The following is a 70,958-nucleotide window of genomic DNA, read 5'->3' as shown; positions in this document are numbered from 1 at the left end:
ATACTTAATTATAGAATACAACAATTTATATAACAACAAATTCAGCAAGCAGTATTTGATTGCACTACCTGAGTAGGTTTAGTCTTCCCAAAAAACAGTATCAGCAATGCAGCCGTGCGCTTCTGAACTACTTTTATCATTTGTGATATCTGGGTACGCATATCGTAGGATCTTTTATAGTTTCAATAACATCCGTTCTCGTAGATAGTGTACTCATTATGCGCAATCTAAAAATCTATCTGGCACTGAATTAAGCCCGAAATATTTCATTGCTTTACCTTTGCAGGTCCATCCATCCCCTGAAAATCCAGGTTTACATTCACAGTCATAAGATCCTTCGGTATTGTTGCACACAGCATCAGCACTGCAGCTCTGCTCTTCTGTAGCACATTCGTTAATATCTGGAGTTGCAACATATTTGGTTTGATTACCATAAACTGTCAAAATATTGTCATAGTTTGGAAGAGCAAATAATCTCTCGTTTAAATTATTTGATTTTAAACTGTAAGCAGACTAGCCGAAGAAATCATCTGAACTTCTAAAACAAAAGAAGACATCAATTAACACGAAAAACGTTCAACTTTAATATGGAAAGTAAGGCAACAAGGCCATGCACTTGTGCAAGAAGGATTGAAATCCATCCCTTTAATTCCAAACTTCTCGTGAGCCTTCTCTTATCAAGCTAGAAACATATTCACTGTACAAAGTAACCAAAAAGCAAAATCTGCCTCTGCAATCCCTGCCATCTCTGGAATATCCAGGTTTACATGTACAGTTGTACGATACTTTGATATTTCTGCAAACAGCATCGGCACTGCAGTTTTGCTTTTTTGTAGCACATTCGTCAGTATCTGAAATCTGATCATGTTGATTTCAATAATCATTGAAGCTGTCTTCAATTTAACATTAGTTTCAATTATGAGTAAAGTCTTAGAGGGAATTACTCGTTTAGAAAATGGCATTACCTTCATCGCAAATCTGACCCTTGAATCCAGCTGAACACAAACAGCGATAACTTTTGTCGGTAAAACCGCTTTGGCAAGTCGCGTTGTTCTTGCAAGGGTTTGCGATACAGTTACTCTGACATGAAAGAAAAAAACAAACAACAAAACAACAAAACAAAAATAAAAAATCAAAGCAAAAAAAACAACAACAACAACAAAAAACAAAAGAAAGGGAAACAACAAAAATTAGCCAAAACATCTAACAAAATGTCGTTAGACATGACATCTAGAGAAACATATCATGAAATAGTTTTTCTCCATACTCTAAACCAGCAGGATTGGTAAGTAAAACATGCATGCTACTGGAAACCTCGTTATTCTCAAATCGTGGCTGGAAGAAGTTTGTAAGTGACACTTGCCTCTGATCCATGGTAAAAGTAATCGTACTCCCCAACAAGGTCGTCTTCGTTTCCTTCGTGAGTAGCATCATTCAACTCACATTTATATGCTCCATTGTCCCCACTCGGTTGCTTTTCGAGATTATAACTGACACAATCTGGCTCCATGAAACACCGTATCTTACATAATACTTTATCCTTGACGACATCAATTTGAATTACGTGATTTATCAGGCGTTGACGGTCAAATGCTTTGGTGGGCTTGAATTCCAAATAACGGCAGTTTTCTGGGTCAAAATGATATTTCTTATTACTTTGTGAGAGAAGATAATACCCGCCGAGTAATAAAAAGGGAGAAAAAGATATGGAGTCATAATAATTTGACTTGGAGTATTGTAAAGCACAGAAAAGAGATACTGGCTCAGCGCTCTCTACATATCAATATTAAACTTTTGGATCAGATTAAAAGATAAAAAGTCCCTTTTAAGACCGTACCCTAACAACACTCCAGAAACAATTTACTTAGAAGTCAGGCCATGACAGGTCTCATATCATGGTCAAATGTTCTGTATGTTGTCAGCAGGTAGCAATGTTGCAAGGATTGTGTGTGTGTGAACAGAAACATGGAAATAGCAAATTCTAGTCATATAAAGAGATTTTTTCATTATTTTTTTTTTGTGTTGTTGTTGTTGTTGTTTTTTTTTTTTGCGAAAGAGTGGCGGAGGAAATATTCAATTCTCCGCAAACAGTTCAAGGCTATTTCATCATACATCGGAAAGCTTCTCAAAGAGGATGGATATTTGTTTTCTGATGGCAGCAAGCGTGAGGTCGAGATGGCTGGATATTGGCCGAGTTCTTTTTTTGCGTTTTATGGAACTCGACTTCGTCTCAGTTTATAAAAACGCAAGGAAACAACGAGGCCATATTAACTGAACAACCTTAATCAATAGAGGACTTATCATATGCAAAACAGATTTCGCGTTCATAAGAATCAAGAATGACAGTTTTCTTTTTGTATTTCGAGAGCCGGGAAAGAATGCCATTTGTGTTTGAACCACAATAAACCCACGGGTGTTTTCTGTGTTTTCTTTTTTTTGATTTTCTTCTGCCGCTTTTTTTCATCGCCGACATTGTCCAAAAGTTACGAACTTTGTTAGTCCGCTCCACGCACTTTTTCCCAAGCGGGCAAGAGAGGCCGACTCGGGTATCAATCAGAACACAGCATTCGCTTCATATTGCCCACGGGCGCTGCCAGCTAAATAATAAAAACCCCTACTGGTCATGTTTTAGTCTTGTGATAGCCAAACAAATATTAACTTCAGCGTGTTCTTGAAGAGATTTTTTCCCATGCCCCCATGCTGAAATTATATAATTGGAACTTTAAAAATTATACGCAAGAGAGAAACAAAGGCAACAAAATTGCTTAACATCGATTTTTTGGTGGCAGTTACGCGGTAGTTTTGGCACACCAGCAATCAAAAAGTCAGAAAATTTGCCTTTAGGAAGTTTCAATCCTTCGACTGAAAAAATTCAATTTTTTTCCACAAAGTTCTTCGTGTAGAAATAATTAAAAAATGTTTATCCAAAGCTCCCCGCTAAACCGAAACTAACACTAGACCGCGTACTAGCATCGCATTTTAGTTCCAGAATCTATTCAAATGATAACGCTTAAAAAAAAAAACAGTAAACATTTTTCATAGTTTTGTGGCATCTGAGTAAGACAAAAGCTACTAACCTTCTGAGAAGACGGCGTCGAGCATCACAGCACAGAGGAGCGGAAAAATAACACATATCAAAAGGAAATTCATGTCATAAAGCCATTTAAAGATTTTATCCGGCGTTGTAGAAACTGGGAGCAATACACTGTAAATGTAGCCCTCTGGTCTTGAACTTGGATCTATGATGTTTACTTTGTTAGCGTTTTTAAGCTGACTCAAGTTCCAGATGTCATACTCAAAAGGCATTAATTCTTAACAACGGCTTAATAAAGAAAATGGTAATAGATTTGTTTCAAAAGCATTTAGAACAATATATTTTGAAGATCTCAGGTCTGTTGTGGAAATTGATAATCCCCATGCATTTTTACAATTGAAATTTAGTTCAAAAGTTGATTGAAAACGATATGATATTGTTTACATTATAATCGAAAAAGTTATAAGTACTGGTGATGCTATTTTTCGTTCAAGCATATGAGAAAAATCTGGAACTCGATGAAATCCATATTTATAACCGTTGAATATCATTTTCTATTTAAAAAAAAATGAAAAAGGGAAAAGAAAGAAGCTATTTCTGTTCCCTGCAATTCATAAACCCCGCAAAATTATTATCCGCATGATGCAAAACTATTAACAAGCGACCAAATCTCGTCGTAAAAAAGACTAACCAAAAAAAATGTTTATTTGGAAAAAAATTGCCTAATATTGATTTTTTTGGGTGGCAATTACGTGAAAATAATAGCTCCCTTCCATAAAAAATAGATAATTTGAATTCTCCTTCTTTTTTTTTTTTCTTTTGTACATGGCTTTTAATTCTATCTCCAGTTTGAGGAAGACAACTAAATGAATATTTAATTAAAATAAGAAAGAAAGAAAAGCTAAACAAATGCAAAGGATGAAAACCCAGCGAGATAAAGGCGCGTTTGAGGTTGGGGAGATGTAAACGAAAGGCATATTACGAACTTGCTACCTTAAAGTCTGAACTTTTCAAAACTCCCTCATATTAACCTACTTATTTTAATAGCTTCCATAACAAAAAAAACTTAAGAAAGACCTTGTTGCCATCAATCTTAATAACAGAGGTCCATATTCCATTCCCACATCCTACATCCCTCAGGTCACAGAAAACGGCCTGGTATTGAGTCGATATGGAGCGTAACGATTCCACTCACGCTCAGTCTATCGAAGATCACCAATTAAAAAAGATAAGAAATCAGTCGCTAAATCAAAAAGAAAACAGCTGAATTAAACTAGGATAATTTTCTCCTCTCTTTTTTTTTTTTCTTGAAATCTTTAACGCTCGATGCGAGATGAACTTTGTCGTGTATTTCAAAATAAAGAATTTGCATTTGTCTGTCATAAGCTTCCTTAAAGCTCGAAACCACAACTGCAGAAAAAAGAGAAAAAAAGATAACGGGAACTGTGGAAATTTATCAACAAATGTTTCAAAAATCGTTTAGTTGTTCTCCAATTCTCTCTTTTTGCGTCGCCACAAGCCAAAAATGATTTTTAGTCAGACCACCTCTGTGAACAGCGATCGAAAGTGTAAATTTCAAAGATTTTGACTCCTTGAGTGAAGAAGGATCAGCTCACTCAACTTCTCAGAATGGCTTCCACGGACCAACTTTTCCAATTTGATGGTCAACTTTACGAACAGTGTGAAGGAGTTGCTATGGGGTCCCCCCTTGGTCCTTTGTTGGCGAACGTGTTTATGTGCCATCTGGAAGAAAGACTATCTGACGATGATTTATTTCCTTCTTATTACAAGCGTTATGTCGACGATACGCTTGCAATAATGCCTGGACTCGATGTAGCTGAAAGTTTCCTCAATGTACTCAATGGACTCCACCCTAGTATTCATTTCACTATGGAACTTTCCAACAACGATTCAATTCCTTTTATTGGAACGTTGATAACAAAGAACGGCAACAAGCTGGAGACTCAGGTCTATCGTAAACCTACGAACACGGGCCTTTTACTTCACTTTCAAAGTCACACCGATTTGCGCTACAAGAAGTGTCTTATCAAAACAATGGTTCATCGTGCAAAGGAATTGTCCTCTACGCATCAAGCATTCGTCGATGAGTGTAGGCATCTAAAATCTATGTTTCATCGCCTTGGTTACCCTAGTTCTTTGGTGAACTGTATTATCGACAAATGTGATTATTCCTCTACACCAGATACTAAGACAAAATCTGATGAAACTTTAAAAGTCAGTATTCCTTTCAAAGATCAAGTCTCAGTGAACATTGCCGAAAGACAAATGCGCGATCTCAGTTCAAAAATTGGCATTGATGTATAACCAGTCTACACCAGTAAGAAACTTGAGCAGGATCTAAAGCTTAAAGAAATCAAGCCACGCATCGTAAATCAGCATAGCGTTGTTTACTGTTTTAAATGTGATTTGTGTGATTCAAATTACGTCGGATATACGACGCGCCATTTGTTTCAACGCATTGCTGATCATCGATACTTTGCCATTGGTCGCCACCTGAGAGATGCCCATGGGAACATTGACTTACTCAATGAGAGCCAGTTTAGAATGCTTAAAAAATGTGGCACGAAATGGGATTGTCTTGTTTATGAAATGTTATACATAAGAACAATAAGGCCCAATTTAAACACCCAGAGCGATTCCATTAGGGCCAAACTCTTTGTTTAACTTTTAACGCTTTGCAATTTATTCACCGCTTCATTATATATATACTCGATTTTATTATTTTAGTTTACTTGATAATGACGTTCTGGAAACGTCGAAACGTCGTGTTATGTTTTACAATATTTTATCGCAGATTTTTATTGTCAAATGCTTTACCAAATCTTTACTTATTCGAATTACATTTTAATGAGAATTTTAACTTTTAAAAAGGTTTATTTGATTCACGGAAAGCAACGATTGGAGTGGCTTTGGGTAATTAAGCCCTAATTTCTCTCCTAAAATACAGGGTGTCCTAGCGGATTTGGACCTCCCTCCGCGGATTTGGACCCCCTAACAAAACTGAGTGAAAACATCATCCTTAACGTTCTAGTAAAAATAAGTGATACTTTACGTTCCAGTGCGTACTAAAGTGTGTTTTTAATTTAAAACATGCGTATCGTCAATGCATATGAACTGGCAGCTGGAAATGACCCGTCGGATGTTTCTTTTGACCAAGGGAAAAGGGGCAAGCATTTAGTTTGATGTTTGGAGAAAGGTTGTTTTTAAACCTTTTCCGCGATAATCGAATACTGCTAGATTCAATAAGAGACAAACTTGTGACACTAATTTATTTTGTCATTGTTCAATGCCCGAGTGTTGGGACGACATGGTACAGTGCGAGTTGTGAAAGGAATGGTTACTTATGAGCTGCGAGGGATTTAAGACTGCCCCAGAGGGCGGGTGCCTACAGATCGCCAAACTCTAGACGTCTTCGTAACTGTTAAGGTGGTATTTCGGATTGCTCAACGGTTAATAATCGTTAAAATTAGAAAATAAGATTGAGCTCGATGAAATAGTCTCCACTTTTGTTACGACGTAGACATCAATGTTGATTTGCATCTGAAAATAAGCTGAGAGTTCCAATAGTTCAGAATAGAAACATTTTTACTATCATAGGCTTTACGAAAGATTTGTAGCAAAAGTAGGTTCTTCGTTCTGGCTCAGAAAATGTTTAATGTTATTATTTTAGAAAATCAGACTGAGTTATTTTTGTGACTGGATGCAGTAGTCTCCACTATTGTTATAATGTATCATATCAATGTTGATTCGCATCAGAAGAAGCAAAGATTTATTATAACAATTTCAATAGTTCGAATGCAGTAGTTTGTTCACATCTAATTCTTGCGTATACTGTGTGACTCGCTATAATAAATGCGGCAGAATTGGAACGAAATGGCTTGGTTTTTTTTTTTACCTTTATTGAGGAATGTTGTGTTGAGATTGAAAAGAACATCGACAAAAACATTGCAAAAAGAATTAGTTACCAAATATGATACAAACGATGCTTAAAAGGAAAGTTTGGTAGGGGAGTCCAAATCTGCGAAGGGGGGGTCCATATCCGCTGTGACACCGGGACGACGTATCGAGTTGTTTGAAGTACTACCAGCTATCCAGCGAAATCCTCGATTACAAGTTAATTTTGTTTCGTTCCGGCCATTTTGACCACGATATGGAAAAAAATATTACAGTTATTGGTATGTTCTAAACATCCGAACACTTTAAGAAACATTGGAAATGCGGTGAAAGTACTTGTTAACAGCCACAGCACAAGGGAAAATGTGAGGCAGTAAAAGAAAGCCAGACTGACTGGAGATGTTTTTGAAGTATTCGGAATTAAAGTTGTAGTCAGATCACATGGGTAATATATTTGCAATTTCTCGAGAGTGAAAGCTATTATTTAACTAAAAATTGGTTCGTAAGTGCCTGTCTGGGCTATCTGCAATAGCAGACAAAACCAGAATTCTCTTGACAAAATCAAAGGACAAACTGTGTCATGACGAATTTTTGTCTCGATTTTTGCATCCGCTTAAAACTTCAAAACTGTTAAATTTCGTCAGAGCTTGATCTGCTCGTGAGACCAGCAGGCATAGTTTACCAATGGAATTAAACTCCAGTTTCAGGATTCATCGTACGTCGTTTCAAAGTTTTAAAATCCACGAGTTTCGCGACAAAAGAAAGTTAATGCCTTCCAGGTAAATTTTAGTTCAACTGGCGTTGAAAACTCAGTCTCCTTTCACTGCCTCACCTTCTTCTTTTTTTTCTCTAGATGCAAAAAAAAATACTTTATTACATTTCCAGTGTCCTCTCGGGTGTTCTGGTGTTTAGAACATACCACAAACTGTTTTATTTTTTCCAAAGCAGGGCCGAAATACCCGAAGCTACTCCAATCTTTGCTTTCCACGAATCAAGTAAACATTTAAACGATAAAATTCTCATTAAAATGTGAAATTCTTCAGCCATTTGAATAACTTTCGATTCTATTTCGTTGTATTAACTAATTTTGGTTCCAACTTGTAGAACCCTGCGAAACAGGTCGTATGACAAAGAGGAAAGTTTGCACAATCACGTCACGCAATACATCAAGCTGGGTTTGTCCAGTTGATTTGATGGTCGCAAGGAAATGTCGACTCTGTCACTCAAAACCGTTGTGGTTCATGAGAGCGTAACATCATTAATGACGGAAAAGGAGGGTTAGTTCATAAACTGAATCTCGGGAGATTCAAAACCCTTTTCATGGGCAAAAAATAAATCGTCAGAAATACCTTAACCTAAATGCAGTTGCACTATCCTTTGGTATTGTTGCACGCAGAATCAGCACAGCAGTTATGTGTTCCAATGAAACACTCATCGATATCTGTATATGTAGATTATTCATTACATCGTGGAAGGATGTCGATAGCATTTGACCTCCTGAACATTGAACTGGGAATATGAAATATTACAACACTATATGGCCGCATAATTTAACAGGAGAAATTTCTCTCCTCAACTCTACACAGACACATAATATTGATGATAATCGTGATAATCATGATAGTAATAGTTACAACATCAAAAACTACGATGATGATGATGATAATTATTTTTTTTCTGAGAGGGCATGATAACGAATCGTGCAATCTGATTGGTTCTTAGCGCGGTCCGTATTTCCCTATCTCTGCCCAAGGGCAACGGTAACGCTTTCATGAGTCGCCGAGTAAGTCCCTACCTTCCCTGCCATTTTTCATAAAAAAAAATCTCTCGTTTTTCCGGCTGGGCAGTATTTTTAGCAGAGACGTCGGTCACTACCTAAAGAAAAAAAAAATGTTATTCACCAGCCTAAGTTGGTCCGTATTGGGAAAAACTTTGCCCGATGTCTTGAGTACCGCCCGAGGCCGTAGGCGGCGGACATCCCGGCTGGCGAATAACATATTTCTTCGATTTCAGCACTGTCTCCAAAATTGCTGTTTGTGCCTTTTATTTTTTCGCCAAAATCATTTTCGAAACAACGTTATCAAAGAGATAAAAAACGAGCGGAGTGCATTGTTGAGTTCTATAAGCACGTGGGAATTTTTAAGAACACGAGGGAAGCGCCGAGAAGCACCCCTCGCACCCCTCGAGTGTTCTTAAAAATTCTCAAGTGCTTATAGAACTCAACAATGCTCGAGGAACAAGTTTTTTTATTTCTTTTAATAAAATATATCGTGAATTGCGCGCTCTCAGACCGATGACGTAAGCTTCGTGCATTCTATCTCAACAGTGCACTCTTGTGACTTAAGGCGCGTGCTTTATGGAAATATAATTAACTCGATCTGACCAATCACGGCGCGCGCATTTCTCTGAACATTTTATAATAGCTACAAAAATAAATAAATACATAAATAAAACAAAAACATTGACAAATGTTAACTTCCCCTCTTACCGTACTTTTCCACTCGATCTTTATAACAGAGGCATTTATAGACATTTACTGAGTGCCCGGACTTATAACGTAAACCCCTCTGTCTCGAAAAGGATTGAAATAACTAGACGACAAAGACAAACAGAGGATATTTTTGAGACAACCATTAATACAAATAACACGCATCTCAACTTTCGCCGTTAACTTGCTTCCTAAATCATGCAACGCATCTGTTTTGTTTAGTTACAACTGTCTTCCTAATGAAGCTATGGTCTATAAAAATTAGGGAATCTACGTTTCGGTTTTACTTGTATACATCGATGCTAATATATATATTTCTTTTCACCTTTAGCCCTTTTTATACGTCAGTCAAAAATGTTATTTTTCTCTAATTTGAGTCTTTGAATCTTTGAATTCGTCGGGTTGACAAGTGTTTGTTTAGCCAAAGAGGGTCTTACGAAGGAATTAGAGTAACACTATGAAGTAAAATTTTCAATATACACTGTACCCTTTCCCCGAGCTCTTGATGGAAATCATATATATACGGGCATTCAAATATATTCTTTGTTTGTTTCACCTCGAAGTACGCTTTCTTCCGTCTTTCTATGGCTAGAAATACAGAGGCGACTGAAACAAAGGAGACTAATCTTGTGCAAAAGGCTGTTTTGCGTCATTTCTTCTCCATCGATATGCTTTATTTTTAGCATTCAATCAATGGAAAGGTTCAAACTGACTCTGTCGGGTAGGGAAGACTTTTAACTCGTCACTCGCTATTTTTTTTAACAAGTCACTTGCCCCTCAAGCCACTCTGCAAATTGTGATTTTTTTTTCCACCACCCTTTATTAAAAAAGTCGGCGACTTTTCTTGTCAGTAAGGGCCTCCGACGTTTATCTAATAGATTGAAATAATACATGGCTCATACTAGATCTTGCATTCAACTCGATATTCCAGGAGTGAGTGCTGCGAACGAGCTAGATATCGAGTTGAACACGAGGAGAGAAATTCCATATCTACGTGCGGCCAAAATATTATTCTCTGAGAACATATACCCTCATTTCTTGTGGATAAAGCTTTTGAGTATTGCTGCGCATAAACGATAGTGATGTATCACTGTATATCATACTCTGTAAGGATAGTTAGCGTACGCGTGTATTGAGTTATGCATTTCTTTTTTAAATTTTTTTGGTGATGTTGACGTTGTTTCTCACTATAATTACAGTTTTCGCTCGTCACTGCACCAAGATATACCCCATGGCTTTAATGAACTGCTGTCCATTATCAAGACCGCTTTTGTCAGCGACGATTCCACACGTGTTGGTGTCATCGTGTGGCCCTCCTGTACCAAACCCGATTCTGGAATCAACATCTTGGCAGTTATTTGCATTGTTGGTTACAAAACCGATCCTTGCTATAGGAGCCTTAAACTCCCAAAAAGCTCTCAATGGGTAAAGATTGAACCCCTCTCTGTTGCAGTAAATCTGCGAGGACGCCTTTGGACCAATCAAGGACCTCCATGCGTCACGACCCAAATTAGTCGGACGGTATTGTCCGTCAGCGATCAGCGAGTACAGGGAATCTGCTTGCTTATTGATGGCAATGAACCTGAGCTGTTGGTCGATCTTCATACCAAGACAGATCTTGGAGAATGATGTGTTCCAGTAAGTTGGTAACTTGGTCTCCATTTGGTCAAACCCAGTCTCTCCTCCAGGAAGGTTATATTCTAACATGTTGCTCCAGTAATTGGAATTATAATGAAAAGTTTCCTGACCAGGAAAAGAAGGAAAATACCATTGAAAAAACAAGAAAGACAAATAAATATGTCAATCCCAACGACCAAGCAGCCAAAAATTAATGCGAGCCGATATTAAGTAGATGGAAACCCAACAGATTTCCAGATCCCATTAAATTTGATCATTTTGAGAGAGTGAATCACAACACGATAAAAAAAAAACATATCGAAATAGAAATATACCACAAATAACGTTCCCTCGAGTATGACATTTTAAAAGTTCTAGAATGTTTTTTTCTATATTTTATTTTATTATTATTTTTCTTTTTTTGCGGTGGGAAATCGATAAAACAACCATCAGCAAAAAACTACATTTTCCAGACATTTTGTTGGTATTTCCTCTTTAGACCCGCATTAAAATCACATTTGGCCTGGAGAAGGCCACAATTTTATTTGCAATGAAATAGAAAATGTTAGACATAGAGATATGAAAGCGAACAAGAAGCCATTCTTGCGGAGGTTGTGTGAGGTTATGATAGAAGCAAACTTTAGGTATCGAAAATATTTTCTAAAATTCATCACAAACCAAAACAAAAATCTTTTAAAAAAAACAATTGAATAATATAAATAAATAAAGAGATAAATACCTTGTTGCCATCAATCTTCATGACAAGGGTCCATATTCCATTTCCACATCCTACATCCCCCACGTGACAGAAAACGGAAATTGGCTTGGAGTCGATATGGAGCGTAACGACGTTACTTACGCTTAGTCTATGAAAAAATCGGATTTAATAAAATTAAGTATAGGAGTTAAGCTTGTGGCATGCATTCACCATTTTGGAATACCATGAGATTATAAACTCTCGGGAATACTAAATTTAACAGGCGTATCAAAAAAAAAAAGAAATGACTGCGTAGCTACTAGCTCTTCTTTTTGGCATTTATAAGTCTTCCTGCGAGATCAAGAAGATCAAGTCTATCGTTTTCATTCTTTTATCTTTAATCGTACTTACAATTTCGCGTCATAAGCTTCTTTGCAGCTTGAAAATATAACGGCTGCAAAATAAAAAAAACTACTAATGATAAAACAGATAAATTAGTAAGTAAATAATGATAAAAATAATCCGTAATTGTGGACATGCTTTGTTAGAGTCTGCAAGATTAAGCGGAAAATTTTCTAATGCAGTCATTTATCCTTAAAAACCACTTTCCGCAAATTGAGAGCGAGGTTGATGAAAGGATAGTATGATTAAAACACATTAGAACTTAACGATTGTCCATGTGGCAGTGGGAAAAACAAGACTTCTCTTGCGCTAAAATGAAAATGAATAATTTATGTAGATAAGCGTTTCCTTGAGCGTGTACGTTAGAAGTAATTGCATTCTCTATGCTTGGTAATGACTTAAAAGCTCATGCTTTTTTCTGCCTTATGCAGAGTTAAAAAAACAAAACAAAAAACAAACAAAATAAAAATACACAACTAAAAACATTTGTTTATTTTTTCATGAGAACTTAAATTCTTGAATAGTTTTGAAAGCAAATCGTTTCTGACCTCCTAATTTCTAATAGAAACTCCGGGAAAACTATTTATCATAATTTTATTTATTGTAAATTCCTTGTTGTTTTAATGCTATTCATTTATTGTGTGTTAAAGAACGATTGAAATCAATGAAAATAGCTTTGGAATTTTACTAACAAGGAGTTAGAGCTGAAGCAAAGACAAATTGTGACAAAGCAAAGTAAAGCGAAATACCACCATTTCTATTGGGTATAACTCCGAAAGTTTGTTTTCTTTTTGTTTGTTGGTTTGTTTTTATTTTATTCTGTTTTTAATAGTCTGTTTTCTACTCTCTTCATAATCTACCTATCTTGGTTCTATTTGTAGCATGATGGGATTTTCGATCAATGCATAGTTCTCCACCAGTACATTGGCGAGCTTCTTAACGTTGACTCGCCCTAATAAGATGGAAAGGGGCCTTCTACTAGCCTAGAAACATGGCAAAATAAACAAGCAGTGCTCGTATCCAGAATTAAGCACCCAGGGTTCAAAGTGCCAACCAGTAGGACACTGCAAGAAAACTAAAACGTATGCTTCGGTTGTTATGATCAATTAAATTTTGTGAATCAAAACTTCTTTTGAAGCCCTGTCTAAATCTATATGTGACTCGGGGATGCATTTATATTTACAAGAAAGGAAACAGCCAATGTTACCTTTGCATATCCGTCCATTACCAGAATATCCAGGTTTACATGTGCAGTTGTGCGACCCTTTGGTATTGTTGCATACAGCATCAGCGCTGCAGTTATGTGTTCCTGTAAGACACTCGTCGGAATCTGAATAAGCAAATCATCAATCGTTCTTTTACAAAATTAGTAGCATGTCGCTCTCGAAAATAGTGATCATATATATGTGTATATTTACACGTAACAATCCATTTGGCTGTAAATCTAACATGCAATGTTCCATTGAATTACCTGTACAGGTGCGTCCATTCCCAGAATATCCAGATTTACATTGACAGTTGTGCGATCCCTTGATATTGTTGCACTCAGCATCAGCACTGCAGCTGTGAGTTCCTATAGCGCACTCGTCGATATCTAAATATGCCAATCATACATTGACCTTTGATATGGCTGTTTGCATTTGTTTTTATAACATTGCATTGGTAATATAGAAAACAACAATATATGTGGTTCTAAATTTGACAGGCAATAATTCATTACATTACCCTGGCAAGTCCGTCCATCCCCAGAATATCCAGGTTTACATGTGCAGTTGTGGGATCCCTTGGTATTTCTGCACACAGCATGAGCACTGCAGCCGTGATCTTGTTTAGCACATTCGTCAATATCTAAATAGACATAATTAATGGATCTGTTGTAATATCTGTAGCATTAATTTTGTTTTCCTAACATTGTATCGATAATACAGAGTACCACAACTTATGTGGCCCTAGATTCAAAATGCACTGTTTCATTTTACTACCTTTGCAAGACCATCCGTCCCCATAGTATCCAGGTTTACATGAACAGTTGTATGAGCCCTCGGCATTGTTGCACACAGCATCAGCACTGCAGCTGTGCTCTTCTGTAGCACATTCGTCAATATCTGAATATGTATGTTTGTATTTGGTCTGTTATAACGCCAAAGGCATTTATTTTCATAACACTGTACTGATACTAAATTTTAGAATACAACAATTTATATAACAACAAATTCAACATGCAGTATTTGATTGCACTACCTGTGCAGATTTAGCGTTCCCAAAAAACAGCATGAACAATGCAGCCGTGCTCTTCTGAACCGCTTTTACCTTTTGTGATATCTGAGTACGATATCATTGGTCGTCTTTTAAAGTTTCAATAGCATCCGTTCTCATAGACATTGTGCCGATAATGCGTAATCAAAAACTCTATCTGGCACTGAATTTAGCCTGCGATATTACATTGTGTTATCTTTGCAGGTCTATCCATCCACTGAAAATCCAGGTTCACATTCACAGTCATAAGATCCTTTGGTATTGTTGCACACAGCATCAACACTGCAGCTCTCCTCTCCTGTAGCACATTCGTTAATATCTGAAGTAGCACCATGTTCGGTTTAATTACAATTAAACTGTCAAAAAATTGTCATAGTTTGGGAAAGCAAAATGAAAAGGTTTGTACATAATCTCTCGTTTCAGTTATTTTGCGTTAAACTGAAAGCAGATCAGCTGAATAAATCATTTGAATTTCTAAAACCAAAGAAGAAAACAATAAAACGAAAAACGTTCTTCTAAGTTAAACTTTAATTCTGAAAGTCAGGAAACCAGGCCATGCATTCCCGCAAGAAGGATTGCAATTCACCCCTTTATTTCTAAGAAACATATTCACTTTTCAAAGCAACGAAAAAGCGAAATCTGCCTTTGCAATCCCTTATATCTCCGGAATTTCCAGGTTTACATGTACAGTTGTACGATACGGTAATTTTAAAAATAACATCGGCACTGCAGTTTTGATTTTCTGTAGTACATTCGTTAGTATCTGAAATCAGATCATATTGATTCCAATTATCATTAAAGCTGTGTTTAAGTTGACATTAGGTTCAATTGTGTTAATGTCTCAAAGGAAATTACTCGTTTAGAGAATGGCATTACCTTCATCACAAGTCTGACCCTTGAATCCAGCTGAGCACAAACAGCGATAACCTTTGTCGGTAAAACCGCTTTGACAAGTCGCGTTGTTCTTGCAAGGGTTTGCTATACAGTTACTCTGACATAAAAAGACAAACAAATAAACAAACAAAAAACAAAAAAAGGCAAAGCAAAGAAACAAAAAAAAAAACAAAAACAACACACAAAAGCAAAAAACACAAAATAAAAAAAAAAATTAGCCATAAATTCTAACAAAATGTCGTTAGGTATTACATTTACAGAATCATATCATGAAATAGTTTTGCTTCATAGTCTAAACCAGCAGGATTCATTGATAAGTAAAAACATGCATGCTACTGGAAATTTATTATTCTCAAATCGTGGATGCTTATTTTTACGACAGCCACTGCGAAGTTGAATTCAACAACGTTGCATAATAGAAAAAGCAATTGGCGCAAAACCTTGTTTGTGTCTCGTTGAAGACCTTTTTTCGATTTAGTTAGCCATTTAGCCCCTGAGAGTGACTGGCAGGTAACCTAATTTCTCTTTAAAGTTTCACCCCTGAATAACATATTAAAATCACGAGAAGAAAAAAATATAATCACCAACTGAATAAGACCTTGTATGCTAAAAAAAATTCTCCTTGCCCGCACGTTAGGAAATGTACAGAGAATCCTATGGAAATATGCATAAAAATGTTAGGGTATAAAGCAGTTAGAAGTTTGAAGGTGACTCTTGCCTCTGATCCGTGGTAAAAGTAATCGTACTCCCCAACAAGGTCGTCTATGTTTCCTTCGTGAGTAACATCATTCAACTCACATTTATGTGTTTCATTGTCCCCACTCGGTTGTTTAAGGAGATTATAACTGACACAGTTTGGCTCCATGAAACACCGTATCTTACACAATACTTTATCCTTGACATCATCAATTTGAATCACGTGATTTATCAGGCGTTGACCGTCAAATGCTTTAGCGGGCTTGAATTCCAAATAACGGCAGTCTTCTGGGTCAAAATGATATTTCGTTATTACTTTGTGAGAGAAGATAAAATTAATACCCGCCGAGTAACAAAAAGGAAGACAAAGATATGAATTAATAATGATTCCACTTGGAGTATTGTAAAGTACAGAAAATTGGTATTGGTTTGGTGCTCTCTACATACAAAGATTAAACTAATGGATCAGATTAAAAGAAAAAAAAAATCCCCTTTAAGATCGTACCCTACCAACACTCAACAAATAATGTCTCGAGAAGCCAGGCCATGACACTTCTCATATCATGGTCAAATGTTCGGCGTGCTGTCAGCAGGCAGCAATGTTGGAAGGATTGTGCGTGCGAAAAGAAATATGAAAATAGCAAATTCCAGTCAATTTAAGATATTTTTTCATCGTTTTTTTATTCTTATTCATTGATTTATTTATTTTTGGCGAAGGAGTGACGGAGGAACTATGCACTTCTCTGCAAACAGCTTCAGGCTATACCATCATACACCCTAAAGCCTCTACGAGAGGATAAATATTTGTTTTCTGATGGCAGCAAGCGTGAGGTCATGCTGAAACTTAAATAAATTTTATGCAAAAGAGAAATAAAGGCAAAAAAATTGCTCAACATTGATTTTTTGGTGGAAGTTATGAGGTAGTTTTGGTACACCAGCTATCAGTAAGTCGAAAAACTTGCCTGTGAAACGTTTCAACCATTCAACTACAAAAATTTTGAATTTTTTTAAAGTTCATTTTGTAGAAATCATTAAAAAGCGTATGTCCAAAGGTCCCCGCTAAATCGAAACTGACCGCGTACCCGCATCGCGTTTTAGTTCAAGAACCTATTCAAATAATAACACTTTAAAAAAAACACCCCAAATAAAAAATAAATATATATAAAAAAAAAATTAAAAGATATATTTTTAGAATTTGGTGGCTTTTTGGTAAGATAAAAGCTACCAACCTTCTGAGAAGACGGCATCGAGCATCAAAGAACGGAGGAGCGGCAAAATAACACAAGTCAAAAGGAAATTCATGTCAAAAAGCCATTCACAGATTTTATCCGGAGCTTTAGAGACTAAGAGCTATGCACTGTAAAGGTAGCCCTCTATTAACTAGGATCTATGATATTTGCAACTTAGTGTTTCTCAGCCAACTTAAGTTCCAGATGTCTTACTCTCAAGGCATTCATTCTCAACAATGGCTTAATAAACAAAAATGATAATAAATTTGTTGCAAAAGCATTCAGAACAATTTATTTTGAATATTACAACTCTGTTGTGGAAATTGATAATCTCCCTACATTTTTAAAATTGAATTTTAACTCGAAGTTCATTGACTATTTTTCGTTTAAGCATATGAGAAAAACCTAAGATCCGATGAAATCCATACAAAAAAAATTAAATCCATAAAATGTAAACGCTCCATTTGTTATTAGTTTGGCTATCACAAGACTAAAACAATAAAAAGTGAAAAGAAAGAAGCTTTTTCTCTGTTCCCTGCAGTTCATAAGCCCCGTAAAATTATTTTCCGCGTGATGCAAAACTATCAACAAACGCCAAATCCCGTCGAAAAAAGGACTTACAAAAAAATGTTTCATTGGAAAAATCTTTGCCTAACATTGATTTTTTTTTTTTTGGCAGTTACGTGAAAATAATGACTCCCTTAGATTTTCATTAAAAAAAAATAAAAGGAATACTCCTGCTTTTGTTTTCTTTTGTCCGTGACTTTCAAATCTATCTTCAGTTTAAAGGAGACCACGAAATCAATATTTAATTACAAGAAGGTAAAAAGATAAATGAAACAAATGCGATGGCTGAAACCCAGCAAGGAAAAGGCGCGGTTGAGGTTGGGGAGATGTAAACGAAAGGCATATTACGAACTTGCCACCTTTAAGCCAAATTTTTCAAAACTCCTTCATATTAACCAAGTTATCTCAATAGCTTCTTTAACAAAAGCTTAAAAGAGACGTTGTTGTCATCAATCTTGATAATAGGGGTCCATATTCCATTCCCACATCCTACATCCCCGTGACAGATAACGGGAGTTGGTGTTCAGTCGATATGGAGCGTAACGAAGACGCTCAGTTTATCGAAGATAAACGATTAAAAAAATAGGAAATCAGTCGCTAAATAAAAAAAAAAACAGGATTGAATTAAATTTGGATCATCTTTCTCATCTTTTCCTTTCCTTAAAATCTTTAACACTCGATGCGAGATGAACTTTGTCGTTTATTACAAAATATAGCACTTACATTTGTTTGTCAGCTTCTTTAAAGTTCGAAACCGCAACTGCAGATAAAAGAAAAAAATATATATCACGGGAACTATGGAACTTTATCAAAGTTTTTGAAGTCCCCGTTAAATGTTTGATGTAATTATCAATTTTTGCTACTTGATTTAGTGTAATTAAAACATAAATGAAACTATAAAACGATAGTATAGCAATTGATTGAAAGTGATCTTCGCAGTGATGTGCACTAGTTAGGCAGTAGTGAAAATAAGGCCTGAAAAAAATTCAGGCCTGTACGGGATTTGAACCCATGACCTCTGCGATACCAGTGCAGCGCTCTACCAACTGAGCTAACGAGGCAACTGGGAACTGGTCATGATGGTGATTCTAAATAAACCCGTGAAGTGATGAATAGACGGTTAAGAATATATGAAGGTCATATATTTGAACTGCGGATAAAGACATGAATGAAAGTGATCTTCGCAGTGATGTGCACTACTTAGGCAGTAGTGAAAATAAGGCCTGAAAAAAAAATTCAGGCCTGTACGGGATTTGAACCCAGTTGGCTTGTTAGCTCAGTTGGTAGAGCGCTGCACTGGTATCGCAGAGGTCATGGGTTCAAATCCCGTTCAGGCCTGAATTTTTTTCACGGGTTTATTTAGAACCACCATCATGACCAGCTCCCAGTTGGCTTGTTAGCTCAGTTGGTAGAGCGCTGCACTGGTATCGCAGAGGTCATGGCCTGAATTTTTTTCACGGGTTTATTTAGAACCACCATCATGACCAGCTCCCAGTTGGCTTGTTAGCTCAGTTGGTAGAGCGCTGCACTGGTATCGCAGAGGTCATGGGTTCAAATCCCGTACAGACCTGAATTTTTTTCAGGCCTTATTTTCACTACTGCCTAAGTAGTGCACATCACTGCGAAGATCACTTTCATTCATGTTTTTATCCGCAGTTCAAATATATGACCTTCATATATTCTTAACCGAGTATAGCAATTGATATAAAGGGAGTGTTTAAGTACATTACGATCAAAGCAACGACACATCCCTTAAGTTGTAAAATATCTACATATTCTTTAGTATTGACATCATCAACTGGAACATTTGTTGCATTAATTTGATAACATGCCTTTTTCAATTCTGAATGCAATTCTTTAGTTTTGAAGAGCTCAAATGTCTTGGAACAACAGAATGCCAAATAGCCAGAGTCAATTCAAATATCTTCGAAATCTTCCGAACTTGAGCGGAGTAAAAAATTTTTATTATTTCGGTTTTTTGAAGAGAATAATATTAGGCGCGCATAGATATGGATTCTCTTTTTTTTTTCTTAGAGCGTAGACGTGCAAACAAACTTTTGTAGTTTTACATTACAAAAAGTTTTTTTAGAACGCCATCTTTGATAACACCTTAGAGCCTCTGAGTTTGAAGCCTACTAAATCATGGGTTTAACCCACTCTCCACTCCTCCTTCCCCCACCCCTTACACCATTGTAGGAATTTAAATATTGAGGAAAAAAATTAGTTGCGCGCGGCACTTAACTGGGACATCTCCGAGGAATCCACTGTGACGCAGTGCAAATAGTCAATGACACTCCATAACTCAGAACTTTCTCGTAGGTCTAGCATATTGTATTTGTGAACCCTCTCCGATTTCGTCAGAAATACCTTAACCTAAATGCAGTTGCACGATCCTTTGGTATTGTTGCACGCAGAATCAGCACTGCAGATATGTGTTCCAATGAAACACTCATCGATATTTACATATGTAGATTATTCATTATATCGTGGAAGAATTTCGGTAGCATTTGACCTCATAAACATTGAACTGGTAATATGAAATATTACAACACTGTATGGCTCTATATACAACGGGAGAAATTTCTCCACACAACTCTACGCTGACTCATAATATTGATGATAATCATGATAATCATGATAGTAATAGTTACAACATCAAAAACCACGATGATGATAATGATCATAATCTTTTTTTTATTTTTTTTCTGAGAGGTCACCGTAACGAATCGCGCAATCTGATAGGTTCTTAGCACGGTCCGTATTTTCCTATCTCTGCCCACGGGCAACGGTAACGCTTTCGTGAGTTGCCGAGTAAATCCCAACCTTCGCTGCCATTTTTCTTAAAAAAAATATCTCGTTTTTCCGGCCGGGCAGTATTTTGGTCACTATCAAGGGATAAATAACTTATTAATCCTCTCTTTTTTCTCTCTCCAATCACTTTGGTTTACAGAAAAATATTGGTTTCGAAATGAATTTGTATAAGCAAAAGTTTCGTAAAACTGGTTAACAAGCGGCCTAAAAACCCGTCTGTAATCAAATTTAATCCTTCACAAAAAGTACCTGGAAATCTAAAACTTGAGGAATTTTGTTACAATTGAATCAGTTAATTGGTAGAATTTTCATTCATTTAGTATCTAAATTCTCCCAAACAATTTGTTTGCAGTTAAAAGGCGAGCGAAGTATTATGCTACTACAAAGACGCTTTCGGTGAGTCTTTCCAAGTCTGTTCAATTCAAACATTTAGGAATCCAATAAGAAAAAGCCGCATTAAATCCTCTCGTGTCTAATTGAAGTTGCTCAATCGTATTTAGCTTTTGTGGAGAAAAGACCAGATTTACACACGCCATTGCAGTATACAAACGAGCAAACTCTCACAACTTCAAAATCAAAAATTTGAATTTACTTACAATTACTTTCCTTGCCATTTACTAACTGAACAGAGATAAATCTTCGTGCATTCTTAAACGTCGATGACAGCGAATGATACTGCTGACTGCTCTTAAAGAAAACATTGTCGCGACAGTCCTTGCCAAACTAGTTTGCTCGATGTCTTGAGTACCGCCCGAGGCCGTAGGCGTCGGACCTCCCGGCTGGCGAATAACATATTTCTTCGAATTTAGCACTGTCTCAAAAATTGCTGTTTGTGCTTTTTATTTTTCGCCAAAATCGTTTTCAAAACAATGTTATCAAAGAAATAAAAAACGCGCCGAGTGCATTATTGAGTTCTATAAGAACGCGGGAATTTTTAAGAACACGAGAGAAGTGCTGAGAAGCACTCGCCTTCGGCTCGTGATTTTCGCACCCCTCGAGTGTTCTTAAAAATCCCCAAGTGCTTATAGAACTCAAAAATGCTCGAGGAACAAGTTTTTTTATTTCTTTTAATAAAAAGTAACGTGAATTGCGCGCGCTCGGACCGATGACGTAAGCTTCGTGCATTATATCTCAACAGTGCACTATTGTGACTTAAGACGCGTGCTTTATGGAAATATAATGAACTCGTTCTGACCAATCACGGCGCGTGCATTTCTCTGAACATTTTATAATAGCTACAAAAAAATCGAAGAAAAACATTGACAAATGTTGAACTTCCCATTTTAATGTATTTTTCCACTCGATATTTATGACAGAGTCATTGATAGACATTTACTGAGTGCCCGGACGTATAACGTACACCCCTCTGTTTCGAAAAGGATGGAATTAACTCGACGACAAAGACAAGCAGAGGATATTTTTTAGATATCCATTAATAAAAATGAGACGCATCTCAAGTTTTACCGTCAATTTTCTTGCTGAATCATGCAGTACATTTGTCCTGTTTAGTTACAACTGTCTTTCTAACTAAGCGTTGATAACAAATAGAGAAGCTTTGACTGTGCTCTGTTCTGCTAACGTTATAATAACGTCAATTACAGCGCCTAGCATGTCTAAACCTTTGTTTAGTTGTTCTGTTGCTACTTGCCGGCTCCCCTGTTTCGAAATTTCACTTTCAATTAACGAAAGAAAGCTAAAGAACAGTCCTGGAAAAAGGGCGGACATAGTCCAATTTGGCAGATGGTGTGACAGCTTTAGCTCAGCTCTATGCTCTATACTCTCATAGAGCACGCTTTTTCAACTAATGACAGCGCGCGTTATATCCGAACTTTATTATAATTTATAATAGTTCAGAATCTTCATTTCGGTTTTATATGCATACATCGATGTTAATACATATTTCCTCTCATCTTTTTCCCTCGAAAACATCAGTTAAAAATGTTATTTTCCTTCATATTTAAATATTAATGTTTGACAAAGGTCCATATACGTTTATGGCTTTGAATTTATAGGAATAACTAATGTTTGTTTAACCAAGCAGGGTCTTTCGAAGGAGTTGGAGTAACATTAAAAGCTAAAAATTTTAATATACTCTGTACCCTTTCCCCGAGCTCTTGATGGAGATCATATATTTATACGGGCATTCAATCATATTTTTTGTTTGTTTCACTTCGAGGTACGTCTCTTCCGTCTTTCTATGACTAGAAATACAGAGACGACTGAAACAAAGAAGAAGTATCTTGTGCCAAAAGCTGTTAAGCATTCAATCAATGGAAAGGTTCAAACTGACTCTGTCAGGACCGAGAAAACTTTTAACTCGTCACTCGATATATTGCTAGTAATCGATATTCATTATGTAAAATGTGTTGTTTTAGAAGGATTGTCAGCCCTAGACGAAAAGTCGTAACTGCACTCGTGTAATACTACGATAACTTTATGAATGTTCGATATGAACATCGGCTGTTAACAAGTAACTTGCCCTCCGAGCCACTCTACAGATTGTGATTTTTTTTCACCAGTATTCATTTAAAAAGTCGGCGACTTTTCTTTTCGGTAAAGACCTGCGGTGTTTATATAATCGATTGAAATAATATATGGCTGCTGGTAGATCTCGCGTTCAACTCGATATCTCAAGAGTGAGGGCTGCGAACAAGCTAGATATCGAGTTGAACTTGGGAAGAGAAATTCCATATCTATGCGCACCTAATATTATTCTCTTCGAACATATATTTTTCTTGTGAATGCATATTTTGAGTATTTCTTTGCATAAATTATAGTGTTGTATCAGTGTTTATGATACTCTGTAAGGACAGTTAGCGTGTATCGTGGTATACATTCCTTCTTTTAAATTTTTTCCTTAGTGTTGTTGATGAAGTTGGTGATGTTGACTTTGTTTATCACTGTCTGTACAGTTTTCGCTCGTCACTGCACCAAGATGTACCCCATGGCTTTAATGAACCTGGGCCCATTATCAAGACCGCTTTTGTCTGCAACGATTCCACGTCCTGTACCAAACCCGATTCTGGTATCGACATCATTACAGTTATATGTATTGTTGGTGACAAAACCGATCCTTGCTTTAGCAGCCCTAGACTCTCAATAAGGGTTCAGTGAGTAAAGATTGAACCCCTCTCTGTTACAGTAAATCTGGCAGGAGGCCTTTGGACCAATCAGGGACCTCCGTGTGTCACGACCCAAAGAAGTCGAGCGGTATTGTCCATCAGCGATCAGTGAGTATAGAGAGTCGGCCATATTGATGACAATGAACCTGAGCTGTTGGTCGATCTTCATACCGAGACAGATCTTAGAGAAGGATACGTTCCAGTAGGTCGGTAACTTGGTCTCCATTGAGTCAAACCCTGTCTCTCCTCCAGGAAGATTGTATTCAATCTTGTTGCCCCAATAATGGGAATCGTATTGAAAAGTTCGTTGATCGGGAATAAAAGAAAATTATTGTTTAAGAGACAAAAAAGATGGAAAATCAGTCGCACAAAACGGACAACTCTTGTTGCTCTAATAATTGCTCCAATCATTGCTCCATTAATTGCTCCAATAATTGAAATCGTGATGAAATTTTCGCTAAGCAGGAACAGACGAAATATTCGTTTCACAGACAGAAAAGATGAGAAAATTGTAAAACACAACGACCCATCAGTAAACTATGAATTTAATGTAAACAACTATTTGAAATCAAATCTGAAAGCTGAGAAAGTGGCAAGAGTTCTTAATTTCTTGGAAGGAATCATTAATGCTATTTTAATACATGATCAAGCAGTAATCCTCACTAAGGTCACGTCACAAGTGCCTCTTCATAATATAAATCAGTCATCCTCAGATTTACATCCAAACTGATTTATGAATAGTTCTAATACGACTTTTTAGCATTTCAAAATAGTTAAAATAGCCATGTTTAAGGGTAACTGACGGCCAAAAGGTCACTTTTTCAGAATACTGTCTAAATGCCTCAGGTAACATATTAAAACAGACACACGGTACTTCGAACGCCTCTTTGTGCCCTTTTTCATTCGGAAAATTGTCTTAAATGCAGCTTCGTGAGTCCTCCACAATAAAGGCCTCGAATGTGATCGTGTGACCTGATACGTCACACGTGTGGACACCAAGCAAAGTATACATGGCGGATAGTACTTCGAGTGAGAGCAGCCCGATTTCGGGATCTAATCATTCGGATTTTGGGGCCTCAATGGGAATTGAAAATAATAAAAGGGCTTATGAACCTGTTAGTTAAATCAGGCCCTCGCTATTTGAGCCGCTAAAACGAACCGAAAATAGAGCGCAAGAATCAGAGGTGGACCAAGAGCCCGTGCGCTGCGGCCACCTCAATCAAGAAAGCGACGAATGGGGAATGTATTACGCTTGTAAGTAAAGTATCTGAAAATCAGTCTCTTATTAAGTATAGGAGACATAAAGTAAAGAAAACAAAATGTGCAGATTCTTGAATTCCATGGGAGCGAAGTACTTTTACGCTACACGCGCGCACCTTCCGATGCCTGTGAAAATATAAACATACACGCTGGTGGAGGTGCATTAGACGGACTCGGCTTTTACTGTGAAACACAATGCAACAAAATATAGCATTCGCACATGTAGAATTGCACATCCTCTTAATATTAACTTATTTTAAAATTAGTTTTCCCCTTTGCGGTCTTTTTACCTCATTTATAGCCTAAAATTTAAGTAATCTCTCACGTTTTTGACAGTTACAGAGCTGATAACGGGTAATTTTTGGTGAAAACAATCAAACAACTTGGGTTCTCTATTTCTTCTATTTAACATCGTGATGCAAATTGCTACTGTGCTGATTTTTTTTACTACAAGGTGTCAGTGTGGAAACTGCCAATCAATGTGGAGGGAGGAAGAAAGACATCTGCTCTCAAGAGGAAGATGTTGTGAAAAATAAAATTTGGAGGCTGTTACAGTGGAACAGCTGCAGGCAGAACTAGATGCATAGTGCAGCAGCCAGGAATTGGAGACGCTTGAATAGAAGGAACTGCGGAATTCTTTAATACTGGCTTAGAGCTAAAATCCACTTATTTTTTCACCGAGTCCTTGGTAGTTGTCAGCTGAGAAATCGTCGCGACAAATGTGACCCGAACCTGATATCCAACTATTAGGTTCTCTTTTTTTCTTTCGCTGCACACTTTCACCATCTGGAAACAGGCGAGGGCTAACCCCGTCTGCACTTGTTTTGTTACAGAATATCACTAGACAGCGCTTCCCCGCTTTTCGTTTCTTCGCTTGAAATCCTTTTGCTTTCCGTTCATATTATAAATGTTAAAGCCGCTAAAAGTGGAACAGTTTGGACAACTTGAGGGTGAAAATATATATTTTGTAAGGTTCAGGGTTAGGGTTAGCGTGCAACCTACACTCGTCAGCTTTCACAATGGTTTTCCTGATGGACTTGCGCGCGCTGGGCTGTACGGGCCATGTGATATCTTAATTTAGCTCGCAATGTTTTACCGCATTACCTTCGCATGTCCATCCGTTTCCAAAATATCCAGTTTTACATTCACGCTTGTAAGATCCGTTCACGTTGCTGCACACAGCATTAGCACTACAGTTTTGCTTTTCTGTAACACATTCGTCAGTATCTGAAAATACGCCATATTGACTTTGATAATAAAAGACTACACAATAATGATGATGACGCGCTGCATCTTTTTGCTTCTTTGTTGCTACAGAGTATTTGCCAAACGGCAACAAAGCGTTCTAATTTGCTTTTTGTCTCACTTTAAATTCATTTCCTAAATTTCTTTATTTGTCTGTCGATTAGGACGCCAAATCACCCAATCTCCAAGATAAGTGGCCTCAAACTCTCAGAACCTGGTCAAAGTTTGCGAATGCAAAAGGAAAAATTGTGCACGTTTCTGCTTGAATCCATTCATTTGTGAAAGTAGATCAACAATAAGTCACATGAAACTATAAATCCATAAAACACAACAGCTAGGACAAGTGTATCGGTCAAGATCTTTTGCAAGTTCCATTTTTGTATTTTTTTTAATGTCGTTGATGTTTACAACGGAAACTTAGACTATGCAAATTGTTTTTTCGGCTTTTATTCGTAGCAGAGAGGTTTGATCCAAACTCATGATTCTTCTCCTATTAAGTCAGAAAGGCGCTCATTTGGAGAAGATAAAGTCAAATCTGCCTTTGCAAGTCCGTTCAGGTCTTTCATCCACATGTTTAGGATGCAAAAGGATGCATTGATTGGAAAAAGAAAGCATACAAGAAATGTATCCACATTGGGGATGGCCCACGAGGAATTAAAAGACAACAATGCAAAATGTATTGAAAAAAAAAGAAACAGACAAAAAGTTACCCATGAAATATTAACAAAAACCTACCTTCGTTGGTCATATCACAGTAAATCATTACTGCCCTTTTATTTCCAGTTAGAACTAGCCAGTAACTGCTGCTGATGTCGTCTTTACATTCATCTGCCTTTATTTTATGACATGACGACGCTTGTAGTTCAGGGATAGAACCCAAGGGAGCTGCTTTAACATAACTTTTCTTTTTTATTCATTCCATTTATTCATTTTGCGACTTTTAATTGGGAAGACAGATCAAGAATGAGCAAAGATGGATACGATTTACACGGATGGCAAAAGTATAGATATATAAAAAATATATATTATTATTACTAACCTTTGCCGTGCGATCGTCGGACATAAAACCATTTAGGGGCTGAAATGAAATTATCTGGTCTTGCCTCCTTGGTGCGGTTATTTAGTTCACATATTTTGAATTCTCTATTGTAGTTGTAGCTTTTGCACGAGATCTCTTGTCCACATTTGGCATCACAGAGATGAGGAGCTTCCACTGACCACCGTATGAAGACAGAGCGCTGTCTTCATACGGCGAAAAGGCGAAAAGGAGGAATCTTAAATGGAGGAATGTCCATAGCATACTTCTTTTAAAGTGCTTCGTCTGTATATTTTGACAAATAAGAAAAATTCAAACAGGCCGATAGACACATACATATCTTTGTTGAAGCTCCCTGAATGGGTTTCTCAGCGTCAATACAAATGGTTAAAATAAATAAAACTGAAACTAAAGATTATAAAACTATACTTACAGCTAAGTATGTTTATCAAAAGAATAAAAGTATCTAATCTATCTAACTAATGAAGTTAACCTAATAGCAGCTTAGTAAATTGACGCTTAAATTTCTTGGGACATTCCAAACTCTTAAGATTGTTGCTTAATGAGTTCCAAAGTTTCGCTCCTCTATAAGCTAAAGGCCTCTGATCAGTTGAAAGGCGCTCCCCAAAATAAGCTGGCTTCCACTTCAAAGTTCAAGAAAATCTGAAAGATTTTTTTTTGTTTTATTTTTCTTCTTTTGAAGGAAAAAAAATGTTTAAGAAATAAACATACTTTAGGGAGACGTAGTGAAACTTACACTTGATCTCGGGATAAAGCTGCGTGCAAATACCTCCTGGGAAAAGTTTCATTTTAAGCATTCCTAAACCGCAGCAAGATGGTGTTCAAAATGAAACGAAAATACAAACCAAGACTACACAATAATGATGATGACACGCTGCATCTTTTTGCTTCTTTGTTGCTACAGAGTATTTGCCAAACGGCAACAAAGCGTTCTAATTTGCTTTTTGTCTCACTTTAAATTCATTTCCTAAATTTCTTTTATTTGTCTGTCGATTAGGACGCCAAATCACCCAATCTCCAAGATAAGTGGCCTCAGTTGCCGTAACATGTTTTATCTCAAGAACAAAGCAATATATTAAGCTGTCCAAGAGATGCACTATCGGGTGTGGTTAATTATTCAATTTGGTCTAAAAACCCCTCTGGCTGTGATATCTGGCTGAAAGAATCATCGTCGACCCTGGCAAATCTCAATGAGAACAGTACTTCCCTCGCAGTTTTCACTGCAAACAGATCTGAGATACAGCTAAGACAGGGCTCAAAGCCGGGTGGATTCAATCATTAGACGTGCTCCTTTGGAGACTCCTTTTAAAAAAAAACTACTTGCTGTCACTGGTTCTTAATTGATATTTTCTGGAAAAGCAATCATTTTATTGTATTTTTTTCCGGAGAATCATTCTGACCACAACGACGCAGACCAATAGCGTCTTCTGATTACCAAAAAGTCTCTGATAAAGCAGCTAGAAGATGTCAAAAACCTTTCTGTAATCCATCATTAGATAATAAACTATGTTTGCAGAAGTGGAAGAGAATGTAATTGATACTCGTGGTAAAAGCACTCATATTCCATATTAATTAATTTTTCTTGTAATTGTTGTAAACGTAACTAATGGAGAGGGACATATTTTGTGCGAATCATGGGCAAAATGTTTTCCTTGGGTAGCCTTTTCAGGTAGCTGTTTGACTACTTTTAAAGTTGAAGTATTTTTTGAGTGACAGTCATACTAAAAAAACTGAAATTCCTAGTGCATTAAAGAGAAGTTGTAACCTAAACACCTGAATACCTCCTTTTGTGCTTAACTTGTGCATGATTAGAAAGACATACAATTATTATGTATCTTGATTAAGAAACTAATTTTATCATTTTTCTGAATGAAATTTACTGGTACATATTTATACTTAAATATGGAGACAGAGGGAGGCGGAGTGAAGTGGAGATGTGGAGAGAACGGGAGAAAGAAAAGGTTAACCGAAAATCTACAGCCTTCGAAATTAAGGGCGTGAGTCGGGATTAGAAAGCACCCCAAGTAGGCGTAGAGCGTAGAGATCGGATAATATCTCACTTGATGTTATTACGTACGATTTAAGTTTATGTTGAAATCATCTGCTATTTTGTTTTCGAGAAGCTTGAAATGCATCACAACAACACGTTTCGATTTAAGGTGTAATAAATCCTTCCGATCCTATCAAGCTTGTGATCAAACAATCAGGCGATGAGAAGACCACAATTTTAGAAACTCTTAAAGGTGGCCAATTTACATTATCAACCTAATCGATAAAACCAATTATCTTGTTATACCACCTCCTCCCCTTTCACCTTTCTAGATTCGAGTTCGAGTCTGAGTTGGACTTCGAGTAAGACTTCGAGCTAGATCTCAAGTTGAACTTCGAGTTGAATTTCTTAAGAAAGAACAAAGTAACAAAAGTTACCGCTTAGAGACAAGTTAATAATTACTTCTCCTTGATGATGGATTCACGCAACCTCAGACCTTGAAAATTCAAAGATCAGACTCCCGAAGAACTCAGACCCTTCTTTCCATTTTTGTACGAGTTATTGTGCTCGCCAATCTGAATCGCGTTTAAATTGTGTTTCCTAAATGTTCCTAAATCTTTTTGGCTCTAGATTGATCACTTAATTTCAGTCTATATACTAAAGACTTCATTTTGCAACTAACTATTTTCACCTAACCAGAATCATACCTACTTACCAAACAATATTATCTTGCCTCGGAATATAAAGAAGTGGACATAAAAATACTTCAAAATCGTTAAATTCTTCTTATTTTTTTTTTTTTTTTGCCAACATGAATAATTCATTCTATTCGCTATTTGTTAAGAATTCAATTAATGAACAGGTTCAACCTGCACCTTATAGGGCCTAGAAGAAGATTTTATTCAGTTAACTCGTAACTCTAGTAACTGCTAGCTATCGGTATGTACGTCTGCTAATCTTATCATTATACAATTATTTCCAGTGAGTGCATCTTCTGAGTATTACTTTACACATATGAAAGTGTTATATGAGTGTGTTTGATGCTCTGTACAGATCACTTATATGTGTTTATGTATGCCTTCATATTTTGGTCAGTGCCGTTATTTTTCTTAGTGAAGGTAGTGATGATGATGTTGTTACTGTATTGTAATTAATGTACCAAGATGTACCCCATGGCTTTAATGAACTTGCGCCCATTATCAAGACCACTTTTGTCTGCAACGATTCCACATGTGTTGTTGTCATCATGTGGCCCTCCTGTACCAAACCCGATTCTGGTATCAACATCATCGCAGTTATTTGCATTGTTGGTGAGAAAACCAATCCTTGCTTTGGCAGCCCCAAACTCCCAATAATCTGTCAACGGGTAAAGATTGAACCCCTCTCTGTTACAGTAAATCTGCGTGGAGGCCTTTGGACCAATCAGGGACCTCCATGTGTCACGACCCAAAGAAGTAGGGCGGTATTGTCCGTCTGCGATCAGTGAGTACAGCGAGTCGGCCTTTTTATTGATTACAATGAACCTGAGCTGTTGGTCGATTTTCATACCAAGGCAGATCTTGGAGAATGATGTGCTCCAGTAGGTCGGTAACTTGGTCTCCATTTGGTCAAACCCAGTTTCTCCTCCAAGAGGATTGTATTCTTTCCTGTTGCTCCAATAATGGGAATCGTAATGAAAAGTTCGCTGACCGGGAATAGGCAAAATTTTCATTTAATAGACAGAAATAAGATAAAATCGTTCACAAGCAGATATGAAATCGGTGGAAACAACTGTCTTAGATGAAATCTGAAGGCTGAGAGGGTAACAGGAGTTTGAACTCCTTGGAAAGTAATTATTAATCAAAATTAGCGATAATAAAGGGGCTATTTTAACTATTCATTTAACAATAAGCCTCAAGGTCACGTCAAAAGGGTCTCTTCACAATATAAACAAGTCATCCATCCAAAATGATTTATAAGTAGTTATATTACGACTTTTTAGCCGTTCAAAATAGTTGAAGAAGCCATGTTGACTGAACTACCTCAAAGGAAACTTAAATGGCTAGCAACCTCCAATATTACCTTTGGCTTGAAGCTGAGATTAGTTTCGATCAAAAGTCAAATTATGATCTTCAAAAATACATCCTAAAAGTTTTGAAGACGTACAAACAATAACGCAAATCTTTTGATAGTCTCCTTTTGTTACACAAGCTAAAAACAGACATCAAAAGAGTAAAGGATTAAATACCTTACTGCCATCAGTCTTCATAACAAGCGTCCATGTTCCATTTCCACATTCTACATTCCCCACTTGACAGAAAACGGAAGTTGGTTTTGAGCCGATGTGGAGCGTAACAACGCCACTCCCGCTTAGACTATCAAAGATAAAACAGTCGTTAAATTTCGATGGATCAAAACATTATTGACAGTTTGTTATAATAATTTTAAGATAGGTTTTTAGTTGTAAAATAAAATAAAAGAAACAACTACAACACAATTACAGATGAGAAAAATGATCTTTAATTTTTTTTCAACTCTCGTTCCAAGATTAAGTTAATTATTTACTTCTTGCTATTGCACTTACATTTTTCTATCATAAGCTTCTTTGCAGCTTGAGATCGTGGCTACAAAAAAAAATTCCCAAGAGCTGTCAAACAATGTTAAGGATTTCGTGAACACGGGGGAAAGTTATCATGCTCATATGTTGTTTTATTTTAACTCTGAGTAAATTTGAAACAGGTAGTATTAATTAACAATAAAAATGTAATAGAACTGAAAAGAATTTCCTAGTTCAGTCTGGACAAAAAAAAATTTCCTAGGAGAAAAAATCATGTGTAGTTATCTACAAATTCAGCTTTACAACTTTGTTATTCCTCTTGACGTCACCTCAATAACCTGCCTTTTTTAATTATTGGAGGAATTCTGTTGACATATTGAACAATTGTATTACTGACAGAGTTATCCAAGTCAAGTAATACCTGCACCTTTAGTTCTGTTAATATCATAATTCACCTTTTTTATTCAGAAATTTCCCCCAAGTCTCGGATAAACCTATGAGTGACTTTACATTGAGTTAGTCAGAAACACCATCTAGCACTCTTAAATTTATATAAATAAATTGATATAACCAAACTCACCTTTGCAAGTTCTTCCATCTCCAAAATAACCAGATTTACATGAACAGTTGAACGATCCCTTGGTATTGTTGCACACAGCATCAGCACTGCAGTTGTGTGTTCCTGAAGCACACTCGTCGATATCTAAATGTGCATATAATTAATTTATCGTGTTACGTTGTTCATAACGTTATTTTAATCTCATAAACAATATACCGATACAAAAAGAACGTAGCAGTCCATAGAGCTCTTTATTAAACATGTGAAATATTATTGCAGTACCTTTGCAAGTCCGTCCGTCTCCAGAATAACCAGGTTTACATCCACAGTTGTAAGATCCCTCCACGTTGCCGCATACGCCATCAACACTGCAGTTGTGCTCTCGTGTGGCACATTCGTCAATATCTGAAAGTAAATTAATGTGATGTTTCATAGTTGAAACTGTTATCAATCCGAACATTGTGTTTTTCGATGAAGATCGGCTTACACTTAAGATCTTGAAGAGGAGAAAATGCGTATTCTGAAAATAATTCACGTTTACCTTCGTCGCAAGTCAAACCTTTGTATCCAGCCGAACACATACACCGGTAACCTTTGTCAGTAAAACCGCTTTGACATTTGGCGTTGTTCTTACAAGGATTTGTGATGCAAGCACTCTGCCATGAATAAAGCGATGAAAATGATAAAAAAAAAATTTCTATAGATGATATAATGTCATCGTATATAAAACAACAATAATGAAAATGATAACGATGTGATAATGACAGTAATATGAATATTATGATAATGATGATGATGATGATGATGATGACAATGCTGATGATGATAATGATAATATCCTCGGAGTTATGTAATTTCTGACCCGCGTGGAGTTGTTAAGAAAGACATCCATATGTTTCATAATACAGATAACAACGCGGTAGACCAATTTAGCTTGTTTGTTCATTTCGGGTCTCAAGGCAATTCGCAGCATTATCTTCTGTGAATTTTGCGTACATATGCACCTAAATAAGAGGAATATTTGAAAGAAACAGCTCTCTGATGGTACTCTCCCCTGATCAAAAAAAATTATAAGCTAGAACGGTCTAGATATCACCAGCAACCTGATATTGTCAACTCATAAAGGTTATTCTTGTCCAAACTAAGCACTAAGGTATGAGCAGAGACTTGGAATTGCAGCAAAAGCCAATTGAAGCAACAAGGTAAAAGGAAGAAGAAAAGATATAGTTGCAAGTCGTTACTTTTGTCCACTTGACCATCAGTTAATTAAGAGTTGAACTGGCACTTACCTCTGCACCTCCAAAAATGTAACTTTGATCCTCAACCAGGTCGTCTTTGTTTCCCTCGTGAGTAGCGTTATTCAGTTCACATGTATACCTCCCATCAGCCGCACGTGGTTGTTTTCCAAGATTATAACTGACACAGTATGGCTCCATGTAGCAAAGTATCCCACAAAAGTCTTTCTCCTTGACGTCACTAACTCGAATCACGTGGTTTCTTAAGCGTTGACCATCAAATGCTTTAGCGGGCTTGAATACTAAAGAGCGGCATTGTCCTGAGTTAGAGTGATTTTGGAAAAATAAAGTGACGTGAGCATCCTCATTCCACCACTGTAAAACATATCATGACAACCTTATGGTCTAGACAAAAAGGAGAAATCGATCTTATTCCGTTGAGTCATAAGAAATAGGCCAGTAAGTTTGACGTTTTGATCTACGAGCTGCTTTTTATATTTTACATTTTGAAAGATTCACGCTGAGTTATGGTTAGTGGAATTCTTCTTCTTTTGTTTTTTTTTTTCTTGTTTTTGTCTTTTTCTATTTGGCTTTCTTTTTTTTTTTTGACGGACGGCAGTATGAGATCTAACCCCGAGTTTTCTTTTGAGCCTCGGAGTTTCGAGGGCACTTGATAGCTCGACCATGGCTCGGAAAGTGTTATAGGTAGGTCGTTGGTGATGATTTTAAGGAGGAAACCACACTATGCTTAGCTCTAACTCTTACCCCAAATCACCAGAGTTAACCTGTGTTTGTACTTGGGGAGATTTTATACTCATGTTATAATCAATCGCCCATGATAGTTTGAAAACTTGCTGTCAACAATCTCTCCTCTTGCCGTCCTCGCCAGAACGTACCAATTGTAGAACTGAGATTGTTGAATTCATTTTAAGGTTTTAGTTAAAGTGGAAAGTTCGCGAGAAAGAGTGAATGCAACTGATTAATTTTTCTCCACATAACATTATGACGACGAGCTAATTCAAAAGAACTTAATATCTTCTTCTTTAGGTAAAAGAGAAGCGAAAGGAAGATAACTGATTTGGTTGTTCCTTTAGGGCTGTCCTTAAAAAAGTTCAAGAGAACCAGCTTATTTTAGAACTTTGAATATACCTCAATAATTTCTTATTTAGGAAGCTTTTTTTAGTATATTTCCTAAATTTTGGATTGAGATGCACAAGCTTAGAACCTACATCCAGTTCGCCGCGAGACCAAAACTGATACACGAACTTGCTACTTGCATCGCATCCTTCATTGCATCACCTTCCAAATCATGACACGTAACAAGATGAAATAGTCGGGGTGGGTCAAATTAAAGCTACTAACCTTCTGAGGAGAGGACTCTATTCAGTGCGGAACAAAAAAATAGTGAAATGCAACGGATGCGAAAAGAATACATGACACGATGTCACTGCACGCAGAACATTGAATCTTTCAATGCTGAAAGCCACTTCACGATAAATGCAACACACTGGAACTTAGGTCATTGTGAATTAACTGAGTTTGTTTGAGTTTGTTGTTTTGTTTGTTTTGGCCCTAGATGGAGGAACGGCCAGGTGTCTTTCTCCTGTGTCATAAATTCTTAATGATAAAAAAAGAAAAATAAATTGAAAACTTACTCTTGAAATTAAAATTGCTGGGTTGATGTCGAAAAGCGTACGGAGTGGTTTAATTTGAATACATCTTTGCTGAAGATTTCTTTTAATCTGAACGATTTTTGACAGACTTGGCTCTCGCCTAGTTATTGTTTACACAATGAATAAAAACGTTGATTACCCTCACTGTTATAACTATTCCATTCATGCCGACTTGCTGCGAGGTAATGAAGTATTCAAAGAGGTTATTCATAACGTGGGAAGACTAATTTCTATGAAAATCAACATTTCTAACTGCTCCACGTTTGTCTGAAGTATGCTACTGATATAGGAAGAAGAGGATTCTGGCTTTTGTCATTTTCCAGTCTTATTTCTTTATGGAGATTAAGTTGTCACGTTAGAAGCAAGTCTCAAAAGCTGCCAAGTGACGTCAAGGGAAAGCCTATGACACATTTATCCTTAAAACAGGTGATAATGAAGCTAATCATGATACCAATTATGATAACAATGAAAAATACGAGGAAAATAATACTAAACTTTTTTTCCCTCTGAAATATGTTATTTGTGTCTTTTTTCTTCTTTGAAAATGATTTGACAAAACAAAATTTTTTGCTTTACAGTAAATGGTGCGACCTTGGGTTATGACATGGACTGTTGTCGGTAGTGACTACTCCCACAGTCATTGCTAAAGTCAAAAGTCCTTCTCAGGAATACGCTCATCTGGACGATCAAACTACACCATCACATTGTAAAGAAAAGTAGAAACAAAGCCACTGATGATAAAAAGAAACAATAACAATGAAAATGAAGATTAAGAAAACAAAATTTTAACCTACCTTTTTCACTAAATTTTCCCTCCAGATCTTCTTCACAGAAAAATTTAAAAGCGTATACGGAGTACATCGACTGACCACAAACTCCTCCGCTTTCAAATGTCTTGTAATAATAAGACGACTAATAAAACAAGCAGAGGAAATTTTTGTGAGATAATTTAAGGCGAAACAATACCTGACCATACAAACAATTCCTTACCCTAATGAAATAATGATGTGAACTTTTGTTTTGTTTGTACTCCATGGGCTTGCTGTACTTATCAGACGATAATAACTCACACCACAGTTTTCCTTCGGCGGCCAAGTTAAAAGAAATGCATGAAGGGTGGTAGAGGCATTTGAAGATACACTCAAAGTCGTCGTAAACCATGATCAATTCAATGTGAGGAACATTCAGGTACTGAAACTCGTCTACCGAGACCAATCTCCGTCGGGAATTCTGACATAAAGCTGCATCCATATCCTTGTGTTCCAAATCTTCTGCTGCTGTCGATGTAGATAGATCATGCGTCATGGCATTTATGATGAATACTATTCTTTAGACTTAATGTTTCTGATATTTATAAATTGAGATTTAAAGATACAATGAGATAATGATATCATTCAGATGGGATACATTTTTCCTTTCTATTAAAAAATATATATATACACCCACAATGAACCATCTTCACCCCAACGTGCTATGTGTTTATGTAAACTTGAAGAAAACTCGCGACATTTACAACCAATTTTATATGGGTAAAACTTAATGGTTCAAATTAGCTGATGATAAAGTGTCGATAGGAGTTCACATATTCTATATTAAGTTGGTAAACAGAGTAGAGAGGTAAACATATTGCTTTACAAGGACATAGCTGTAACAGATAATGCACACGGAAAAGAAATTCAGCGATTTACTGGAGAAGAAAATCTCACACTTTGAATCTCTTTTTACAATCTCCAAGTAAATCTGTAAACTACAACAAAAAGTTTGAACGTGTCCTTTAGTAGCATGTCGTAATGATGTGGGATATTGATCAAATGAAGCCTTTAAGTCCTACTGTGGTTCTTTCTTTATTCACTCCGAGCTTTCGCCGTTCTACGGCATCATCAGGGAGGACGATAAAATATTTGCGCTATGGTTTTAAACATTGGAGGTGCCACTGTAAATTAGCATAGTGTAAAACTAGCCAGTAGGACGCATGAAAACTAATGGCGTGATAAAATGTTCTAAAATATGTGTTTAAAACAGTTAATTAAAATAGCTCATTAAAATAAATCATTAAAACAGAAGGTCGTTAAGTTCAGTGCATTCCTCACCGGAGTTCAGTCCCGGCTTGTGCTTTCTGATGTAATACGCTTCGTACAATCGCAGATTGACGGGGTCATCGAACGCATACAAGATGGGGACTCCAACGACAATAAGACACTACCGTACCCATGCAGCCTGGACGTAGTATCCCTGTACACATCCATACCCATCCAAGAAGCCATCGATAACACCGTCGACAGGATTGAACACAGCATGTTACATCTATCCAGGCTTGACGTCGCAGAACTGCTCAACTTCACCTTTGAAGACCGCATTTTCCGCCAGACCGAAGGCCTACCAATGGGCTCCAGCATTTCAGGCATCTTAGCCATCCTGTTTATGGATAAACTTGAACAAATCGTCCTCTCATCCTACCGCCTCATCGGCCCATACAAACGCTACGTAGACGACATATATCTTCAAACAGCCAATGAAGAGAAGGCAAATGAATTCCACGACACCATGAACAGCCTACACCCCGAGACTAAAATTTGAGATCGAGAAACCCACTACATCACCAGAAGGCCTATCTCTATCACTACTTGACTTCAAAGTCACTATCACGACGAACGGCGAAAGCTCCTTTCAATTTTACAAGAAACCTGCGAAAAAGCCGCTTTTCGTACACCACCAGTCTGCCCTACCAAAGCGCTCAGAGACCAACTTCATCCGTAACGAACGGAGGCGTATACAGCAGAGATGTTCAACCCAAATAACATCCAACAAACACGACCGCGACTCCGACAACATTCTCCGCCTCAACAGATATCCAGAACGCACCATACATGAAACAAAACACCTGCAGAATCACCAAAGAGACCCCCAAACACAAACGAAAGAGTGGCATTATCTCAAAATCCCGTTCATCTCAGACCGGCTAAACCGAAAAATTACGGGAATCGTCAAGAGAGAAAACATCCCAGTGCGAATCGCCCACAAGTCCTACACTCTGAGACAAGCCCTTTCACACAACACAACAGAAAGGAAATGCAACAGACCAAACTGCCCCATCGCAGACACCAATTTATGCCTACAGAGAAACACCGTTTATCAGCTCACGTGCAAAGCTTGTGGCGAATATTACATCGGAAGCACGACACGATTCCTACATGATCGAACAAAAGAACACTTGACCAACGACAACTCGTCGGTAAAAAAACAACTCACAACACACCATCGCAACAACAGCCATAACATTGAAGTCAAAGTAATCACGCGTGAAAATGACCCCGTCAATCTGCGATTGTACGAAGCGTATTACATCAGAAAGCACAAGCCGGGACTGAACTCCCGTGAGGAATGCACTGAACTTAACGACCTTCTATTTTAATGATTCATTTTAATGAGCTATTTTAATTAACTGTTTTTAACACATATTTTAGAACATTTTATCACGCCATTAGTTTTCATGCGTCCTACTGGCTAGTTTTACACTATGCTAATTTACAGTGGCACCTCCAACGTTTAAAACCATAGCCCAATTATTTTATCGTCCTCCCTGATGATGCCGTAGAACGGCGAAAGCTCGGAGTGAATAAAGAAAGAACCACAGTAGCACTTAAAGGCTTCATTTGATCAATATCCCACATACAACAAAAAGCATCGAAATTCTGGTATGCTTTCATTTTCTGAAACAATTATGTTCTGTTTCGCTGCAGCTGTTCTCCTATCTGAAGTTCCGTTAATTAAAATATCGCTTATTACAGAATCTTCATTTCGATTTTATTATCTAAACAATGGCCATCAAAATGGATGAAGGTTTCTTTAATCTCGTAGGTTTCTCTTCACTGTAAAAGGTCAAACACGTCTGTCGTACATGTTAAATTTTCTTACTTTTTAATTAAGTCAAGACTTTTGAAGTCAGTTTAATTTGACATTTGACCAAAACCAATGTGTGAGGCTTGAAATCCGCGGAGATGTCTTTGATCTAAAATCAACTTTGACTTAAAAATGTATGTGTTCTCTTATTATCACTCTTTATGGAACCGTTACACTATCTGATAACCTTCTATTCCGCAAAATAAGACACCATTCTCTCCATCTATGCGTATGTTACCTTTAGAAACTAGGATACATACTGAAATTACTAACCGTTAGACCTGAAAGCCCTGAGTATCATCAGGAAAAAAAAGCAGATCCAACGGAAAGACATGTCATAAAGTCAGGGAGACAACTCTTTGCAGTCGCACAGTACGGTGGAAAATTGAACGTGTCTGTGTCTGTTACACCATTTTACCGTATCCTCCCACCCTTTAAACCACTATTGGCGACAGTTCTGTGTTGTAATTTCTATGAAAAAATAACATTGTCTAAGATATTTCGCAAATATTTGATAAAATTAATTTTTCGGAAAAGATCCAATTGGAAGGACAGCTAATCCAGTGAACCACAATCTAACATACTTTCCTATTTCGATGGCTCCTTTCGATGAACTAGTTTATGATCAAAAATTAACGACCAAACTGACAGTTTCCATATTGCCCCTTCAAACTTTTTCGACGAACTAATTAATTTTTTGAAAGACCACAAATTGCACTCGCCTTACGGGCTCGTGCAATTTTGTTAGTCTTTAAAAAAATGTACTCGTGCTTATTTATTCCATATTGCACTCGAAATCATGTGATTACCTATGCTAATAGCATTTATTTTCATTACATTGCACTGATACTAAATTATAGAATACAACAATTTATATAACAACAAATTTAACATGTAGTATTTGATTGCAGTACCTGTACAGGTTTAGTCCTCCCAAAAAAACAGCATCAGCAATGCAGCTGTGCTCTTCTGAACCACTTTTATCTTTTGTGATATCTGAGTACGCATATCATTGTTCATCTTTTATAGTCTCAATAGCATCTGTTCTCATAGACATTGCGCCGATGATGCGCAATCCAAAAATCTTCTGGCACTGAATTTAGCCTGCGATATTACATTGTGTTACATTTGCAGTTCCATTCATCTCCTGAAAATCCAGGTTTACATTTACAGTCATAGGATCCTTTGGTATTGTTGCACACAGCATCAACACTGCAGCCCTGCTCTTCTGTAGCACATTCGTTAATATCTGAAGTTGCACCATATTTGGTTTAATTACCATTAAACGGTCAAAAAATTGTCATCGTTTGGATAAGCAAAGTGAAAAGTTTTGCACATAATCTCCCGTTCCAGTTATTTTACGTTCAACTGAAAGCAGATTAACTGAATAAATTATTTGAATTTCTAAAACCAAAGAAGAAAACAATAAAACGAAAAACGTTCTTCTAAGTTAAACTTTAATATTGAAAGTCAGGAAACCAGGCCATGCATTCCCGCAAGAAGGATTACAATCCACCCCTTTAATTCTAAGAAACATATTCACTGTTCGAAGTAACGAAAAAGCGAAATCTGCCTTTGCAATCCCTTCCATCTCCGGAATATCAAGGTTTACATGTGCAGTTGTACGATACTTTGGTATTTTTGCACACAGTATCGGCACTGCAGTTTTGCTTTTCTGTAGTACATTCGTCAGTATCTGAAATCAGATCATATTGATTTTAATCACCATTGAAGCTGTCTTTAAGTCTACATTAGGTTCAGTTGTGTTTTAACACAATTGAACCTAATTAAAATGCCTCAAAGGGAATTACTCGTTTAGAGAATGACATTACCTCCATCACAAGTCTGACCCTTGAATCCAGCTGAATACAAACAGCGATAACCTTTGTCGGTAAAACCGCTTTGACAAGTCGCGTTGTTCTTGCAAGGGTTTGCTATACAGTTACTCTGACATAAAAAGACAAACAAATAAACAAAAAAATAGCAACAAAAAAAAAGCAAAATTAAGAAACAAAAATACAACAAAAACAACAAACAAAAAACAGAAAACAAAAAAAATAAGCCATAAAAATATAACAAAATGTCGTTAGGCATGACATCTAGAGAATCATATCATGAAATAGTTTTTTTCCATAGTCTAAACCAGCAGGATTGGTAAGTATAAACATGCATGCTACAACTTAAATTTTTTTATTCTCAAATCGCGGATGCTTATTATTACGATAGCCACTGCGAAGTTGAATACAACAACGTCGCATAATAGAAAAAGCAATTGACGCAAATCCTTGTTTGTGTCTCGTTGAAGACCTTTTCTCGATTTAGTTAACCATTTAGCCCCTGGGAGTGACTGGCAGCTACTCTAATTTCTCTTTAAAGTTTCACCCTTGAATAACATATTAAGATCACGAGAAGAAAAAAATATAATCTATGCTAAACAAATTCTCCTTGTCCGCACGTTAGGAAATGTACAGAGAATCATATGGATAATAATAAATCATGATCATTAATCATATGCATAAAAATGTTAGGGTGTAAAGCAGTTAAGAAGTTTGAAAGTGACACTTGCCTCTGATCCTTGGTAAAAGGAATCGTACTCCCCAACAAGGTCGTCTATGTTTCCTTCGTGATTAACATCATTCAACTCACATCTATGTGTTTCATTGTCCCCACTCGGTTGTTTTAGGAGATTATAACTGACACAGTTTGGCTCCATGAAACACCGTATCTTACACAATACTTTATCCTTGACATCATCAATTTGAATCACGTGATTTATCCTGCGTTGACCTTCAAATGCTTTAGTGGGCTTGAATTCCAAATAACGGCAGTCTTCTAGGTCAAAATGATATTTCGTTATTTATTCGTGAGAGAAGATAAAATTGATACCCGCCGAGTAACAAAAAGAAAGACAAAGATACGAATTAATAATGATTCCACTTGAAGTATTGTAAAGCACAGAAAACTGGTATTGTTCTGGCGCTTTCTACATATCAAGATTAAACTAATGGATCAGATTAAAAGATTAAAAAACCCCTTTAAGATCGTACCCTACCAACACTCAACAAACAATGTCTTGAGAAGCCAGGCCATGACACGTCTCATATCGTGGTCAAATGTTCGACGTGCTGTCAGGAGGCAGCAATGTTGGAAGGATTGTGCGTGCGAAAAGAAACATGAAAATAGCAAATTCTAGTCAATTTAAGATATTTTTTCATCGTTTTTTTATTCTTATTCATTGATTTATTTATTTTTGTCGAAGGAGTGACGGAGGAAATATGAAATTCTCTGCAAACAGCTTCAGACTATTACATCATACACCCTAAAAGCTCTAAGAGAGGAAGAATATTTGTTTTCTGATGGCAGCAAGCGTGAGGTCAAAATGGCTGGATATTGGCAGAGTTCCTTTCTTTGCGTTTTACGGAGCTTGGCTTCCTGTCAGTTTATAAAAACGCAAGAAAACAACGAGGCAGCCATCATGACCGAACAAGCTTAATCAATAAAGGACTTATCATATTGCCAACAGATTTCGCTTTAATAAGAATCAAGAATGATAGTTTTCTTTTAGTATTTCTAGAGCCGGGAAAAAATGCCATTTGTGTTTGCAACACAGTAAACCCACGGGTGTCATCTATGTTTTCTTTAGTTTGACCACGCACTTATTTCCTTGCCCGGGATCAAAGCGGACTAGAATCAGAACACAGCATTCGCTTCGTATTGCCCACGAGCGCTGCCAGCTACATGATAAACACCCCTGTCGGTCATGTTTTAGTCTTGTGATAGCCAAACTAATATTAACTTCAGCCTGTTCTTGAAGGCATTTTTTTCCCTTGCCCCCATGCTGAAATTACGTAATTGGAACTTAAATAAATTTATGCAAAAGAGAAATAAAGACAGAAAAATTGCTTAATATTGATTTTTTTTGGTGGAAGTTACGAGGTAGTTTTCGTACACCATCCACCAGAAAGTCGAAAAACTTGCCTGTGAAAAGTTTCAACCATTCGACTACAAAAAGTTTTAATTTTTTTTACAAAGTTCATTTTGTATATATATGTCCAAAGCTCCCCGCTAAACTGAAACTGACCGCGTATTGGTATCGCGATTTAGTTCAATAACCTACTCAAATAACAACACTTAAAAAAAAAAACCCAGATAAAAAAAGGAAAGCAGTAAATATTTTTAGAATTTGGTGGCTTTTTGGTAAGATAAAAGCTACCAACCTTCTGAGAAGACGGCATCGAGCATCACAGAACTGAGGAGCGGCAAAATAACACAAGTCAAAAGGAAATTCATGTCAAAAAGCCATTCACAGATTTTATCTGGAGCTGTAGAAACTAAGAGCTATGCACTGTAAAGGTAGCCCTCTATTAACTAGGATCTATTATATTTACTACTTAGTGTTTCTCAGCCAACTTAAGTTCCAGATGTCTTACTCTAAAGGCATTCATTCTCAACAACGGCTTAATAAACAAAAATGATAATAAATTTGTTGCAAAAGCATTCAGAACTATTCATTTTGAATATCACAACTCTGTTGTGGAAATTGATAACCTCCATGCATTTTTACAATTGAACTTTAACTCGAAGTTAATTGAAAACGATATGATATTGTTAACATTATAATCGAAAAAGTTATAAATACTGGTGATGCTATTTTTCGTCTAAGCATATGAGAAAAACCTAAGATCCGATGAAATCCATATCTGTTACATTTTCTGAAAATTTAAATGTTCTACTACAAATTATTTGTTATTAGTTTTGCTATCACAAGACTAAAAACCAAAAAAAAGTGAAAAGAAAGAAGCTTTTTCTCTGTTCCCTGCAATTCATAGGCCCCGTGAAATTATTTTCCGCATAATGCAAAACTATCAACAAACGCTAAATCCCGTCGAAAAAAATGACACAAAAAAATGTTTCATTGGAAAAATCTTTGCTTAATATTGATTTTCTTTGGTGGCAGTTACGTGAAAATAAAAAAAAACTCCCTTAGATTTTCATTAAAAAAATTAAACGGAATACTCCTTCTTTTGTTTTCTTTTGTCCGTGGCTTTCAAATCTATCTTCAGTTTAAAGGAGACCACGAAATTAATATTTAATTATAAGAAGGTAAAATGCAAAATGAAACAAATGCGATGGCTGAAAACCCAGCAAGGAAAAAGTGCGGTTGAGGTTGGGGAGATGTAAACGAAAGGCATGTTACGAACTTGCTATCTTTAAGCCAAATCTTTCAAAGCTCCCTTATATTAACCAAGTTATCTCAATAGCTTCTTTAACAAAAGCTTAAAAGAGATCTTGTTGCCATCAATCTTGATAGCAGAGGTCCATATTCCATTCCCACATCCTACATCCCCGTGACAGATAACGGGAGTTGGTGTTCAGTCGATATGGAGCGTAACGAAGACGCTCAGTTTATCGAAGATAAACGATTTAAAAAATAGGAAATCAGTCGCTAAATCAATAAAATAACAGGATTAAATTAAACTAGGATCATCTTTCCCCTCCTTAAAATCTTTAACACTCGATGCGAGATGAGCTTTGTCGTTTATTTCAAAATATAGCACTTACATTTGTTTGTCAGCTTCCTTAAAGTTAAAAAACCGCAACTGCAGAAAAAAGAAAAAATTGATATAAAGCGAGTGCCTAAGCATATTACAATCAAAGCAACGACACATCCCTTGAGTTATAAAATATTTACTTATTCTTTAGTATTGACATCATCAACTGGAACATTTGTTGCATTAATTTGATAACAGGCCTTGTTCAGTTCTCAATGCAACTATTTAGTTTTGAAGAGCTCAAATGTCTTGGAAGAACAGAATGCCAAATGGTCAGAGTCAATTCAAATATCTTCGAAATCTTCCGAACTTGAGCGGAGTAAATATTTTTTATCATTCCGGTTTTTTGAGATTTCTCCTTATTTAAAGGGTAACATGAGCAATGAATATGACTTTTGAACATGCAGATCTATTGAGACAAAATTTGATTTTAGAGCGTAGACGTGCAAACAAACTTTTGTAGTTTTACATTACAAAAAGTTTTTTTTTTGAACGCCATCTTTGATAACACCTTAGAGCCTCTGGGTTTGAAGCCTACTAAATCATGGGTTTAACCCACTCTCCACTCCTCCTTCCCCCACCCCTTACACCATTGTAGGAATTTAAATATTGAGGAAAAAAATTAGCCGTGCGCGGCACTTAACTGGGACATCTCCGAGGAATCCACTGTGAAGCAGTGCAAATAGTCAATGATACTCCATAACTCAGAACTTTCTCGTAGGTCTAGCATATTGTATTTGTGAACCCTCTCCGATTTCGTCAGAAATACCTTTACCTAAATGCTGTTGCACGATCCTTTGGTATTGTTGCACGCAGAATCAGCACTGCAGTTATGTGTTCCAATGAAACACTCATCGATATCTACATATGTAGATTATTCATTATATCGTGGAAGGATTTCGGTAGCATTTGACCTCATAAACATTGAACTGGTAATATGAAATATTACATCACTGTATGGCTCTATATTCAACGGGAGAAATTTCTCCACACAACTCTACGCTGACTCATAATATTGATGATAATCATGATAATCATGATACTAATAGTTACAACATCGAGAATCACAATGATGATAATGATGATAATCTTTTTTTTTTTTTTTTCTGAGAGGGCACGGTAACGAATCGTGCAACCTGATTGGTTCTTAGCACGGTCCGTATTTTCCTTTCTCTGCCCACGGGCAACGGTAACGCTTTCGTGAGTCGCTGAGTAGATTCCTACCTTCGTTGCCATTTTTCATAAAAAAAATATCTCGTTTTGCCGGCTGAGCATTATTTTTACGAAGAGACGTCGGTCTCTACCTCAAGTAGATAAATAACTTATTAATCCTCTCTTTTTTCTCTCTCCAATCACTTTGGTTTACAGAAAAATATTGGTCTCGAAATGAATTTGTATAAGCAAAAGTTTCGTAAGATTGGTTAACAAGCGGCCTTAAAAACCTGTCTGTAATTAAATTTAATCCGTCACAAAAAGTACCTGGAAATCTAAAACTTGAGGAATTTGGTTACAATTGAATCAGTTAATTAATAGAACTTTCATTCTTTTAATATCTAAACTCTCCCAAACAATTTGTTTGCAGTTAAAACGCGAGCAAAGTATTCTACTACTACAAAGACGCTTTCGGTGCGTTTTTCCAAGTCTGTTCAATTTTAACATTTAGGAATTGAATGAGAAAAAGCCACATTAAATCCTCTTGTGTCTAATTGAAGTGTCTAATTCGAATTTAGCTTTTGTGGAGAAAAGACCAGATTTACACACACCATTGCAGTATACAAACGAGCAAACTCTCACAACTTCAAAATGAAAATTTGAATTCACTTACAATTACTTTCCTTGCCATTTACTAACTGAACAGAGATAAATCTTCGAACATTCTTAAACGTCGATGACAGCGAATGATACTTTCCGTAAGATCATTGACTGCTCTTGAAGAAAACATTGTCGCGACAGTCCTTGCCAAACTAGTTCCGTTGTTTTTTTTTTTAAGTGTACTTGCGTTTTTCTTTCTTTATCATTACGGAAATGAAAATGTTTCGGTGACGCTTCTCTCTTTAATTTGCATTACCTCTATTTTAAGTACCATTTGCTCGCTCAAAATTGTTTCGTTTATGGTAAATCTTGCTGTTATTACAGCCCTAACTCATTCCGGTTCTTTTGGAGATATTTTCGTTAAGTATTAAGGAAAAAAAAAAAAAATGTTATTCAGCCTAGATTGGTCCGTATTGGGAAAAATTTTGCCCGATATCTTGAGTACCGCCCGAGGCCGTAGGCGGCGGACCTCCCGGCTGACGAATAAAATATTTCCTTGATTTTAGCACTGTCTCAAAAATTGCTGTTTGTGCCTTTTATTTTTTCGCCAAAATCGTTTTCGAAACAATGTTCTCAAAGAAATAAAAAAACGCACCGAGTGCATTGTTGAGTTCTATAAGCACGCGAGAATTTTTAAGAACACGAGAAAAGTGCCGAGAAGCACTCGCCTTTTCGCACCCCTTGAGTGTTTTTAAAAATTCTCAAGTGCTTATATAACTCAACAATGCTCGAGGAACAAGTTTTTTTATTTCTTTTAGTAAAATGTATTGTGAATTGTGCGCGCTCGGACGGATAACGTAAGCTTCGTGCATTATATCTCAACATCGCACTCTTGTGACTTAAGGTGCGTGCTTTATAGAAATATAATGAACTCGTTCTGACCAATCACGGCGCGCGCACTTCTCTGAACATTTTATAATAGCTACAAAAAAAAAAATAATAAAAACATTAAAAAATGTTGAACTTCCCATTTTACTGTATTTTTCCACTCGATCTTCATAACAGAGGCATTTGTAGACATTTACTGAGTGCCCAGACGCATAACGTAAACCTCTCTGTTTCGAAAAGGATTGAATTAACTCGACGACAAAGACAAACAAAGGATATTTTTTAGATATCCATTTATACAACTTTTACTGTCAATTTGCTTGCTGAATCATGCAGTGCATGTGTCCTGTTTAGTTACAACTGTCTTTCTAACTGAGCGTTGATTAACAAATAGAGAGCCTTGACTGTGTTTTGTTCTGTTGCAAAGCACGCAAGAAGCGGTTCGAGCACAAAAGTGTAGGGAGAAACACTCGACTACGTCTCGTGTTTCTCCGCACTTCTTGATTGCTCCAACCGCTTCCTAAGTTCTCTTCGTTATACTCTACGTTAAGCGTTCAATCAATGGAAAAGTTCAAACTGACTCTGTCATGATCAGGGCCTGGAAAACTTTCAACTCGTCACTCGATATATTGCTAGTAATTGATATTCATTGCGTAAAAAAATGTGTTGTTTTAGAAGGATTTTCAGCCCTATACTAAAAGCCGCAACTGCACTCGTGTAAAACTACGATAACTTTTATGTATGTTTGATATCGCCATCGGCTGTTAACAAGTCACTTAACCTCCGAGCCACTCTGCAGATTGTGATTTTTTTTTCACTAGTATTCATTTAAAAAGTCGGCGACTTTTCTTGCCAGTAAAAGCCTGCGCTGTTTATATAATAGATTGAAATAATGCATGGCTACTGGTAGATCTCGCGTTCAACTCGATATCTCAGGAGTAAGGGCTGCGACCGAGCTAGATATCGAGTTGAACTTGGGAAGAGAAATTCCATATCTACGCGCGCCCAATATTGTTCTCTTTGAACATTTATTCTTATTTCTTTTGAATGCATATTTTGAGTATTGCTTTGTATAAATGATGGTTTTGTGTCAGTGTTTATGATACTCTGTGAGGATAGTTAGCGTGTATCGAGGTATGCATCCCTTTTTCAAGTTTTTCCTTGGTGTTGTTGATGAAGTTGGTGATGTTGACTTTGTTTATTACTGTATGTACAGTTTTCGCTCGTCACTGCACTAAGATGTACCCCATGGCTTTAATGAACTGCGAACCATTATCAAGACCGCTTTTGTCTGCAACGATTCCACACGGGTTGTTGTCATCATATGGCCCTCCTGTACCAAACCCGATTCTGGTATCAACATCATCGCAGTTATTTGCATTGTTGGTGACAAAACCGATCCTTGCTCTAGCAGCCTTAAATTCCCAAAAAGATTTCAGTGAGTAAATATTGAATCCCTCTCTGTTACAGTAAATCTGGGAGGAGGCCTTTGGACCAATCAGGGACCTCCATGTGTCACGACTCAAAGAAGTCGGGCGGTATTGTCCATCAGCGATCAGTGAGTATAGAGAGTCGGCCTCCATATTGATGACAATGAACCTGAGCTGTTGGTCGATCTTCATAGCGAGACAGATCTTAGAGAAGGATGTGTTCCAGTAGGTCGGTAACCTGGTCTCCATTGTGTCAAACCCTGTCTCTCCTCCAGGAAGATTGTATTCTATCTTGTTGCTCCAATAATGGGAATCGTAATGAAAAGTTCGCTGATCGGGAATAAAAGAAAATTATTGTTTAAGAGACAAAAAAGATGAAAAATCAGTCGCACATAACGGACAACTCTTGTTGCTCCAATAATTGTTCCAATAGTTAAAATAGCCATGTTAAAGGGTAACTGACGGCTAAAAGGTCACTTTTTCATAATACTATCTAATTACCTCAGGTAACATATTAAAACAGACACACGGTACTTCGAACGCCTCTTTGTGCCTTTTTTCATTCGGAAAACTGTCCTAAATGCAGCTTCGTGAGTCCTCCACAATAAAGGCCTCGAATGTGATCGTGTGACCTGATACGTCACACGTGTGGACACTAAGCAAAGTATACATGGCGGATAGTACTTCGAGTGAGAGCAGCTCGATTTCGGGGTCTAATCATTCGGATTTTGGGGCCTCGATGGGAATTGAAAATAATAAAAGGGCTTATGAGCCTGTTGGTTAAATCAGGCCCTCGCGATTTGAACCGCTTAAACGAACCGAAAATAGAGCGCAAGAATCAGAGGTGGACCAAGAGCCCGGGCGCTGCGGCCGCCTCAATCAACAAAGCGACGCATGGGGAATGCATTACGCTTGTAAAAAAAGTATCTGAAAATCAGTCTCCTATTAAGTATAGGAGACATAAAGTAAAGAAAACCAAATGTGCAGACTCTTGAATTCCATGGGAGCGAAGTGCTTTTACGCTACACGCGCGCACCTTTCGAGGTCTGTGAAAATATAAAAAAATACACGCTGGTAAAGGTGCATTAGACGGATTCGTTTTTGAGAGTAGTCTCCAAATTCTACACGTTTCAACACGTTTGTATCGGTTTTAAGTTTCCTTCCATTGAATTAGGCGCACGATTAAAGATTTCTCGGCTTTTATTGTGAAACACAATGCGACAAAATATAGCATTCGCACATGTAGAATTGAACATCCTCTTAATATTAACTTATTGTAAAATTAGTTTTCCCCTTTGCGGTCTTTTTACCTGGTTTACAGCCTAAAATTTAAGTAATCTCTCACGTTTTTGACAGTTACAGGGCTGATAACAGGTAATTTTTGGTGAAAACAATCAAACAACTTGGGTTCTCTATTTCTTCTATTTAACATCGTGATAGAAATTGCTACTGTGCTGATTTTTTTTATTACAAGGTGTTAGTGTGGAAACTGCCAATCAATGTGGAGGGAGGAAGAAAGACATCTGCTCTCAAGAGGAAGATGTTGTGAAAAATAAAATTTGGAGGCTGTTACAGTGGAACAGCTGCAAGCAGAACTAGATGCATAGTGCAGCAGCCAGGAATTGGAGACGCTTTAATAGAAGGAACTGCGGAATTCTTTAATACTGGCTTAGAGCTAAATCCACTTATTTTTTCACCGATTCCTTGGTAGTTGTCAGCTGAGAAATCGTCGCGACAAATGTGACCCGAACCTGATATCCAACTATTAGGTTCTCTTTTTGTTCGAACAAATGCAATCCACTGTCGCTGCACACTTTCACCATCTGGAAACAGGCGAGGGCTAACCCCGTCTGCACTTGTTTTGTTACGGAATATCACTAGACAGCGCTTCCCCGGTTTTCGTTTTCTTCGCTCGAAATCCTTTTGCTTTCCGTTCATATTATTAATGTCAAAGCCGCCAGAAGTGGAACAGTTTGGATAACTTGAGCGTGAAAATATATATTTTGTAAGGTTCAGGTCGTAATTTGAAAAACACTTCGTGCTTGTAAAAAAGGTTGTGGTTATTCATCGTGGTGAATAACAATAAAAACTAAGTTTTTTCGTTTGTCTCACGATGTAGTCACGTGTGATGTAGATCGCGACGTTTCGACTGCATACTGCTAGTCTTCTTCAGGCGATGAGGTCGACTGGTCATGCAGGATCTTATAAGCATGATGTTCTGCTGTGATTAATTGTTTTTCAACAGCTCTGATTGGTGCATTTCGATCCTTACTGTTTCACTCAGTGACTTGCTCACTCGGCGGTCCGCTGTCGCACGGCTCTCCTGTTGTTGTGTTTTTTGATCGTGGGCATCCGCTCCGCTGGAATTTCTATTCCACTATTCCTATTGATGCTGCTAGTCTTATATGAATTGCCTCTTTGACTCTGCGCGTGTAGTAATAAGGGTCACGATCAATAAAATTTACTTTGCTCCCGAGTGGCTTGTGTTCGGTGTTGTGAGCATGTTCTAAAACGGCGGAGGTCTCGGTCCGCGCGAGTCGGATGTCTCGATCGTGCTCCTTTATTCTGTCTTGCATAGGTCTTACATTCTCTCTGATGTACACCTTGCTGCATTCACAGGGAATCCTGTTAATGCGGCAATCTTTTGGTCGGAATCTTTTGATCGTGCTAACTGAGATCTTAGCGTGGTCACCGACTTGAAAACAGCGTGTACGCCTTATTGTTCTAAGGTCGGTTTACAGCGTGTTTCTGACATTATTCACTTCCAGTGGAAGTCAAACTTAGGCACAAGAATATGCTATATATGCTGTTCAATGTTAGTTGTAATCATCCCTGAAGAAGGCTGAGCTAGATACGAAACGCGTCGGAAAAAATAAACAAAAAGTTACGACAGCAAGAAGGCTTCCTTTGCGCTGCTCACCAGCCTTCGTTAAAACACATTGCGCTTATTTCACGCTCGCTCCAGAACCGGTGGGCTTGATGAAACAGTGATATACACCGAGCAAAATCTTTCGATAAACGCTTTTTGATTTGGAATAAAACATATTTCTATGGGTAACGGACTCTATGATGGTCAAGAGGAAAATTCATTTTTTTTAACCACTGAATGGCATGGCATGCAGTTTACCTGTGGCCCTGAATACAGATACGGGATCTGTCACCTTTCGATTATTCAACCTTTTTAGATAAAGTATTGTATTCCTTACTTCGTATTCAATAGTCTCTAAATGGAGGCTTGAAACAAAACGGAACAAATCTTTTTTTTTTTTTTTTCCGCTCGCGAATTACGGTGTCAGCTGGACAGCGAGGCCGAAGTTGTTACTTTCATATCTTAACATGACCTTTTTCACTGTCTTACTTACATGTGATGTACCACATCACGCGACCTGAATTGGAACGTTTTCAAAATGGCCGTTGATTAAGCGTTAAAAAATTTGTCGAAAATTTGTTTTTTTTAATTTCATTTAAGATTTTTTAACCTTGGAGGAATGTATTAGGGTAGAGAAAAAAGGGGGAAAATTTGCCGTCAGTTACCCTTTAACTGAACTACCATACAATAATCTGGAATAGCTTGAAACCTCCAACATTACCCTTGGCTTGAAGGAGACCGCAATGATGATTGCAATGAGGTTTGAAAACGCAAGCATGTTGGTGTGCGCGTCAACAAGGAAAATCATGGCTAACATTGGTTGCGAACTATTAAAAAAGGAAGTCAAATCATGATCTCCAAAAATAGAGCTTAAAAACTTTGAAGATGCACAAACAATAAAACATTTTTTTTAGAAAATCTGTTCTTGTTACCCAAGCAAGAAATAAAAATATAAAGAGTAAAGGAATAAATACCTTACTGCCATCAGCAACCATCATAACAAGGGTCCATGTTCCATTTCCACATTCAACATCTCCCACCAGACAATAAACGGAAGTCGGTATTGAGCCGATGTGGAGTGTAACAACGCCACTCCCGCTTAGTCTATCAAAGTAAATAAAAGATAGAAGGCAGTTTAAATAAATCAACTAAGTCTTTAGTAGCCAAATAAAAAACGTATAGCATCAGAATTAACTTTGAGAATAATGAAGTATATTCCTTTAATATTTGTGATTCTTGTTACAAGATTAAGTTAACTATTAAATTCCTAATATTGCTCTTACATTTTTCTTTCATAAGCTTCTTTGCAGCTTGAGATCGTAACTACGAAAAAAGAAGTCACAAGTACTGTAAACGATGTCAAAGATAAATTGATCATGGAGGAAAGTTATTACGCTCATACGTATTTTTATTTCAACTTTACGTAAATTTAAAACATGTGAAATTATACTACACTAAAAATGCAACAGAGCTGAAACTGCAGTTACGCTTTCCAATATCTGAAAATACATCATTGGGGTTTCGTAGCTGGTACTATTATTAGTTACACCATTGTGTTTCGTTAAAAATCAAATTTACAACTAAGTTTTTGAGGGGAAATCGGGTATTCACAGAATAGTTTACAATACTGCCATTCTTCAATCCTTACTCTTTGTACATCGATACGGGTCTCAGAGAGGACCCCAGCTACCTTTTAAGTCTGTTGAATGGCAATGAATTTGCCGACTTAAAATGAAGCTTACCGAACTTTTTTTACATATGGAAATGATGTGTTTTTTCAATGTTGGTGCAAATAAATCATCTCAAGCTGTCTCATAGAATTCTTAATTAAGTCTTTACAGGGCCGATTGACCCAACCTAAGTTTCTGCAGCAGGATGGGATTCAAGCCAAACGAAGTGTTATCCGCGAGTGTTCTTCCAGGAGTCCCTGTTACCTCCCCGATAAAATTTTTTACTGGATGGAAATGGGCCTTCAAGAGTACGCAACCTCAATAAGAACACCGCAAAATTAACCGGCTAGGGGTCGTGTGCAAAGCTCTCTAGTAGGACACGAAAGAAACTATGGCTCTCTTGATATGATTATGACAGGATGGAAACCGCGCGCATCGCAGTTACCTCCTGCTGTCCCCTCATAAAAAGAATTTATGCGGGACAACGGAAGGTACTAACAGTGCACGCCGTTTTCTTCCTGTCATGATTTACATTAAGTGACTCAGGAATTTCCTCGTCTGTTCCGGCGGCTAAAGTGATGGGTGACCCTTTTCCGATTTATAAAGAAACACTATCACCTATGAAAGTTATAATATATACAGCCAAACTCACCTTTGCAAGTTCGTCCATCTCCGAAATATCCAAGTTTGCATGTGCAGTTGTACGATCCCTTGGTATTGTTGCAGAAGGCATCAGTGCTGCAGGAGTGTTTTCCTGTAGAACACTCGTCGAAATCTTAATATGCATGTCATTAATCAAGGTTGTAGATAGCATTAAATTTAACTTAAAAGCAACATACTAATAACATGGATTTTGTCTGTCCATAAGGATCTTTATTTATCCTGTGATATTTTACTGTATCACATTTGCTAGTTTATCCATTTCCAAAATATTAAGGTTTACAATCTCATTCGTATCTTTATATATAGGTTAAACTGTTTTTAATCAAACCAGTATATTTCGAAGATAATCAAACTTATAGTTGGGGGAACTGCCCATCCTTCCCTCCTTCAATCCATCCACCTTGATAGGAATCATAGTAGAAACGCCAGTTACCGTATAGTGGTGGGAGCTAGCAAAAAATTTGCTGACTTGAAATGATGCTCTCCAAACTGCTTTATGGGCATGTTATCTTTATTTAAATTTTGCAAAACTATATATTTCCAAAATGTAAATGTAAAAGGATGCATTGATTAGAAAAAGAAAGATACAAGAAATGTATCCACATTGAGGATGGCCCACGAGGAATCTAGAGACAACAATGCGAAATGTATTGAAAGAAACAGACAAAAAGTTACCCATGAAATATTATCAAAAACCTACCTTCGTTAGTCATATCACAGTAAATCATTACTGCCCTTTCATTTCCAGTTAAATCCAGCCAGTACCTGCTGCTGATGGCGTCTTTACCTTCACTTGCCTTTATTTCATGACATGACGACGCTGGTAGTTCAGGGATAGAACCCAAAGGAGCTGCAGTAACAAAACCTCTCTTTTTTATTCATTTCATTTATTCATTTTTGCGACTTTTAATTGGGAAGACGAATCAAGGAATGACCAAAGATGGATACGATTGAAACGGGTGGCAAAAGCAGAGAATATATTAAAATAATTCTTATTACTAACCTCTGCCGTTCAATCGTCGGACATAAGACCATTTAGGGGCTGAAATGAAATTATCTGGTCTTGCCTCCTTGGTGCGGTTATTCAGTTCACATATTTTGAATTCTCTATTATAGTTATAGCTTTGGCACGAGATCTCTCGTCCACATTTGACATCGCAGAGATGAGGAGCTTCCACTGACCACCGTATGAAGACAGAACGCTTAAGAGCCATGCCCTGTATGTTCCATTCTGTCCTGCATTGATCATTTGCCGTAACTAGTTCCATTGCAGAGGCGAAAAGGAGGATTCTTAAATGAAGAAATGTCCACAGCATACTTCTTTTAAAGTACTTCGTCTGGATATTTTGAAAAATAAGAAAAAGTCAAACAGACAGATAGATACATACCTATCTGTATTGAAGCTCCCTGAATGGGTCTTCAGCATCAATATAAATGGTTAAAAGAAATAAAACTAAAATTAAAGAATATAAATCTATAGCTACAGCTAAATATTTATGTCAAAAGAATAAAGTTTCAGCTAATGAAGTCAACCTAATAGCGCTTAGTAAATTGACGCTTAAATTTCTTGGGACACTTCAAACTCTTAAGATTGTTGCTTAATGAGTTCCACAGTTTCGCTCCTCTATAAGCAAAAGACCAGTTGAAAGGCGTTCCCCAAAATAAGCCGGCATTTACTTCAAAGTTCAAGAAAATGTGAAAGATTTTGTTTTGCTTTGTTTTTTGTTTTTTTCTTCTTCTTTTGAAGCAAGAAAAATGTTTAAGAAACAAATATACTTTAGGGAGACTTATTGAAAATTACACTTGATCTCGGGATAAAGCTGCGTGCAAATAGCTCCAGGGAAAAGTTTAATTTTAAGCATTCCCGAAACGCAGCACGATGGTGTTCCAAAGGAAAAGAAAATATAAACCAAGACTACACAATAATAATGATGACACGCTACATCTTTCTTCCTTCTTTTTTGCTACAGAGTAGTTGCCAAACGGCAAGAAAACGTTCTAATGTACTTTTTGTCTCACTTTAAATTAATTTCCTAAATTTCTTTTATTTGCCTGTTGCCGAGGTCGCCAAATCACCCAGTCTCCAAGATAAGTGGCCTCAGTTGCCGCAACATGTTTTATCTCAAGAATAAAACAATCTATTAAGCTATCCAAAAGATGCACTGTCGCGTGTGGTTAACAATTCAATTTGGTCTAAAAACCCCTTTGACTGTGAGATCAGTTTTGTTCAGACGTTCTTTTATCCGACTAGGAATAAAGAAATAAATGAAGAATCTATGGTTAAGCAAACTCATTAAAATAAAGTTGTTCCATAGGTCTCTTTTTATTTTATTTTTCTTATTTTCATCTCTTTTTATTTTATTTTTCTTATTTTCATCTCTTTTTATTTTATCATTTCTAATCAAGACACTCACATCACAAATGCAAGACCAAGACCATATTTTACAGGTCATGAAAGAAGCGTCGTCAATCCTGGCAATTCTCAGTAAGAACAATACTTACCTTGTGGGATTTCACCGCAAACAGATCTGAGATATAGCTAAGACAGGGCTCAAAGTCAGGTGGATTCAATCCTTCGACGTGACTCTTTTTCAAAACAACTTACTTGCTGTCTACGGTTCTTTGTCAATTTTTTATAAAATAGCGATCATTTTATTGTATTTTTTCCGGAGATTCATTCCGACCACAACGACACAGACCAATAGCGTCCACTGATTACTAAAAAGTCTCTGATAAAGCAGCTGGAAGATATCAAATCCCTTTATGTAATCCATTAGAAGATAACAAACTTTGTTTGCAGAAGTGGAAGGGAATGTAATTGATTCTCGTGGTAAAAGCACTCATATTCCATATTAATTAATTTTTCTTCTAAGCGTTGTAAAATTAACAAATAAATAGGGGCACGTTGTGAGCGAAATAACGCACCAAATGTTGTCTTTGGGTAGCCTTCTTGGGAAACTGTTTGACCACTTTGAAAATTGACGTATTTTATGAGTGAGAATCATAGTAAGTTGTAACCTAAACACCTGAAAAACCTCTTTTCATGCTTAAATTGTGCATGAGTAAAAACACAAACAATTATTATGCATCTCTAGTCTCTTGATTAAGTAATTAATTTTATCATTTTTCTCAATAAAATCTACTGGTACAGAATTGTACTTAAATGTGGAGTAAGAAAGAGGGAGGCGGAGAGAAGAGGAGATGTGGAGAGAACAGGACAAAGAAAAGGTAAATCGAAAATCTACAGCTTTCGAAATTAAGGGTGTGAGTCGGGATTAGAAAGCACCCCAAGTAGGCGTAGAGTGTAGCGATCGGATAACATTTCATTTGATTTTATTACAATTACGATTTAAATTTACGTTGAAATCATCGGCGATTTTTTGTTTTAGAGAAGCTTTAAATGCATTATTACAACACGTTTCGATTTAAGGTGTAATAAATCCTTTCGATCCCATCAAATAAAACTTGTAATTATAAGCAATCAGGCGATGGGAAGTAAGAAGAAAAGCCGACTTAATTAATGAATGAAAATAAATGAATCGACAATCCCCGAATAACAATCGTAGAGCGCGTTGGCGCTAACTCTTAAGATGGAAAAATGCGTCGAAAAAACAACCATAGTCGTAATTTTCAATTTACAAAATTCTCATTCATTGACTTTGTTCTCATCGACAGAAGAAGTCTTTCAGGTAAACGACCAAAATCGGCCAATGGCAAATCTTCTAGTTGTCGATTTTCATTCTCATTCGAAAGAAATGCCAACACCAAAGCCACTGAAGTTTGAAGCTCACAGTCTGTCAGCGATACGGATTTTTTAGTGTTTTAGCCGCCATAATTCGATAAAGCTCAGACAAACAACTTGTATTGAGAATCGTGAAGACTTTGTCGTTCATTTATCAACCTGACCGAGTGACGCCAAAGGCGAGTGCAGCATGTCAGCGGCTGGTTAGCTATATCAACCACGTGAAAAATACGATATTTTTTAACGTATGTTGTTTCGGCTCTTCTCAGGGCCGGAAATCCCTGTATAACACCGCAGTTTATGTGATAAAATCCATTATCTTGTAATACCACCTCCCCCCCTTTCGCCTTTCTGGTTTCGAGTTCAAGTTCTAGTTGGACTTGAGTAAGACCTCGAGTTAGGTCGGCTCAAGTTGAACTTCGAGTTGAATTTCTTAATCATTATTCCTCCCTAACGACTCCCTGATCAGACTCCCGAAAACTCAGACCCTGCTTTCCATCTTTATACGACTTCAAATTTAGTATGCTCAACGATCTAAAACGCCAGTTCTAGTACGGCTACTATTGACATTTTTTTTTCTTGAGAATTAGCTTTGGTCTTTTATTATAGAAAAAACGAGGTTTAAACGATTAACATGTGCTCCGAACTTTTAGCGGGAACCGAAAAAAATACACCATCCATCAGCAAAAACAATAGCAAAAGTGTAGAGGATTGAAATTAAGTAGTAAACGAGATGACTTTGTATAAAAAAAGAAAAGTGTGAGTGTTTTTAAAAAGTCAGGGAATCATAACACGCACGATCCGAGCCCTGACTATCCAATATGGTTCGCCGCAAAGAAAGATCTGTGTTAAAGGAATATTTATACGTGACTTATTTTTCCTTTATTCCGTTTACCGGCTGGCGTGCCTCTCCATCACGCAATATTCCATAGCACTTATTATTTAACAATATTATTATTATTTTAAAGAAGAATTATATGAATTAACTGAAGAATGCTAAAAAAATTAAAATAAAGTATAAGTTGGTAATATTTCGAAGATACAGCGTACTATTGGCTATAAAACTCATTGCCCTCTCCAAACTTTGCTTGTTCATCCCCAAAAGCCAGTTCTTTCTCCTCGCTCTTCTGATCACCCACTTCAAGTTCATTCGGCCTCAGCCGCCAGTTATGCTCAAAAGACTAGCTTTCTACGCCCCAACACTTTGGAAAAATTTGCACCTACACTGATTTATAAAACGTTCTGCAACTTTGGCCATTTTTAATAAATATAACTGACGTTTCGATAACCTGGGCGGAAGTCATCTTCAGAGTCAAGTGAATAGTTGTTGTTAGTCGAATGTTCTTAGTCCGGCTTGTATGAACTGATTGGTCAGTTTTGCCATGATGTTATTGGCTGTAAGACCCAAGTGGCGTAGGTCGGTCGTGATTGGTCAGTCTCGATCCGTTAGTAAAGTTAGGTCGTTCTGTTCGCTTCGTTTGTAATGTTAATGTCGTGGATGAGTCGTTTGTATGGTGCCGGTAGTGGTTGACACCTGTTGAGGGGAGTCTGTTCCAAGTTACCTTTCCAGGGTAACAAACTCCCTTCACCCAATTAGAATCATACATAATCTCCTAACAAAATTATCTTGCTTCTGATTGTATAGAAGTGGACATAGAAATACTTCATAATCGCTTAATTCTTCTAATTTTTTATTTTTTCTTGCTAACATATATAAAATTCATCACAATTACATATCATGAGCACCGAGAGAAAATGAGTTTTGGTGAATTCATGTATGATAGTTATGATTTATTCTTTTCGCTTTTTGTTAAGAATTCAATTAATGAAAACGTTAAAACCTGCCTCTTTTAGGGCCTACAAAAAAATTTTATTCTGTTGACTCGTAACTCGAGTAACTGCTAGCTATCGGTATGTACATCTGCTAGTCTCATCATGATCCACTTATTTCCAGTAAGTGCATCTTCTGAATATTACTTGGCACAAATGAAAGTGTTATATAAGTTTGTTTGATAATCTGTACAGATAACTAGTATGTATTGATGTATGCCTTCATATTTTGGTTAGCACTGTTGTTTTTGTAAGTGAAGGTAGTGATAAGGATGTTTTTCATTACTCAGTGCACGTGCACTTTTTGCCTATTACTGTACCAAGATGTATCCCATGGCTTTAATGAACTTCGAACCATTATCAAGACCGCCTTTGTATGCAACGATTCCACACGTGTTGTTGTCATCATGTGGCCCTCCTGTACCAAACCCGATTCTGGTATCAACATCATTACAGTTATCTGCATTGTTGGTGACAAAACCGATCCTTGCCTTAGCAGCCTTAAACTCCCAAAAAGCTGTCAATGGGTAAAGATTGAACCCCTCTCTGTTACAGTAGATCTGCGAGGAGGCCTTTGGACCAATCAGAGACCTCCATGTCTCACGACCCAAAACTGTCGAGCGGTATTTTCCGTCAGCGATCAATGAGTACAGAGAGTCGGCTTCCATATTAATAACGATGAATCTGAGCTCTTGGTCGATCTTCATACCGAGACAGATCTTGGAGAATGATGTGCTCCAGTAGGTTGGTAACTTGGTCTCCACTGTGTCAAACCCTGTCTCTCCTCCAGGAAGATTGTATTCTATCTTGTTTCTCCAATAATCGGAATCGTAATGGAAAGTTCGCTGACCGGGAATAGACGCAATTTTCATTAAATAGAAATAAAAGAAGATAAAATCGTTCACACTCAACGACCAATAAGAGAACTCGATGGACACAACTGTCTTAAATGAAATCTGAAGGCTGAGAGGGTAGCAGGAGTTTTATCTCCTTGAAAAGCAATTATTAATAAAAAAAAAAAAACGGGTATTTTTAACGATTCATTGAACAGTAAGGCTCAAGGTCGCGTCATAGTTGCCTATTCACAATGTAGATAAGTCATCTATCCGAAATGATTTATAACTAGTTATATTACGACTTTTTAGCCGTTCAAAATAGTTGAAATTATTATAGCCACTTTGACTGAACTACCGCAAAGCAACTTTAAATGGCTAGCAACCTCCAATATCACCTTGAGCTTGAAGGAGACCACAAATATGTTGCAATGAGGTATGAAACGCAAACATGTTGGTGTCATATTGAGCTTAAAATTTTTGGAGATGCACAAACAATAACACAAATCTTTTAATAATTTCCTTTGATACCCAAGCTAAAAATAGAAATCAAAAGAGTAAAGGATTAAATACCTTACTGCCATCAGTCTTCATAACAAGGGTCCATGTTCCATTTCCACATTCTACATCCCCCACTTGACAGAAAACGGAAGTTGGTTTTGAGCCAATGTAGAGCGTAACAACGCCACTCCCGCTTATTCTATCAAAGATAAAATAGCGGTTCAAATTCAATGGATCAAAAAATTCTTGCCAGTTTGATATACTACTTTTAAGATAGGGTCTTTAGTTGCAATATAAAGTGAAAGTAAAAACTGCAACAGAATTGAATTTGAGAAAAATAACGTTCTTTTCTTTAATTTTTTTCAACTCTCGCTCCAAGATTAAGTTAAGCTTTCACTTCCTGATATAGCACTTACATTTTGCTCTCATAAGCTTCCTTGCAGCTTGAGATCGTAGCTACAAAAAAAAGAAGTCACGGAAGCTGTCAAACAATATTACAGATTTCGCGATAACTGAGGAAAGTTATCATGCTCATATGTAGTTTTACTTTAACTCGAAGTAAATTGGAACTGATTGTTCTAGTACAGTCGGAAAAAAATTTCCTGAGCGAAAAAACAGTGTCTAGTTATCCATAAATTCAGCTTTACAACTTCGTTATTCTTCGTCACGTAAGTACACAGCCTCAGTAACCTGCCCATTTTAATTATTGGAGGAATTCTGCTGATATATTTTAAGAATTGTATTACTGACAGAGTTATCCAAGTCAATTAACAAAACCTTGGGATTTAATTACCATAGACAAGAGAATATCAACTGGCATGAATTTGCAACTGAGGCAGAGTAATTTCTTTAGGATTTACTTGAGGGGTGCGTTCTATTAATATCATAATTCATTTTTTTTTATTCAGAAATTTTCTCCAAATCTCTGATAAACCTATGAGTGACATTAGACTGATTTATAATGGTAATTAAACTGAGTGAAGTGCAATTTGGGCGCAGCGCACGTTCGATTTGAAATCACAAGTACGTTACATCCATTTTGAAATTGCTCAAATACAGGACTTGGTCCTGTGCAGTACTGAACCGGTTTGAAATTTGATTCATCCATTTATTGGGGGGGGGGGGGGAAATAACAGTTTTGGAAACAAAAGTTGCAAAATTTGCCACGATACTCTTTTTCTTTCATTTTCCTGCAATTTGATTGTTTTCTTTAAAAAAGCCTTGAAATCTGATTGGTAGTTTTGTTTTTAGTGTGGCCTTCTCGTTGGCTGGAAAAAAGATCCGATTTAAAGCAAAAAATGATGCGATTCGTTAATAAATCGCATCAATTAGAGCCAATCAGATTACAGGGACCACCAGTGATTTCAAAATGGGTGTAATAAACACCATCTAGCATCTTTTTAAATGGATATAAATAAATCGATATAACCAAACTCACCTTTGCAAGTTCTTCCGTCTCCAAAATAACCATATTTACATGAACAGTTGTACGATCCCCCGGTATTATTGCACACAGCATCAACACTGCAGTTGTGTGCTCCTGAAGCACACTCGTCGATATCTAAATATACATAATATTAATTCATCGTGTTACGTTGTTGGTAGCGTTATTTTACCTCATAAAAAATATGTCGATATAAAAAGAACTTAGCAGTCCATAGAGCTCTTTATTAAACAACTGAAATTTTATTGCAGTACCTTTGCAAGTCCGTCCGTCTCCAGAATAACCAGGTTTACATCCACATTTGTACGATCCCTTCACGTTGCTGCACACGCCATCAGCACTGCAGCTGTGCTTTCGTATGGCACATTCGTCAATATCTGAAAGTAAATTAATTTGATGTTTCATAGTTGAAACTGTTATCAATCCGAACATTGTGTTTCAATGAAGATCGGCTTACACTTAAGATCTTAAAGAGGAGAAAATGCGTATTCTGAAAATAATTCACGTTTACCTTCGTCGCAAGTCAAACCTTTGTATCCAACTGAACACATACACCGGTAACCTTTATCAGTAAAACCGCTTTGACATTTGGCATTGTTCTTGCAAGGATTTGTGATACAAGCACTCTGCCGTGAAGAAAGCGATGAAAATGATAAAAACACTATTCGTATACCTGATATAATGTGATAATATACAAAACAACAATAATGAAAATGGTAACACTATGATAATGACAGTAATATGAATATGATGATGATGATGATGATGATGACGATGACAATGCTGATGATGATAATGATAATATCCTCGGAGCTATGTAATTTGAGATCCGCATGGAGTTGTTAAGAAAGACATCCATAGATTCCAAAATGCAGATAATAGCACGTTAGACCAATTTAGCCTGTTTGTTCCTTTCAGGTCTCAAGGCAATTCCCAGCTTTATCTTCTGTAAATTCTGCTTACATATGAACGTAAATAAGAGTAATATTTAAAAGAAGCAGCTCTCTGATGCTATTCTCTCCCTGATCAACAAAATTTATAAGCTAGAATGGTCTAGATATCACCCGCAACCTGATATTGTCGACTCATAAAGGTTATTCTTGTCAAAATTAAGTACTAAAGTACCGGGCAAAAACTTGGAATTGCAGCAAAAGCCAACTAAAGCAACAAGGTAAAAGAAAGAAGAAAAGATATAGTTGCAAGTCGTTACTTTTGTTCACTAGACCATCAGTTAATTAAGAGTTGAATTGGCACTTGCCTCTGCACCTCCAAAAATGTAACTTTGATCCTCAACCAGGTCGTCTTTGTTTCCCTCGTGAGTAGCATTATTCAGTTCACATGTATACTTTCCATCATCTGCACGTGGTTGTTTTCCAAGATTATAACTGACACAGTATGGCTCCATGTAACAAAGTATCCCACAAAAGTCTCTCTCACTGACGTCTTCAACTCGAATCACGTGGTTTTTTAAGCGTTGACCATCAAATGCTTTAGCGGGCTTGAATACCAAAGAGCGGCATTGTCCTGGGTCAAAGTGATTTAGAAAATTAAAGTGACGTGGGCATCCTCATTCCACCATCGTAAAACTTATTATGACTACGTTATGGTCTAGACAAAAACGAGCCATCGATCTCATTCCGTTGAGTTGTAAAAAAAGCGCCAGTAAGTTTAACATTTTGATCTACTAGCTGTTTTTTTTTTAATCAGGGTTGATTCAAGAGATTATAAACTGTTGACTCGATTTGTGCCGAGCTCTTTGCCCGACACTTAATTACCATTTCGCCTTTACGAACTACATCACAGAAACATAAAACATTCTCTTTATTTTCATACTACCTTATGTGCATTCAACTCTTATTTTCACCGGTGACTTGCTAATGAATGACGTGAGGCAACGTTGAAACGTTGTCAAAATATTTAAATTTTTTTTTTTTTTAAAAAACAGAGCTTTATATATTCTAATAATGTTCAAGCGTTAAAAAACGAATCACCTTGAAACACTTTTTGTGACTGAAGCCATACAATATTTGTTGATGTCACGGAATTTTTTCTTAACCAGGCCGGCAGATGTAAAATTTTTAAAAAAACAACAAAACGTCTCAGATTGTTTTTGAGCGTGTAGTTTAAGAAAATGAGCCTAACCCCCATTAAGCAGAATCGAATTCCAATCCAAGAAGTCAGTAATAGAAAGTCTCGTGTGAACAACAAGGAAAAGAATGATAGAAAATTTTAAGCTCGGTCAGCAAACAAAGAGATGGGTTATTCCCTTTGCTTGGAGGTCACAGTTTTATAATTCTGATTAAAAGTGGAAGGGTGAAGCTCTTAGAGGTGTCAGCTTTCCAATAACAAGAAAATAGTGGGAGTCAATACTCTACAAAATATTTGTTCTACGTCGTTCTCGATTATGCTTCGTGTTTTTTGAAGGAAACGACTTCGACATTTTGAAAGATTCACGCTGAGTTATGGTTAGTGAAATTCTTCTTCTGCTTCTTTTGTTTTTTTTGTTTTTTGTTTTTTCTTGTTTTTGTCTTTTCTGACTTGGTTTCTTTTTTTTTTTTTTTTTTTTTTTGACGGACGGCAGTATGAGATCTAATCCCAAGTTTTCTTTTTAGCCTCGGAGTTCCAAGGGCACTTGATAGCTCGATCATGATTCGGAAAACGTTACCGGTATAACATTTTTTATGATTTTACGGAGGAAACCACACTATGCTTAGCTCTAACTCTTACCCCAAATCAGCCGAGTTCACTTGTGTCTATACATGGGGAGATTTTACACTCATTTTGCAATCAATCACCCGAGATAGTTTGAAAAATTGCTGTCAACAAACTCTACTCTTACCGTCCTCGCCAGAACGTACCATATGTAGAACTGAGATTGTTGAATTCAATTCAAGGTTTTAGTTAAAGTTGAAAGTTCGTGAGAAAGAGTGAATGCAACTGATGAATTCTTCTCCACATAACATTATGACGATGAGCTAATTCGAAAGAACTTAATATCTTTCTCCTTAGGTAAAAGAGAAGTGAAAGGAAGATAACTGATTTGGGTTGTTCCTTTAGGGCTGTCCTCAAAAAAGTTCAAGAAAAATAGCTAATTTTTAGAACTTTGAATATACCTCAATAATTTCTTATTTAAGAATCTTTTTTGAGTAAATGCCCTAAATTTCGGATTGAAATGCACAAGCTTAGAATCTACTTCCAGTTCGTCGCGAGACCAAAACTGATATAAAAACTTGCTACTTGCATCGCATCCTTCATTGCATCACCTTCCAAATCATGACACGTAACAAGATGAAATAGTCGGGGTGGGTCAAATTAAAGTTACTAACCTTCTGAAGAGAGGACACTATTCAGTGCGGAACAAAAAAATAGTAAAATGCAACGGATGCAAAAAGAATACATGACACGACGCCACTGCAAGCAGAACATTAAATCTTTCAATGCTGAAAGCCTCTTAACGGTAAATGCAACAAACTGGATCTTATGTCATTGTGAATTAACTGAGTTTATTTTGGCTCAAGATGGAGGAGCGGCCAGGTGTCTTTCTCCTGTGTCATAAATTCTTAATGATAAAAAAAGAAAAAAAAATTGAAAACTTACTCTTGAAATTAAAATTGCTGGGTTGAACAAGATATTTAGGTTCATTTCCGCTACTCAAGTTTAGAATGTCAAAAAACATACGGAGTGGTTTAATTTGAATACATGTTTGCTGTAGATTTCTTTTAATCTGAACGATTTTTGACAGACTTGGCTCTCGCCTACTTATTGTTTACACAATGAATAAAAACGTTGATTACCCTCACTGTTATAGCTATTCCATTCATGCCGACTTGCTGCGAGGTAATGAAGTATTCAAAGAAGTTATTCATAACGTGCGAAGACTAATTTCTATGAAAATCAACATTTCTAACTGCTCCATGTTTGTCTGAAGTATGCTACTGATAAAGGAAGAAGAGGATTCTGGCTTTTGTCATTTTCCAGTCTTATTTCTTTATGGAGATTAAGTTGTCACGTTAGAAACAAGTCTCAAAAGCTGCCAAGTGACGTCAAGGGGAAAGCCTATTACACTTTTATCCTTAAAACAGGTGATAATGAAGCTAATCATGATACCAATTATCATAACAATGAAAAATACGAGGAAAATAATACATAGACTTTTTTTCCCTCTGAAATATGCTATTTGTGCCTTTTTTCTTCTTTGAAAATGATTTGACAAAACAAAATTTTAGCTTTACGGTAAATGGTGCGACCTTGGATTATGACATGGACTGTTGTCGGTAGTGACTACTCCTACAGTCATTGCTAAAGTCAAAAGTCCTTCTCAGGAATACGCTCATCTGGACGATCAAACTACACCATCACATTATCAGCTTTAAAGAAAAGTAGAAACAAAGCCACTGATGATAAAAAGAAACAATAACAATGAAAATGAAGATTAAGAAAACAAAATTTTAACCTACCTTTTTCACTAAACTTTCCCTCCAGATCTTCACAGAAAAATTTAAAAGCATATACGGAGTGCATCGACTGAACGCAAACTCCACCGCTTTGACATGTCTTGAAATAATAAGACGACTAATAAAACAAGCAGAGAAAATTTTTGTGAGATAATTTAAGGCGAAACGGTACCTGACCATACAAACAATTCCTTACCCTAATGAAATAATGATGTGAACTTTTGTTTTGTTTGTACTCCATGGGCTTGCTGTACTTATCAGACGATAATAACTCACACCACAGTTTTCCTTTGGCTGCCAAGTTAAAAGAAATGCATGAGGGGTGGTAGAGGCATTTGAAGATACACTCAAAGTCGTCGTAAACCATGATTAATTCAATGTGAGGAACATTCAGGTACTGAAACTCGTCTACCGAGAACAGTCTCCGTCGGGAATTCTGACATAAAGCTGCATCCATATCCTTGTGTTCCAAATCTTTTGCTGCTGTCGATATAGATAGATCATGCGTCATGGCATTTGTGATGAATGCTATTATTTAGGTTTAATGTTTCTGATATTTTTTATCAAGGAATATACATTGAAATTGAGATTTAAAGATACAATGAGATAATGATATCATTCAGATGGGATACATTTTTCCTTTCTATTAAAAAAAAATATATATATATATATATACCCACAATGAACTATCTTCATCCCAACGTGCAATGTGTCTATGTAAACTTGAAGAAAACTCGCATCATTTACAACCAATTTCATATGGTTCAAATTGGCTGGTGATAAAGCGTCGATAGGAGTTCACATATTCTATATCGTATCAAGAACAGCTGATCAAATTCAAAGACAATGCCCTTTGTTTAGTATCCCAACTATCCATAAAAAGATATCTTGAAACAATAGCTTTAGAGCCAAACAATGGCTTATTAATTCACGGGGGAAATTCAAACTCGCTTCCATTACAATAGCGAAATTCACGAGGGAAATTCAAACATAGCCGATTACTGCACGAGCGCGAAATTTGAATATTTAGCGAAAGCGCGTTTATGTCAAATCTTTCCCTGGGGAGGAGTAGGGAGTTACTTTCTGTTGAAGGTCACTTGCTACTCAGGGAGGGTCGGTCAAGATACAGAATGTCGCAACTGAGAGACTAACAAAGAGTGATGAAACCAAATGAAATTTGTGTGAATTGTCACGAATGAAACTTGTTTGAATTAAACTCGTTCCGTGAAACTGACAAAATCGCATCACCATCGCAAGCAAAAAAATCGCTCGTGTAACCGCGGCTTTAGAACAGGGTCTTGGTTTGCGTTTGTTGCGCACTGATATTGACAAAGTTTTTCATCCTCTGGAAGAAAGAACAAACAAAAGACAAAAACCGAGATGAATTTGAATCCTTTGAGAGATGAATGACCGAACGCCGCTGAAGGTCATGTACCGTAAAGATGGCATCTGATTTTCCAGACGGCAAGATTTGTGAGACAAGATAAGAAGTCTATTGTCTTTTCACTCTTCTGATCTCAAACGACATTTTCCACCGACGTTCTTTATTACATTACGGCCTATTCTCGAATACATGTCGGAACATATGGATGCTCGTTACTCGCATTTATTCCCATCGATGTCGACAAACTGCTTTCAACAATGAAGAATTTTGAAAGGAAACCCAAAAAGAAACCATCTAATGACAACGCAAATGCTTACTCAGTATTTAAACCGCGGGCGAATTAGTTATTTAATGGCATATACACTTAGTGCAAAAAAGCAGCAATATTCTTCATATCGATCAATTCTCATGATACACGCAGCCGCTTCATGAGAAACGATTAAAACAATAGATGGTTATTTTCTCACCTCCCTGATAAAAATGATTAAATTAAATTAAATGCCGTGCACACCACCAGAGTTTTCACTGAAAGACTAAAGTAGAACGACAACCCGCAAATATCACTGATTTTTTCAGTCCAGCGATTTAACTCGGCGTTATTCTTAATTCCTAAGAAGTATTTTCCCAAACGCCATTTCTTTCTTCTATTTTTGTTTTACGTTACGACTAAAACTATCACCTCTTTGTTAAAAGCCCCGCGCGCCGCCAATGTTCTCACTGCAAGACTAAATTAGAACATTAACCTTTAAATATCATTTTCCAATCCAACCACTTAAGTTGAGCGTTTTTTAATTCCTAAGTGGTATTTTCCAAAACACAGAATTTTCTTCTCTTTTCTTTACGTTACTTGAGTGAAAGCGTGATAGTATTAAGACTAGCGCTTCTTTGATAAGAGCCGCGCTATCAACCAATGCTTTTATTGTTTTAAGACTAAATTAGAATGACCACATTGATCCTTTTTTCCTTCTCTGTTTAGTTGTAGGTATACAGGTAAACACATTGCTTTACAAGGACACCACTGTAACAGAAAATGCATACGGAAAAGAAATTCAGCGATTAACTTGAAAAGAAAATCTCACACTTTGAATCTCTTTTTTACAATCTCGAAGTAAATCTGTAAACTACAATAAAAAGAATCGAAACTTTTGTATGCTTTTTTTTTTCTGAAACAATTATGTTCTGTTTCGCTGCAGCTGTTCTCCTATCTAAAGTTTCGTTGATTAAAATATCGCTTATTACAGAATCTTCATTTCGATTCAATTATCTGAACAATTGCAATGAAAATGGATAAAGGTTTCTTTAATCTCACAGGTTTCTCTTCTCTTAAAAAGGTCAAACACGTCAGTCGTACATGTTAAATTTTCTTACTTTTTAATTAATTCAAGACTTTTGTAGTCAGTTTAATTTCATATTTGACCAACACCAATGTGTGTGGCTTGAAGTCCGCGGAAATTTCTTTAATCTAAAATCAACTTTGACTTAAAAATATATGTATTTTCTTATTATCACTCTCTATGGAACACTATCCGCTAACCTTCTATTCCACAAAATAAGACACCATTCTTTCCATCTATGCGTATGTTACCTTTAGAAACTAGTATACATACTGAAATTACTAACCGTTAGACCTGACAGCCCTGAGTATCATCAGGAAAAAAAAGTAGATCCAAAGAAAAGACATGTCATAAAGTCAGGGAGATAACTCTTTTCAGTCGCACAGTACGGTAGAAAATTGAACGTGTCTGTGTTTGTTACACCGTTTTACCGTATCCTCCCACCCTTTGAACCACTATTGCCGACAGTTTTGTGTTGTAATTTCCATGAAAAAATAATATTGTCTAAGATATTTAGCAAATATTTAATAAAATTAATTTTTCGGAAAAGATTGGAAGGACGGCTAATCCAGTGAACCACAATCTAACATACTTTCCCATTTCGACGGCTCCTTTTGATCAACTAGTTTATGATCAAAAATTAACGATCAAACTGACAGTTTCCATATTGCCCCTTCAAACTCTTTCGACGAACTAATAAATGTACGTCAAACCCTTCGCAGACAAGCAAAACAGAACAAAATACCCGTCTCTAATTCAACGGTTATACCTCACAACAAACGCACAGAATATTAAAAACAGTATACATATTAACTTAAACAACACAGTAGTTAAAAACCAAGGATGAAAAGTGTCAAACGGCCTGGGTGGATGTTGAACAGGCCGCATGACTAATGTTGCTCTTTCATTGCCTCAATTTTTCTTTTTTTTTGGATTCATTTTTATCCAATTTTTTCTTATTCACACATGGCCACCTGACTTTTTGTTTATTTTTTGGGCGACGTGGTACATTCTATAATATGCTGAAGATAACGTGCGTTCCTTTTACCCTTTTTCAACTATTAAACTTTTTAAATAATAGAGATCCCCTAAGAACAAAAGTGGCGTGCAAATACCCTTTGCTTCGAAGTTAACACATACATGACAATGGTTTTCAGAAAGGACTGGATGAAAAGCACCAGATTTTACAGCTACTTGCTCAAATTTCATATAGGTATATATGTCGTACGTAAATATATATATATTTTTTTTTAATCATCCTTTTACTACTGATATGGAAAACACATCGCAGCAACGATCTGTTAAAACCAGTTTTACCTAATCTTTAGAAATATATTACATGATGATTTATTTTTCTCCTCACGGTGTTTGCATTAATGCTGCGTAATGTACATCGCAAAAAAAGGTACCCTGTGCTTTGATGTCTTGA

The 70,958-nt window shown here is 36.8% G+C and overlaps 7 protein-coding genes and 1 pseudogene across 7 annotated transcripts in view; 2 read left to right on the top strand and 6 right to left on the bottom strand.

Annotated features, from left to right (window-relative positions):
• Nucleotides 1-3,306, bottom strand: part of LOC131792383 (uncharacterized) — a 6,290-nt gene extending 2,984 nt beyond the window's left edge. The window contains exons 1-3 of the mRNA XM_066170202.1: nt 3,078-3,306; nt 1,364-1,629; nt 966-1,080 (exon numbers count right to left, since the gene is read on the bottom strand). Of these exons, the coding sequence (XP_066026299.1) occupies nt 966-1,080; nt 1,364-1,629; nt 3,078-3,306 (610 nt within the window). The remainder of the gene's footprint in view (nt 1-965; nt 1,081-1,363; nt 1,630-3,077) is intronic.
• Nucleotides 3,307-4,663: 1,357 nt separating this feature from the next.
• LOC131776803 (uncharacterized) lies at nt 4,664-5,359 on the top strand. Its single transcript, XM_066170201.1, has one exon. The coding sequence runs from the start codon at nt 4,664-4,666 to the stop codon at nt 5,357-5,359; it is 696 nt and encodes a 231-aa protein (XP_066026298.1).
• A 4,977-nt stretch (nt 5,360-10,336) lies between these two features.
• On the bottom strand, nt 10,337-15,614 carry LOC131792382 (uncharacterized). Its single transcript, XM_066170200.1, has 9 exons — nt 15,588-15,614; nt 15,286-15,400; nt 14,136-14,258; nt 13,879-14,001; nt 13,625-13,747; nt 13,361-13,483; nt 12,163-12,205; nt 11,794-11,920; nt 10,337-11,180 (listed from the first exon to the last, which is right to left on the bottom strand). The coding sequence occupies exons 1-9, from the start codon at nt 15,612-15,614 to the stop codon at nt 10,647-10,649; spliced, it is 1,338 nt and encodes a 445-aa protein (XP_066026297.1). The 3' UTR covers nt 10,337-10,646.
• A 7,914-nt stretch (nt 15,615-23,528) lies between these two features.
• Nucleotides 23,529-24,047, bottom strand: LOC136282544 (uncharacterized skeletal organic matrix protein 5-like; annotated as a pseudogene).
• A 6,238-nt stretch (nt 24,048-30,285) lies between these two features.
• On the bottom strand, nt 30,286-36,588 carry LOC131792381 (uncharacterized). The gene is made up of 10 exons (XM_066170199.1): nt 36,274-36,588; nt 36,078-36,195; nt 34,973-34,989; nt 33,665-33,985; nt 32,917-33,031; nt 32,658-32,780; nt 32,388-32,519; nt 31,844-31,883; nt 31,508-31,634; nt 30,286-30,964 (listed from the first exon to the last, which is right to left on the bottom strand). Exons 1-10 carry the CDS (start codon nt 36,586-36,588, stop codon nt 30,431-30,433), a joined length of 1,842 nt encoding a protein of 613 aa, XP_066026296.1. The 3' UTR covers nt 30,286-30,430.
• A 603-nt stretch (nt 36,589-37,191) lies between these two features.
• On the top strand, nt 37,192-37,860 carry LOC136282543 (telomerase reverse transcriptase-like). Its single transcript, XM_066170198.1, has 2 exons — nt 37,192-37,218; nt 37,429-37,860. The coding sequence occupies exons 1-2, from the start codon at nt 37,192-37,194 to the stop codon at nt 37,858-37,860; spliced, it is 459 nt and encodes a 152-aa protein (XP_066026295.1).
• Nucleotides 37,861-48,601: 10,741 nt separating this feature from the next.
• LOC131792407 (uncharacterized) lies at nt 48,602-56,632 on the bottom strand. Its single transcript, XM_066169815.1, has 7 exons — nt 56,510-56,632; nt 55,011-55,344; nt 54,708-54,857; nt 53,997-54,119; nt 52,958-52,997; nt 52,649-52,778; nt 48,602-49,135 (listed from the first exon to the last, which is right to left on the bottom strand). The coding sequence occupies exons 2-7, from the start codon at nt 55,321-55,323 to the stop codon at nt 48,602-48,604; spliced, it is 1,290 nt and encodes a 429-aa protein (XP_066025912.1). The 5' UTR covers nt 55,324-55,344; nt 56,510-56,632.
• A 2,861-nt stretch (nt 56,633-59,493) lies between these two features.
• LOC131792413 (uncharacterized) lies at nt 59,494-67,059 on the bottom strand. Its single transcript, XM_066169802.1, has 9 exons — nt 67,008-67,059; nt 66,815-66,929; nt 63,616-63,881; nt 62,869-62,983; nt 62,612-62,734; nt 62,352-62,474; nt 61,330-61,369; nt 60,986-61,112; nt 59,494-60,424 (listed from the first exon to the last, which is right to left on the bottom strand). The coding sequence occupies exons 1-9, from the start codon at nt 67,050-67,052 to the stop codon at nt 59,891-59,893; spliced, it is 1,488 nt and encodes a 495-aa protein (XP_066025899.1). The 5' UTR covers nt 67,053-67,059; the 3' UTR covers nt 59,494-59,890.
• Between the last annotated feature and the right edge of the window lie 3,899 nt (nt 67,060-70,958).

Source organism: Pocillopora verrucosa, chromosome 7, assembly GCF_036669915.1.
Source record: "Pocillopora verrucosa isolate sample1 chromosome 7, ASM3666991v2, whole genome shotgun sequence".
NCBI classification, from domain to species: domain Eukaryota; kingdom Metazoa; phylum Cnidaria; class Anthozoa; order Scleractinia; family Pocilloporidae; genus Pocillopora; species Pocillopora verrucosa.
The sequence above is the reverse complement of the archived record's forward strand: the minus strand, read 5'-3'. Positions and strand labels throughout refer to the sequence as shown.

What these genes read in the sequence shown, in the direction of transcription:
- LOC131792381 (XM_066170199.1), bottom strand. Translation starts at nt 36,588, where the DNA reads ATGACGCATGATCTATCTACATCGACAGCAGCAGAAGATTTGGAACAC. An exon ending in AGGTTTGACTTGCGACGAAG is followed by an intron (nt 32,781 to 32,916) that starts GTAAACGTGAAT and finishes ATTTACTTTCAG; the next exon opens with ATATTGACGAATGTGCCACA. An exon ending in AACTTGCAAAGGTGAGTTTG is followed by an intron (nt 31,884 to 32,387) that starts GTTATATCAATT and finishes TTTTTTTTGTAG; the next exon opens with CCACGATCTCAAGCTGCAAA.
- LOC136282543 (XM_066170198.1), top strand. Translation starts at nt 37,192, where the DNA reads ATGGTTTTAAACATTGGAGGTGCCACT. An exon ending in TAAACATTGGAGGTGCCACT is followed by an intron (nt 37,219 to 37,428) that starts GTAAATTAGCAT and finishes GTACAATCGCAG; the next exon opens with ATTGACGGGGTCATCGAACG.
- LOC131776803 (XM_066170201.1), top strand. Translation starts at nt 4,664, where the DNA reads ATGGCTTCCACGGACCAACTTTTCCAATTTGATGGTCAACTTTACGAA.
- LOC131792407 (XM_066169815.1), bottom strand. Translation starts at nt 55,323, where the DNA reads ATGCTGTGGACATTTCTTCATTTAAGAATCCTCCTTTTCGCCTCTGCA. An exon ending in CCGACGATTGAACGGCAGAG is followed by an intron (nt 54,858 to 55,010) that starts GTTAGTAATAAG and finishes TTGTTACTGCAG; the next exon opens with CTCCTTTGGGTTCTATCCCT. An exon ending in GAAGCTTATGAAAGAAAAAT is followed by an intron (nt 52,779 to 52,957) that starts GTAAGAGCAATA and finishes TTACTTTGATAG; the next exon opens with ACTAAGCGGGAGTGGCGTTG.
- LOC131792413 (XM_066169802.1), bottom strand. Translation starts at nt 67,052, where the DNA reads ATGGAGTACAAACAAAACAAAAGTTCACATCATTATTTCATTAGG. An exon ending in GGGAAAGTTTAGTGAAAAAG is followed by an intron (nt 63,882 to 66,814) that starts GTAGGTTAAAAT and finishes ACTTTGACCCAG; the next exon opens with GACAATGCCGCTCTTTGGTA. An exon ending in TGAAGACTGATGGCAGTAAG is followed by an intron (nt 60,425 to 60,985) that starts GTATTTAATCCT and finishes ATTCCCGGTCAG; the next exon opens with CGAACTTTCCATTACGATTC.
- LOC131792382 (XM_066170200.1), bottom strand. Translation starts at nt 15,614, where the DNA reads ATGAATCCTGCTGGTTTAGACTATGAA. An exon ending in CTGCTGGTTTAGACTATGAA is followed by an intron (nt 15,401 to 15,587) that starts GCAAAACTATTT and finishes TTTTTATGTCAG; the next exon opens with AGTAACTGTATAGCAAACCC. An exon ending in GAATGGACGCACCTGTACAG is followed by an intron (nt 13,484 to 13,624) that starts GTAATTCAATGG and finishes TTGCTTATTCAG; the next exon opens with ATTCCGACGAGTGTCTTACA.